The sequence below is a fragment of the Bubalus kerabau genome, chromosome 22 (assembly GCF_029407905.1).
Source record: "Bubalus kerabau isolate K-KA32 ecotype Philippines breed swamp buffalo chromosome 22, PCC_UOA_SB_1v2, whole genome shotgun sequence".
NCBI classification, from domain to species: Eukaryota; Metazoa; Chordata; class Mammalia; order Artiodactyla; family Bovidae; genus Bubalus; species Bubalus kerabau.
Genome location: NC_073645.1, coordinates 17,728,772 through 17,800,860, shown reverse-complemented (window position 1 = coordinate 17,800,860; position 72,089 = coordinate 17,728,772). Strand labels below are relative to the sequence as shown.

Here is a 72,089-nt window from a genome sequence, read left to right as displayed (position 1 = left end):
GGTCCATTTCTTTTCTTTTTCAAATTATTTTATTTGGTTGCTCTGGGTCTCACTTGTAGCATGTGGGAATCTAGTTCCCTGCTGCTGCTGCTGCTGCTGCTGTTAAGTCGCTTCAGTCGTGTCCGACTCTGTGCGACCCCATAGACGGCAGCCCAACAGGCTCCCCCGTCCCTGGGATTCTCCAGGCAAGAACACCGGAGTGGGTTGCCATTTCCTTCTCCAATGCATGAAAGTGAAAAGTGAAAGTGAAGTTGCTCAGTCATGTCTGACTCTTAGCGACCCCATGGACTGCAGCCTACCAGGCTCCTCCGGCCATGGGATTTTCCAGGCAAGAGTACTGGAGTGGGGTGCCATCGCCTTCTCCTGGACCCCCTACATTGGGAGCACGGAGTCTTAGCCCCTGGACCACCAGGGAAGTCCCCTTAGGTTCGTTTCTATGAGGCCTTCAGCACAAGGTTAAAGTCTGTTGTTTCCCCCTGTTCATCTGTCTGTATCAATTGTATTAGCCCAGCCAGGAGAACTAAAGAGGGATTGAGGGGGAGATTTCTCCCTCCCTGACATTATTTTTGTGTGTTAACCCTTAACTCCCAATAGCAAGACCTTTGTCTTCTGCTTTCTCTTTGGAATTCTGTGATTCCTTCCATTTCATACTGTGCCACATCCATGCAGCTGCAGGTGGTGATACTTCCCTTCCACCAATGCAGGCTACATATCCAGCCATTTTTTGATGATGCAGAGTCATTTATTCTTGGGGGCATAAATATGTACATCTGCTGATTTGGGATTGCTATTTTGGGCTGTGAATAAGAACATCATTCAAGAGTTATGAGAAGGGACAAGACTTCTACAGAGTAAACACATTATCCCCCCAAATGGAAGAGATATTCCAAACACAATGAGAGCTGAGAAACTCATAGACCATGGTACAGTTACTCAATAGGTATGAGTGCTTTCTATCTTCGTAGCCTGCCCCTATCTACTTCTTGTGAGTGTGTGCTCAGTTGCTCAGTTGTGGCCGACTCTTTGCGACCTGCTTCTCACTTTTATTCAGATGGCATCTCTCCTTGAGGCCTTTTCCAGCCTCAATCCCCTGATGCACAGATTTCCTATGTACTATTCCCTGCTTACTCTTCTCCTTAGCACCCATCACGTTCTAGCAAGAGTACATATTTTACTTATTTATCTTATTCATTGTCTGTCTTCATCACTAAAATACAAGCTCCAAGAAGCCAGGTGTCTTTGTTTAATGCTATTTCTGGAGTAAATTTTAGATCATAGCAGGCACTTAAAAATATTTGTTGAATGAATGAGTTGTGCTGAGTTTTGTAAGTAACTAAGTGGCTCTGAAACTGAGGCATTATCTAGTGATGAACAGAGACCCATAACTCATAAGGCTAGAAGGAAAGTGATGAAAAATAAAAGAACAAAGGGAAACGTTTCAACATCAATAATAGAAGCCTAAATATCCTGCTTTAAGCTCGTTAATCACCTTATAAGATTGACAACCTTAACCAAATTTCTAAACATTTCTTTAAAAGGCACAGATAATTTAGCTTCCTTTTTCTTAAAAGCAAGGCCTAATTATAGATGTATAGACTTCATAAGAGTAAAGGATGTACAGGTCCTATTAGCCTATTTTTAGAAAAATTCTGCTCTTTGCAGATTCAAAGAAATGACCTTTTGTGACATTCAACACATAGGAGAATTAAACCTAGAGATGCAGATAACCAAAAGTTTAAATATTATAATCTTAAATGTTACGAAGTGGTATGTAATTTCATCGACATGCGGGAGCTTTTAACATTCTATTTTCCAGGTCTTTTATCCTTGACTAAACTCTTGACTTCTTAGTGATTAATTGAATTTGAATTCTTTTCCACATAAATTTTAACAAATGCTTCATTTGAACATATAGATTGTGGCAAGTTTTATTTAGTTTTAAAAGTGAGTTTTTATTTATTAGAAAGACTCATTTAAGTCTATTTTCTCTAAGATAAAATACAAGAGAAATACACACATCTGTCTAAAGATTTTTTTTTCATTTGAACATTTCAAATGTAATGTTCATGAATAATTATTACCTGTCATATCTTGAACTTATGTTGGATATAGACTGACTTGCTGATTTCCCCCTAAATGTCAAATCATAAAACCCTGGCAACAATTTGGTAAAGATTTTGCAAATGCTCAATTTAAAAATTTTTTTGCAAATGCTCAACTTTTGTCTTTTCTTCCACAGAACTTGTCAGTGGCTTTTCAAATGCAGCTCAGAATTCACAAAACGGTCCACATGAATTTCAAGGAACAGAGTACATTAAGAGCCCCTGGGGCATAGGTACTTCTATCATCATAGCATTTGTGCTTATGTTTCTCTTATGGATTAACAATGTTCTTGATATTCAGTGAAAAAAATGTAAGTTCACTCATTCATTTACCAACCATTGTATGGCGTACTTAAGGAATGTTAGGAATAATGCTAGGTGAGGGATTGCAGCTGTGAACAAAACTGACATAGACCCAGTTCTCATGGAATTTGTACAATCACGAGGGCAAAGATAGAAAACAGGTAAAAAAATAAAAACGACATGTTTTGGAGCTAGAGAGGAATAATCTTGAAGCTGCCACCCAGATCCTGAAGCAACGTGTCACTGAAATTCAGGATCCATCCAACAGAGAATGCTTCCCCCCAAACCCCCCACACCATGCTTCCTCTGCTAAGCCTGTAGAGTCTCTAATTTTAGAATACTCAGAACTTTCCAATCTGCCCATGCAACCCTGCCTATCATTCAAAGTATCTCTTCCCTAATATTGTTCCCAGCCACTCTGGCTACAATGAGCCCCTGCCGAGCTCATCATATTACACTCTGACTTAGTACATCTGAATTCTTATACAACTCTTCTTCCAAAGATTACAACAATCAGCCTGGTCTAAGAACGTACTTTCCACCCAAAGGAGACTCAAGAGGAAAAGGAAAGATACAGGGCTTGTCCCCCACTCTCTAGAGTTCTTTGGTGACCACACAGAAAAGCCTTCTCAATTTGGATAAAACTGCTTTTTTAGTTCAAGGCCATTGTTATCAGTGTAGAAGACTCTCAAACCTTAGGGAGCAGGAGAAACTCCCAGGTAGCTTGTTACAAATGCAGATTGCTAGGGATAGGCTCCAGAGGTCCTTGTTCACTAAAGCTGCTGAGGCCTGGGAATCTGCATCTGTAACCAGCATCCTCAGATAACTGGAATGTTGCTTATCTGAGGACATTTTAAGAAATACTTGCATAATGGAAAGTAGGAAACCAATGTCCACCTCTACCTTCTTTGTGTAATATGGTACTCTATTATAAGATCCTAACATTCTCATTCATGCAACAAACATTTACTTAAACCAAGCACCATATTAGGCATAGGGGGTTGAGAAAAACAATATTTGAGACATACTCACGCAGAAGGTCCCTGATTAAGAATGGTTCAACTTACGATGTTTTACCTTTACAATGATGAGAAAGAAATTTGCATCCAGTAGAAACTGTACTTAGAATTTTTACCTTTTCTTGTACTTGGAATATGCAGTATGATACTCTAGTGATGCTTGCCAATGACAGCTCCCAGGCAGCCACGAGGGTGAACCATCAATACACTCGCAGTCATTCTGTTTTTAACTTTCAGTACAGTATTCAATAAATTGCATGACATATTCAACACTTAAATTTTTTTTTTTTTTAATTTTTGGCTGCATGGCATGTGAGATATTAGTTCTCCAGCCAGACGTCAGAACTGTACCCTCTGCAGTGGAAGCTCAGAGTCTCAACGGCTAGACTGCCAGGGGAGTCCCAAGCTATTCAACCCTTTGTTATAAAATAGGCTGTGTGTTAGATGATTTTGCACAACTTTCAGCTAATGCAAGTGTTCTGAGCACATTTAAGATAGACTAGGCTAAAGCTATGATGTTTGGTAGGTTAGGTGTATTAAATGTATTTTTGACTTATGACATTTTCAACTTCTGATAGGTTTATCTGGATGTAACTCCCATCACTTCATGGGAAATATATGGGGAAACAGTGGTAACAGTGTCAGACTTTATTTTTTTTGAGCTCCAAAATCACTGCAGATGGTGATTGCAGCCATGAAATTAAAAGACGCTTACTCCTTGGAAGGAAAGTTATGACCAACCTAGATAGCATATTCAAAAGCAGATCTTTGCCAACAAAGATCCATCTAGTCATGGCTATGGTTTTTCCAGTGGTCATGTATGGATGCAAGAGTTGGACTGTGAAGAAAGCCGAACGCTGAAGAATTGATGCTTTTGACCTGTGGTGTTGGAGAAGACTCTTGAGAGTCCCTTGGACTGCAAGGAGATCCAACCAGTCCATTCTAAAGGAGATCAGCCCTGGGTGTTCTTTGGAAGGAATGATACTAAAGCTGAAACTCCAGTACTTTTAGTTGGCTCATTGGAAAAGACTCTGATGCCGGGAGGGATTGGGGGCAGGAGGAAAAGGGAACGACAGAGGATGAGATGGCTGGATGGCATCACCGACTTGATGGATGTGAATCTGAGTGAACTCTGGGAGATGGTGATGGACAGGGATGCCTGGCGTGCTGCGATTCATGGGGTCGCAAAGAGTCAGACACAACTGAGCGACTGAACTGAACTGAACTGAACTCCATTTTAAGTTGAGGAAGATTGTACTAAGAAGTTATCCATTGTTTATCTGAAATTCACATTTAACTGGACATTCCGTGTTTTATCTGGCCATGCTAGGTGGCAGGGGCAGTAGGAGTTGTTGCAGCTTGGGTCTTCCACAGGCACACGCTGAGATGAAGTTCAGTGTGCAGATGTTTACAGAAATCACCCTTGAGATCAACACATGTGGAAGGGATGAGAAGGAAGCTGGACGGAGCTGAGAGAGAAGGAGAACTAAGACGTAGGCCCGACAGGCTCCACCAACACTACAGGCAACCAAAAGCATCTGAGTTGTCCCACGTTGGGCTGAAATGGCTGGGACTGCATAGCCCTGCTTCCATCCATCATTGGGTATAAGCTGCCCCTGGAAGGGTGTAACCTTAGGCAAAGGAGCTCTCTGTAGGCAAGGCTGACCCGGAAGGAGCTGAGAGATGGAGGTTCTCTGGGGATAGCACTCCCAGCAGCCAGGCAAATCCTTCCCTGAATGGGGACCTGTGACTTCACCATCCCTGTGTCCATTACAGGAGCCTAGCTTTCAAACTTCCTCAGCCCAGAAAATAGAGTTCTGAGAAATGAATGAGAGATTCATAGTGAAATTTCTCAAGCTTTAAGAAACAGAGCTGATGAAAAACTGGAATCAGTGGCTAATCATTGGATGATAAACCTCTTTAATTCCTAGAATCCATAGGAACAGTAAAGAGTGACCTATTTACCCAACACCATCCCAAGGTTACCTTGTCTCCCATTCCCCATTCATTCATGCATTTATTCATCCATCCAACAAGTACCAGTTGACCTTATCCATAGAAATAAGGCTCTTATTCCCCAAATGGCAGAATTTCTGAGAGCTTTCTATTGATACAATATGAGTAAATGTGGGAGGGCTATTTTTACTTGGTTATGTTTAGGTTTTTCACTTTTTTCATATTTTCCAGTGCTTCATTTGTTCTCCCTTGAGATAATCATGACAGCTTTTCTTTCCTCTATATCAATAATTTAAAAAAAAAAAAAAACACTAGTTCCCATAGCAACTTCAAAGTTAACAGCTCATCTAGGCCATAAGAATCTCCAGAAAACTGTTCGTGATAGAATCATCAGGTCTTCCAAATTAAAAAAAAAAAAATGCTTAAAACATTTAAAAGCTTAACATTATATGAGAATAAACACACACACAGAGTTTGCTGATGGTGTGACATGGGATTTTCTGCACTCTTATCATCTTAGTACAGTGTAGGAATGGGGCAGAATTCCCTGAGAGATGTAGGGACTCACCATGCTAGGGAGAGGGGCTGGAGATTGAGTTAATAATCAACCATGCATATGCAATACAGCCCTCATAAAAATCCCCAAAGTGTAGGATTCAGAGAGCTTCTGGGTCAGTGAACACATCCCTATGCCAGCTCCTATGCTTGGGATGCTTTCAGACCTTGCCCATGCTTCTCTTTACCTGGCTGTTCATCTGTATCCTTTATCATGTCCTGTATTATATAATAAAATAGCAACCATAGCGTTTCCCTGAGTTCTGCCACGTGGTCCAGCAAACCTGCAGAGGTGGTTGTGGGAACTTTGATTTATTGCTGCTTAGTCAGAAGTACCAGGGTCAACCTGAGCCTTGCAATTGACATCTAAAGTGGGCACATGGGGGACTGAGCCATTAACTTAGGGGATCTGACACTCACTCCATGCACATAGTGTCTGAAATGAACTGAACTGTAGGACACCCAGCTGGTAATGGAAAACTGGTGGGTGTGGGATAAACCCGCACATCCCATGGCAGAAGTGTTGCATGAGAGTAAAGGAGACTCAGGGGGTTTTCCACAGAGAAGTCTGTAGTTCAGTCTGGGGAGAATTAACATCTTAACAATATTGAGTCTTCCAGTATGCGAACAGGATAGAGATCTCCATTTCGGATGATAGGATTAAATATAAATTGCATTCCATTGTTTTGCATGTGTTCTTCAGGAGTTCCAAAGACTTGTATCCTTAATTTTGTCTTCTGTGTCAACTACTTTCTGTCTGAATCCTTTTACTTCTTTATACCATTTCTATTCTCTTGTTTATTTTTCTGCCTCTCCTCAATACTCTTCATTAAAATTTCATTTGAGTCTATTCTCTGTTGGATACTTATAACCTAGCCTTCATTCCTAACATAATTTTGTCTTTTCTTTCCCAAGTTCAGTCAACTGATTGTTCAATCACTTTATCTACCTATCTATCTATCATTTTGTCTGTTTCTGTTCTTGAATTTGATTTTTTTTTCCTTTGGCTGCCCTGGGTCTTCACTGTGACAGAAGGCTCTTTCTAGTTGTGGTGTGAAATATTTGAATTTTTTATTTAAAGTGGCTTTTCATATTTCCAAATGCTTGTTTAAATATGTTAATCCATTTGGAATTTTGTGTCTTTTTAGTAAGAATTTTCTCCAGTTGAGATTTTTTTATTCTCATTTTTAACCCCTTAGAGTAACTTTGTGTGGGCTTACACTGCTTCATTATGGAGTTGGAGTAATTTGCCATTCTTGGTTCAAGATCACCCTCTTCTGTCAATGTTGTGAAGTACAGTTCCTTTAAGGGGTGGCTTTATTTTTAAGTTGAGGGGTGGATAATTTTTTAATGTTCTTTTAAATTACTTACCTATTCCAGTTTCACAATCCCTTATTCTGATTTTATTAATGTTACCTTTTATTGTTTTTGAAGATTTTAGACAGATTCATTTCAAAGTTCTTTTCAGATTCTTCTTGTACCTCTGTCACCTCAGAGTATAAATCTGTCCTCTGTGACTACCTCTCATTGTGCTGAATGTGTTTCTTACCCTTTCCCGGAATGCGCGTTTTGCATGGGGATTTTCTCCCGCAGGTCCCTCGTCTGTGGGTTGTTTCTTAGCTGCCTCAGCCGTGGTCTCATGAGTTAACCAGACTCAACCCAGCTCAGAGCTCCCCATTTCTGGAGTGACAGCTCGCCACAGTTCACATGGCACAGAACAGAGCGGACTCTGCTGTGGACACTGGCCCTGAGGAAGTAGTATGTTTCTACTACAATTCTCCATGCCTGGGTGGAGCTGTATCACCCACTGTTCTCGGGCGGCAAGCCCAGCTCAGATTCCTATTGCAGAGGTGTGTTTAGGCCTTTCTGGGGAGGTGTTCAGCCCCAGTCCCGCTTGCCTGGCTCCAGCTGCCTACAGCTGTGGTTTTACACGTGGCTTGTTCTTTAAGTTTTACTCCAGTATTGAGCTGCTGAGACTTTCCTCTTGCATCAACGTTTTGGGAGAAGCATATATTTGACCTCTTACCTCTTATTCTTATGGATTTGGAGCACAGGAAATAGGATCATGAGTGCATTTACTTTGAGACATTTATCCAGAGATTTTCACTCCTTTTTTAAAAAATGAGGACAACATGTATCTGAACTCAAAAAATATATATGTCCTTTGATCCAGTATTTCTACTTCTGGAAATTTACTTGAGGAATTTATCCAAAAGAAAGGAAAAAGCTTCGTGCAAAAAGATGTTCATAATTATTTTTGCTTATAAAAATCTGGATGTATTATAAATATTTCTCAACAATAGGGAAATATTTCATAAATATATACACTCAATATAATTCTGTGCAGCTTCTGAAAAATAGTAATTTACAAAGAATGTATAATGTAAAAAATGCTTGTTATAACACAAGAGGGGAAATTGCCTTTAGCCATTTTTTGCTGTTTCATACAAGTGTGCTAAAAAAAAAAATAAATAAAAAGATAGAAAGGAGAATGGGAAGAAATGCCACCAAAGTGTTAAAAATGGTTGTCTCTTGGTGATTTTTCTCCTTTTATTTTCTATATTTCCAAATTTCATGTTATGTAGATGGATCATTTTTATAATAGAAAAAGACCTAAGTAAATATGTTGCCCCAAAAGGTGAAAAATAAAAGAGTGAAATTTTAAATAGGCATGCTTTCTGTGATTATAGAGAATGGATTGGAACACCACAAAGTGGTTGATAACAAAACATGGTCTGATGGGCCCCAAACAGCTGAGGAAGCTTTTAGGTTATGGGATTATTTGTTATGATCAGATCACTTTTCAGTTTAAGGGCACAGGTAGCACCAGATTGGAGATATAGAGCAAGGAGGCAGGACTAGGAGGGGATGGCAGATGGCAGGAACCTACCACCTGTGGACAACTGGCCAGGAGCCAGGCTCCAATAAGGAAAAGGGCAAACTAGGAGCTGGCACTGGGGGTCGGCTGGAAGGAGGCATAGCGGGAGCCGACATTTGTTGAGTCTGTTGCAGGCACTGTTTGGACCATGAAAATACACATAGAGAAAACTGATATAGTTCTTGCCTTCGTGAAATTTACAGTCTAGAGCAGGAGTTGTCAAACTTTTAGGGGGAAAGCACCAATAGTAAACATTTTAGGTCTCATGGGGCCATGCAGTCTCTGTCAGGACTACTCAGCTCTGCCCCTGTAATGCGAAAGCCATCGTAGATGACGTGAAAGGAATGGGAGTGGCTGGGTGCCAATAAAACTTAATTTACAAAAACAGATGGTGACTGGATTTGGTCGTGGGCCATCATTTAGCCAACGCCTGATCTATGGGGAAGACAGACATTAAACAAACACATCAACATGAATATCAGATTGTGATCATTGATAAGTAAATAAAGAGCATGTTGTGGAAGTGAACTATTCTAGGTGGTCCATTTTATATTTTACGTTTTGCTGAGGCCTGATGTCCATACAGCAAAGCATACAAATCTGGAGACATACACAGAATATTCTTAGCACGCCAAAAGGGCATCCTAAAGGATCAGAATGACTTACCCCACGAAAGAGCTGGGCAGGGGGAAGCATTCAAGGCAAAAGGGAAAGAAAATGCAAGATCCCAGGACAGGGAAAGACCTGGCATTTTCCAGGAACAGCAAATGTTTCCATGTGACTGGCTGGCAGGGGGCTTGGAATAGAGTGAGATGTGTGGGCGGAGGAAAGTCCTACAGAATTTACAGCCCACCGTGAACATTTTCTATTTTATTCTCAGTGTAATGAGACAGCAATGGAGGGTTTTAAACAGAGTGGCATGATCTGGCTGAAGTTGTAAGATGATTTGTGAGCCAATTTCTTGTCTTGTTTCTGGTATTTTCTATGGTGGTGTTAGTTTAGGGCTGGCAACAGGGTATGGAAGCTGAGAGCTGAGATGGGATGTGTGAAAAAATCCATCAAAGAGCATCATGACCACTCACCATGTCTTGAACCACAGACATTGATCTGTTTTATGAAACACCCCTTTGAAATGTTACTGTGACAGGACGTATTGACACCTGTCACTTAATTAGCAGACACCTTAAGAACTGTGCCCTAAAAGCCCTGAGAGAAGTTCAGTCAGGGAGCTCAGAGGTGGAGTCAACTGATAAGTGCAGCTATGGCAGCTGCAAGAAAGTTAAGAAGTGAAGTCAGTGCAGAGGCTCACGAGGGAGGCTGGAAGGCATGTTGAAATACACTATTAGCGCCCAAAGACAATTTGAGGTTGTAGAAACTGGAGAGGTTTGGTTTGATTGTATGTTGGTTTTGTTCTGATTTGATTTTTTGAAGACATATTGTGGGGAATGGTTAAGGAATATCCTGTGATACTGAAAAGGCAGAGGCACAAGAAGGGATGGAGTGTGGATAGGTATTTAAAAACTAACCATTTGGGGCTCATAATTTCTCTCCCTTCCTTCTACCCTTCCTTCCTCTCCTCCTTTCTTCTATAAATATATAAGGATGAGAGATCAAGAAGAGATATTTAATCAGTGGGTGCTACCCTTATTAGGGTTGTCAAAAATACTAAAATATCATTTGCCCTTTATCTGACATTCAAAATTAACTGTTGTTGTTCAGTCGCTAAGTCGTGTCCAGTTCTTTGTGACCCCATGGACTGCAGCATGTCAGGCTTCCCTGTCCTTCACTATCTCCCAGCGTTTGCTCAAATCCATGTCCACTGAGTTGGTGATGCTGTCTAATCATCTTATCTTCTGCTGCCCTCTTCTCCTTTTACCCTCATTCTTTCCCAGCTTCAGGGTCTTTTCCAATGAGTCAGCTCTTCGAATTAGGTGGTCATAGGTATTGAAGCTTCAGCTTCGGCATCAGCTTCAGTCCTTCCAGTGAATCTTCAGGGTTGATTTCCTTTAGAATTCACTGGTTTGATCTCCTTACAAAATTAACTGGGCATTCTGTTTTGTTTTGGTTTTTTCCCTAAACCTGGCCATCCTGCACTGATGGCTTTGGTTTTGCTGTTTCAGCCTCAGGGAGCTGATCTCCAGCCTCTAGGAGGCAGACGGGTGCTGTGCTCAGGCAAGATGACATATGGTCTCTGGGCTTGTAGGTCACTCTGAGTTTGTCTGCATTCCTCTTCAACCCTCCTGACACCCACCTCCCGCCACTTAGCTACAACTTTTCACCATTTACTACTCATCTTGCTTTGTTGCAATAGCTAACATCCAAAGAAACATTTAAAAGCCTTTCCAAATGTAAAAAGAACCCATGATATAATATTCATCCTGCCTTCTCAATGGATTACAGTCATAAATAAATTCTTTCTTTTAAAAACCTGAATTTAGCTGAAAAGACTCATAGTTCCTGTCATTCTCCCCTGTGACCTAAGTGTCCCCCCACCCCGCATACCCTCCTGCCCTCTGTCTACATTGGATCTTGGCTCCATCTCTCCCCACCCCTTCCTGCCTCAGCTCATCACCATGGTTACACAGGGAGCTGTTTCTGTGGTGCTCTCTTCCATAGCCTGCTTCTGAGATAATTTCCCCAGTGAATTCCATCTCTTCCTGGTTATCTCTGCCCTAATCCTCCTTCCATGAAGAAAAACAGACAGACAGGGAGATGGTGGAAGAAAGAACCCCAGCATCTCTGATATCATTTTTTTTTTTCTATCTGTAACCAGGAGACTTTCTCTAGCTGATGTTACCTATTCTTTCTGTTTTCCTTCTTTAGTAGGAAAAGCCACTCCCCATCCCATGCTTTATTTAGGTGTAAAACCTAAATCTACTTTTAACACTTGGTTAACTACATGCCTTTGGATCTTGTGGCTGTAATTACGGTTAACAACTGTTTTCTTCTTTAAATGACTCCAATTCTGCAAACTAGAAGTGTCCATTTAGGATGGAAAAAGGAATTTCCTGTCCTGTCCTATGGGGGAGACATCAAAAGAGAAAACCACAGCCTGGCCAGCCAGGTTTTAAAGGGCAGCCAGAGCCCAGCCAGGAGATGTCAAAGCCAAAGGCCCCGGAAGAAGAAACTTTCCAAGAGAGATGGCGTGGAAATGTCTCCAACAGCTTTAAAGCTGCAAAGATGACTCTAGAAAGCTTTAGGTGTGATAACATAGAAGAGATCAGAAACATCAGGGTTTTGATAAGTATTTGGCTTCCCATTTGCTTTATTTGGGGGTAACTTGAGATCCTGTGAGTTGGATTGTTTTCCACATTCCTCATCAGATTTAGGATAACCTACTCTGATTATGCAAATGCTTGTTCAAAGGATGAGGCCAAATTATGTCAGTTTCTCCTGTAATTCTATGGAAACTATGATTCATAGGGCCCATTCTCAAAGAAGACTTGTTTCAAGTGAATACAGTCAAGCAACATTGTTTTTTAATGTCACAAAAGGGCTGTAACCGACAGAAACACTTCATAGATTTCCCATGTCCTCCCCCACCCACTACCCTTAACACAGCTGCTTCTGGGTCTCTTCCAAAACACAAATTTGGACACGCTCCTTCAGCCTAATCTGTCAGTTTCTGTGTTATTCTCCTCCAGTTCTGCTTGAGAAGAGTCCCCAAAATAGGATTCTGTTGAGAGGACTTGGGGAGAGGAAGAAATTGAGTAGAAGGAGGCAGAATTTTCTTTAGGTTTAGAGCCAGGACTTGACAGCAACAGTTTTGCCTAGTTAGACTAACAAAGTGTCATCAAAATAATTTCCTTTGGGACTTCCCTGGTGGTCCAGTGGCTAAGACTCTGTGCTGCCAATGCAGGGGGTCTGGTCAAGGAACTAGATCCTACATACGGCAACTAAGAGTTTGCATGCCACACCTAAAGATTCTGCATGCCACAGTGAAGACTGAAGATCTCCCATGCTGTTGCAACGGTGACTCGGTGCAGCCAAATAAATCAATAAATATTTTTTAAAATTTCATTTACTGATCTGACCCATTACTCATCTCAACTAACAATAACTGTGAGTGATACTTGGTAACTGACCCAACACACACAAGGCTCGATGTTTCTCTCTATATTTAAGGGCTGCTGCTGCCCTTTTTTTTTTTTTTTTTTTTATATGAGATTATTGCAGACTTTATAGAAAACTGCCCAAAGGAGATCCAGATTTCTAGGTGGAGGGGGAGGCCTCAAGCCAATATGTTGGAGGAGGGTGACTTCCTGTGTGCAGAGGCAGCACAGGCCAGCCATTCTGCTTGACCTAGGGGTGGGAGTCAAGGAGAGGCAGCCCCCTCCCACTCACCAATTGTGCTTTGGGATCATGCAGAAGGCAGGGCGCTGAGGCTCTGACCCTGGACAGGAGGGCTTGTGCCTGAGACAGGAGGAGAGGCCCCCTTCCTCTTCCAGAAGTCATATGGGGTAGGGGGTGGGCAAGGATGGCAAGGTGGCAGCAAGGAAACTTCAGGGGAGAAGAGTCACATGGGAAAGAGGATGTGGCCAACAGCTCCCAGTCCTTCAGAGCCTCCTCTTCCACCCCTCTCTGTGGGCACAAAGGTCAGCTGACCCTGGTTCTAAGGCAGCCCATCTACTTTGCACCCCCAGGATTCTCTCCTCCAGGATCTCTCACGAGGATCTGCTAGCATGGTTGGGGTGGGGGGCGGTGCTTGGCACCTGCCTGTTTTGCAGGGCTAGAGAGCTCATCCTAAGAGGAAAGGGTCTGCTAAGTCTCGACAGTCGTGTCCGACTCTGTGTGACGCCATAGACGGCAGCCCACCAGGCTGCCCCATCCCTGGGATTCTCCAGGCAAGAATACTGGAGTGGGTTGCCATTTCCTTCTCCAATGCATGACAGTGAAAAGTGAAAGTGAAGTCGCTCAGTAGTATCCGACTCTTAGCAACCCCATGGACTGCGGCCTACCAGATTCCTCCGCCCATGGGATTTTCCAGGCAAGAATACTGGAGTGGGTTGCCATTGCCTTCTTCGATATTTAAGGGCAGTAAAATTCAATTACAAATAGTCATCTCTAGCTTAACCAAAGAAGAAAGGGAGGCAAACAAGTAGACCCTCTCTCTGACTGTATGACCCTCACCATGCTCAGCATCACCTGAATGAGAACACTGACCCTCTGGAGAACAGGATGGAGGGTAGGAGATCTATTGGGAAGATGTTATTTCTCTCTCTTTGTTGTGAGGCTGGTGGACATTGGTGACCCAGGTGAAGCAAAGATAAATCTGCTAAGGCCTGCAGGGTAGGATGCATGGCTGTTTCAGACTGAATTTAATTAATTGCTTATATCTTGGCTGAATCATTAGGAGTTTATGTTCTAGCCTTCAGGTCTGCATGATCCAATTTGCTGTTCTGATGGTTCCTCTTGGGATGACCAGGCTTTGGAGGATTAATCCAGTCTCTCAGGAGGCGCACCAGAAGATTGATTTCAGAACATCAGCTTCAAGAAAGACAGACCTTCTGGGGTGTCACTTTCCCCCTGATAAACTATGTTTATAATACTAAAGCAAGATGCTATTTAAATATCTTTCCTCAGTCTCAGATTCTTTCTCTGCCCACCTCCCCCCCGCCTTCTTCAACAGGCTGAAGCAAGACCTTGGCAAAATTTATTCAGCAAAATTTTAATTATTATTCTAGTTCTTGAACCCTGGTAGCCCCTGGAGTCTGTTCTTAGAATTTCCAGAAGTCTCAGGAAAGGAAATCTCTTTCTCCAAACCTCCTTTCCCACCTCAGTTGTATTTTTTCCAGGGACCACCCTTTGTGGACCTGATCTCCTGGAACTCAGATGTTCCCAGCAGCTGCCACACAGTCTCTGGGGCCACCTGCAGGGGGAGTCTGGTTCTGCTGCCCTCTGCTGACCACAGTGGGCTTGTACTGCCTGTTAACCGTTGGGTCGCATCACCCCTTCCCCGCAAAAACTGCAATTCTTATCCTCCAAACTCTCCTTCCTCAGCAGTCCTTAACAGATACCAAGCCCTCTTGTTATTAAGGAGCATGGCAGAAAGCCATGTTGCAGCTTCCAGGTAGAGTTTATCTCACATGCTCGGTGAGTGATTCTGGCTCCCATTATCAAGGATAATGGGTTGTTTCTGGGAAGGACCCTGAAATGTGACCAGAAAATGTCTGAGCTCATCAACTCTGCCCTGCCTCTCATTCGATTTGTTGTCAGATGGTAATATCTCTTGACCTTGCCCCCACATTTTGTGATAGTTCCTATTTGGGGGCCTCTCAACACAAAGTACTCTTGCCTGGAAAATCCCATGGGCGGAGGAGCCTGGTAGGCTGCAGTCCATGGGGTCGCTGGAGTCGGACACGACTGAGCGACTTCACCTTCACTTTTCACTTTCATGCATTGGAGAAGGAAATGGCAACCCACTCCAGTGTTCTTGCCTGGAGAATCCCAGGGACGGCGGAGCCTGTTGGGCTGCCGTCTATGGGGTTGCACAGTGTTGGACACGACTGAAGCGACTTAGCAGCAGCAGCAGCAACACAGTCACTCACTACAGCATAATAATTATTGTTACACTTTATCTGCTACAGCATCCTTGAAGTGGTAGCTGAGCACCGCGGAAATTTCAAATATCAGCATCAGGTTGACCCTTTAAACAGAAAGCAAAGGGGAAAAGATTTGGAAAGATACTAATGGCGGTAAAATTAGGTACCTGAATAAAGGAGACTAGGTTTAGATGCCCCAACACACTGGGTTATCAGGGACCATTAATACATGTCAAATCTTATTTTAGAATGTGGACTTCTTCAGAGTCTTGGGCTGGTCCCTCTAATCCTTCCCAGCACACTGATGCAGGCTGGCAGTGAGATAACTGGGATGAACTTCTGGGAGGATCCACCTAAGCGTAGCCATTTTTGTTTGTCCTAAGAGAGCAGTTTAGCAGATGAGTGCATTTAAAAGTGGTCTGTGCTCTGCCCCCACACCAGTGTAAATATTGTAAGCATGAACATCTGGTTCCTATCACTGATGACTACAGGGCATATTGACCTTAGATTAGGGGGATGAGACAGCAAAATCCTCATCAAACCAATAGTGACATCTCTAAGAGACGGCTGGGGTGGGGCAGTGAGGGAGCTTAGTCCCCTTGAATCTCCATTTTTGGGAAAACTTTCCTTTTAAAAAGTTTTTAAAGTATTATATGAAAATAGGTTTTTAAAAAGTCAAATAGAGGAATTGCAATAAAAACAGTAGTAGCAGCCAGTGCACACTTTGTCAAGGCTCTTTTCACCTCTGATACAGAGTAATGTTCATGTAGTAGTTATTCCATCAAAACATGTATCAGCCTATGAAGATTATAATGACTTGGAGCAGTACTCTCAGTAGCATGAAGAAGACAGAAACCTTTATTATTTTAAGCCAGTAATATTTGAGTTCTTCCAAAGGGCTACCATATACCCCAAACAGTCGATGCAAGTACAGTGGCCAATCACTAGGGCTCTGATTTCAGATGGATTTGTTTTTGTTTTTAATTGAAAGAAAGGGAAAGTGAAAGTCACTCAGTCATGTCCAACTCCTTGCGACCCCATGGACTATACAGTTCTCTAGGCCAGAATACTGGTATGGGTAGCCTTTCCCTTCTCCAGGGGATCCTCCCAACTCAGGGATCGAACCCAGTTCTGCATTGCAGGTGAGTTCTTTACCAGCTGAGCCACTAGGGAAGCCCTTTTTAATTGAAGTATATTTTATTTATAATATTGCATTAGCTTCAGTTGTACACCATGGTGATTCAGTATTTTTGCAGATTATATTCCATTATAGGTTATTATGTACTATATAGTATATCATTGTTATTTATCTATTTGATGTACAGTAGCTTGTATCTGTCGGAGAAGGCAATGGCACCCCACTCCAGTACTCTTGCCTGGAAAATCCCATGGCCGGAGGAGCCTGGCGGGCCGCAGTCCATGGGATCGCTAAGAGTCGGATGGGACTCAGTGACTTCGCTTTCACTTTTCACTTTCCTGCATTGGAGAAGGCAATGGCACTCCACTCCAGTGTTCTTGCCTGGAGAATCCCAGGGACGGGGGAGCCTCGTGGGCTGCCGTCTATGGGGTCGCACAGAGTTGGACATGACTGAAGTGACTTAGCAGCAGCAGCAGCAGCAGCTTGTATCTGTTAATCCCATACCCTTCATTTGTCCCTCCTCCCTTACCTCTCCCCTTTGGTAACCACAAATTCATTTTCTATGTCTGTGAAATACAGGCCTGGATTTTAATCTGGGCTCTGCTGTCTCCTAGCTACATGCCTTAGACAGACTTCTGAAACTTTCTGAACGTCATGTCCTTCTCTAGAAAACAGTGATAATCATGAGATTTTTGCAAGGCTTGGATGACTAAATATGTGTAAAACATTCAATACATGTTCTGCACAGAATAAATGCTCAGTAAGTGGTAGCTTTTGATGATTAACAGTGTTTTTAGCCCATTTAACATAAGTTCACAGGTAACATGGGGATTCCCAGGTGGAGCTAGTGGTAAAGACCCACCTGCCAATGAAGGAGACATAAGCGATGTGGGTTTGATTCCTGGGTGGGAAAGATACCCTGGAGGAGGGCCTGGCAACCCACTCCAGTATTCTTGCCTGGAGAATCCCATGGACAGAGGAGCCTGGTGGCCTACAGTCCATGGGGTCACAGACTCGGACACGACTGAAGTGACTGAGCATGCACTTACAGGTAATATAAATACAGAAGGAATATGTGTGAGCTGGCAGAGCGATTGTATTGGATGGAGTACTGCCTTTTAGGAGATATAGAAAGGAGTAAGTTCTTCAAGCTTTGTGGTGAAAATAAGTGCACATATGACTATTTTGTGATAGTGGAGAGGAAGGGGCCTTTATATTTGGTCTTTCAAAATAGTATCTCTGCTTGTTCACACTCCATTCAGAGAACAAGTCTTTTTTACTAAACCTTGATGAATTCTGTGCTAAAAATACTCTATTCCCATTTGGTGCAGTGAAATGTCATATCCATTAAACACCAACATACCAAATGCTGCGTGCAGAGCCTCAGCCCAGCAAATTCAAATCAACAGAATATCGTGCTCATCCTCATCAACTTCATACTGTGCGTCTCAGCAGATAATTCTGAAGGATTATCTAAGACTTAATTGTTATCTTAATCTTTTAAATTTTAAAAATAAAGAACTCATGTACTCCAACAAATTCACTTTTATAATTTTATTTCTTTTTGGCTGTGCTGGGTCTTTGTTGCTATGTGGGCTCTTCTCTACTTGCAGCAAGCAGGGGCTGCTCTCTGTTGCACAGCATGGGCTCTAGGGGGTGTGGGCTTCAGCAGCTGGGGCTCCTGGGCTCTAGAGCCCAGACTCAGTAATTGTAGTACATAGGCTTAGTTGCTCTGCAGCATGTGGAATCTTCCCAAATCCAGGATCAAACTCACGTCTCCTGCATTAGCAGGCAGATTCTTTACCACTGAGCCACCAGAGAAGCCCCCAAATTCACTTTGAAAGAAAGGAAGTTGTGGCCCAAGGATAAAAATGATTTCTCAAGGTCACAATAATATAAAAGTGACAGTACTGGGCCAAGATCTCCTAACATCCAAGCTAATTTTTTCCCCATAATAACACAGAGATACAGAACTTTCAGAACTGGAAGGACCTGGTCCAGTTCCAAAAAATTAGAGAGAAAATTGAGGCCAAAAGAATCTTAAAATGTTTCACCCCAGGCAGTACTTGAAGCCATCATGTTCTAGAGTTTTGGGCCAACTTTTGTAATCACAGGCTTGGTGCTGTTGATCTATCACTGGTCAATCCAGTATGGTTATTTAGACTAGGGGCCCCAAGGTCCCAGTTAATGGACTGGAAATGAGCTATCAATATTAGAATCACCTTGCTAAGTCGCTTCAGTTGTGTCCGACTCTGTGCAACCCCATAGACAGCAGCCCACTAGGCTCCCCCGTCCCTGGGATTCTCCAGGCAAGAGTACTGGAGTGGGTTGCCATTTCCTTCTCCAATGCATGAAAGTGAAAAGTGAAAGTGAAGTCGCTGAGTCATGTCCGACTCTTTTCGACCCCATGGACTGCAGCCTACCAGGCACCTCCATCCATGGGATTTTCCAGGCAAGAGTACTGGAGTGGGGTGCCACTGCCTTCTCCAAGAATCACCTTAGTGATGTTTAAAAATTAAAATTCCTGGATCCCAGACTTTGAAGATTCAGTTTTAGTGAATCTGAGGTGAGGTCCCCAGAATCTGTATGGTTAGTTAGTTTGTTAGTTAATCTGTATAGTTAGTTTGCTTTCCAACTGATTCTGAGGGACATCCAGATAGGGGAACCATTATTAACAGAAGTCAGTGCTTAATGTTCTATTTTCTGCTGAGACTGACCTATAATCATTTCCAGCAGATGACGAGATACCTATGGGAAAGCTTAGTCAGGGAAAGTCCTGGGCCACCAAGGAGCCTCTGAGATTTTAATCTGCAAAACCAACCTCAAGGTAATTAGAGCAAGAAGAGAGCTGCCCTCTCCAGATGGAGATTGATCTGAAATGGAAACACATCCAGGAGAACAGAAAGTGATCTAGGAACACTTGGTCTCATCTCCCAGGGACGGGTGGCTACTAAATCAGAATTGGCAGCTTGACTTCTCTTGGGAAAACATCCTTTTAAAATAAAGATTATCCATTTAAATATTTTAAAACAGAATATTTGAGAGAACACCATTTTTAAATGTATATAGAAATTGTAACAATGAATCATCATGAATAATAGACAAAGATAGGAGGTTCTGTTTTGTCAAGTTTCACAAAATAAGGGCTGGAAGCGCTCTCTGAAACCTTTTAGTGAAAGAATTCTAAACACATCTGAGGGTGTGGCTTGTCCTCTGGTAAGTTTTTCTCTAAGTAGAGGATCTCAATAGAGATCACACCTCTTGCTGATGACTTTTGTTATTTTACCCGTATAGCATCCTTTCCTTCTTTTTTAACAGCACTCTAGTTTTACTTTAGAGAATTGCTCTTACCTTACTGTCATTCCATGTGGTTCTCATCCATGGGTTCCAGGAGTGGGCACCTGACCCAAGCTTGGCCAATCAGAGCACTCTATCCTTAACCAAAGCAACTGCTTCAGAGATGGGCACTTGGCCAATGAGCATCAGCCCCCAACCTTTGCTAGAACTACTGAGAAAGAGGTTATGGGCATGGCTAAACTGGCAATAGAAGGGGAAAAAAGTGGAAGCAGTGACAGATTTTATTTTCTTGGGCTCCAAAATCACTGCAGATGGTGACTGCAGCCATGAAATTAAAGGACACTCAGTCCCTGGAAGGAAAGTTATGACAAACCTAGACAGCATATTAAAAAGCAGAGACATCACTTTGCTGACAAAATCTGTATAGTCAAAGCTATGATTTTTCCAGTAGTCACGTATGAATGTGAGAATTGGACCATAAAGAAAGCTGAGCACCAAAGAATTGATGCTTTTGAATTGTGGTGCTGGAGAAGACTCTTGAGAGTCCCTTGGAGTGAAAGGAGATCCAACCAGTCAATCCTAAAGGAAATCAATCCTGAATATTCATTAAAAGGACTGATGCTGAAGCTGAAGCTCCAATACTTTGACCACCTAATTCAAAGAGCGGACTCATTGGAAAAGACCCTGATGCTGGGAAAGATTGAAGGCAGAAGAAGAGGGTGGCAGAGGATAAGATGGTTAGATAGCATCACTGACTCAATGGACGTGAATCTAAGCAAACTCCAGGAGACAGTGAAGGAGAGGGGAGCCTGGTGTGCTGCAGTCCATCTGGTCGAAAAGAGTCAGACATGACTTAGTGACTAAACAACAACAACAGCAAAACTGGCAAGAGGCAACATCGGAGCTGCCGGGAGTGTCTTTCTGCCAAGAATGGAGAGACTGCCTTAGGAAGAAGTCAACATGAAGGAAAATAGAGCCAAAAGTCAGAGAAAGACAGATGAATGACAATATCATATTCATATCCAGTCCAGGTTTTTCTGAAACTAGATGCATTTTGATGTTTAAACTAGTTCAGCTGGATTTCAGCAACTGAAAACCAAAAGATTCCTGACCACTGTGTCTCCTCAGGGATCAGAAACTGGGGTTGCAAAATGGTCATGTGTATTTGGGAATTTACACAGATAATTCTTAAATACTCATTAAGTGCGGACAAGGTTTGAAGACAGGAAATGGGATTAGGCTTTTCTTCACTAGACCACTAATAGTTGAGAATGATTTTCTGCTAGCTGAGGAAACTTGACCAGCATCACACAGCCTCAATACAATAAACCCCTCTGAACCCGATTCTATCTTCCTGACCCAGGGATCAAATCCAGGTCTCCTGCACTGCAGGCAGATGCTTTACCCTCTAAGCCACCAGGAAAGCCCCAGGAAAAAGCATACTGTACACCATAGAAGACAACAGTACATATCACAACAAATCGACTCTATTTGATCATTATTCATATTTTACAGACAAGATTAACTTACACAGGGTCATGGAACTAATAAGTGGCCACACTGAGATGCAAACTTGGTCTGTTTGAGTCTAGAACACATGGTGTTACCTGCTCTGTCTACTGCCCTAAAGAGAAAATTGGGAGCGCCGAACTGGAAGCGCCGAGGTAGGCGCTCAGAGGGCAGGCCTGGGGGGCGGGTCCGCGCGGGCCTCCGAGCCGCCCTCCCCTGCGCGGAGAGGTCACAGCATGAGGCTGCCGCTGCGATCGCTGCGAGGTCGGAGAGCCGGGCTGCATCATGGCCTACTGCCGGCAGGAAGGGAAGGATCGAATCATATTTGTGACCAAAGAAGACCATGAGACTCCAAGCAACACAGAGCTGGTGGCCGATGACCCCAATGATCCATACGAGGAGCATGGACTGATCCTGCCAAACGGAGACATCAACTGGAACTGCCCGTGCCTTGGGAGGATGGCCAGTGGCCCGTGCGGGGAACAGTTTAAGGCGGCCTTTTCCTGCTTCCACTACAGCAAGGAGGATGTCAAGGGGTCGGACTGTGTGAACCAGTTCTGGGCCATGCAGGAGTGCATGCAGAAGTACCCAGACCTGTACCCCCAGGAGGAGGAGGAGGAGCAGCCAGCAGACCCCTTACAGGAAGCTGCCTCCGAGGCCAGCGCAACCAAAGAGGCGGCGGTGTAGAGCTAATGACGGCCGGGGCCCTGGGCTCCAGCCGCCTTCAGAGCCCAGACGAACCTCTCCAAGAAAGTGTCTTTTCCCTCCGTTGTTCTGTGCACTGTAATGTACAAAATAAGTTATTGTGCTGATCGGGGGTCTTGGCCCCTTGCCGTATTTACAGTGAAAAATGGGGTTGTGTATATGTGTGTCTCACACGAACCTGTCGGTGAACGTAGCTGCCACTTTTGAGTTCACAGATTGTCCTGAATTTTGCCACTTGGAAATAACGTGCTGAATCATCTCAGCAACCAGAAATCTGTATCTGGGGGGGACTCTTGTGAGTGAGCTGATTTGTTTTGATTCTTTTGTGTTCCTTTTAGTAGATTTTATACCCAGTTGGAAAGTGAAATAGAAACAAAACGTTTTCCCTTACAAATGCTGGGGTGGGGCCATTCCTTGTAAGCAGAGATGAGATGATCAGGCCTGGAGAATTTGAGGAGGCGCTATGCTTCATTTCCGGTTCCTTCTGGTTTCCAGTTTTGCCTTGAGCTCCAGGTTTTCTGTGGTTAGAAAGCAGAGCTTTGGACCCTCTGAGTGAATCCCTTTGTAAGTGAAAAGAAAGGCTGATTTTTGATGTTCTTATTATTCCCAAAGCTCTGCTCTGGGACCGTGTTCACACTGGTTCTGTCTCAGGCTGTCCAGATGCAGTGCTCCTGAGAGGTGGGGACCTAATCATTACCAGAGTGTGAGCAAAGAGAGGCAACAGCGTCAATTAAAAGGAAAACATGGTTTTTACCTGGAAAAAAAAAAAGAGAGAGAAAATTGACATGGGCACCATCAGGATAGACCTACAGGCAAAAAGGGGAAAATATGAGTCACATGTCACTTCTTGTATAGGACTTACTTTTGCCTCTTTAATTTTTCTGCAGGCTGCCTTTTAGAAATAAGCCCCAGTTCAGTTCAGTTCAGTTGCTCAGTCGTGTCCGACTCTTTGTGGCCCCCATGAATCACAGCACGCCAGGCCTCCCTGTCCATCACCAACTCCCGGAGTTCACTCAGACTCACGTCCATCGAGTCAGTGATGCCATCCAGCCATCTCATCCTCTGTCGTCCCTTTCTCCTCTTGCCCCCAATCCCTCCCAGCATCAGAGTCTTTTCCAATGAGTCAACTCTTCGCATGAGGTGGCCAAGGTACTGGAGTTTCAGCTTTAGCATCACTCCTTCCAAAGAAATCCCAGGGCTGATCTCCTTCACAATGGACTGGTTGGATCTCCTTGCAGTCCAAGGGACTCTCAAGAGTCTTCTCCAACACCACAGTTCAAAAGCATCAATTCTTCAGCGCTCAGCTTTCTTCACAGTCCAACTCTCACATCCATACGTGACATGCGGGGGGCTGCGACGGCGCACAGAGCGCTGCCGAGAGGAGCTACCCCACGTCCGAGGTCAGGGGCAGAAGCCGGAAGGACCCCATGCCCCAGGGGCGGCAGCCAAGAGGAGCTACCCCACGTCTGAGGTCAGGGGCAGAAGCCGGAAGGACCCCATGCCCCAGGGGCGGCAGCCAAGAGGAGCTACCCCACGTCCGAGGTCAGGGGCAGAAGCTGGAAGGACCCCATGCCCCAGGGGCGGCAGCCAAGAGGAGCTACCCCACGTCCGAGGTCAGGGGCAGAAGCCGGAAGGACCCCATGCCCCAGGGGCGGCAGCCAAGAGGAGCTACCCCACGTCCGAGGTCAGGGGGCAGCGGCCGAGAGTGCCAGGCTGCGACAGCACAGGAATGGAGGAGAGGAGCTACCCCACCCCTAGGCCAGGGCCGCGGCCTGGAGGAGCTACCCCACGTCCAAGGAGCAGTGGCTGCGTGGGGGTAGGAGGTCCTAGAGGAGCTATTCCACGTCAAGGTCAGGAGGGGCTATGTTGAGGAGATAGCCCTCCTCCAAGGTAAGAGAAACCCAAGTGAGATGGTAGGTGTTGCAAGAGGGCATCAGAGGGCAGACACACTGAAACCATACTCACAGAAAACTAGTCAATCTAATCACACTAGGACCACAGCCTTGTCTAACTCAATGAAATTAAGCCATGCCCGTGGGGCAACCCAAGACGGGCGGGTCATGGTGGAGAGGTCTGACAGAATGTGGTCCACTGGAGAAGGGAATGGCAAACCACTTCAGTATTCTTGCCTTGAGAACCCCACGAACAGTATGAAAAGGCAAAATGATAGGATACTGGAAGTGGAGCTCCCCAGGACAGTAGGTGCCCAATATGCTACTGGAGATCAGTTGAGAAATAACTCCAGAAAGAATGAAGGGATGGAGCCAAAGCAAAAAGAATACCCAGCTGTGGATGTGACTGGTGATAGAAGCAAGGTCCAATGCTGTAAAGCGCAATATTGCATAGGAACCTGGGATCTCAGGTCCATGAATCAAGGCGAATTGGAAGTGGTCAAACAGGAGATGGCAAGAGTGAACGTCGACATTCTAGGAATCAGTGAACTAAAATGGACTGGAATGGGTGAATTTAACTCAGATGACCATTATATCTACTACTGCGGGCAGGAATACCTTAGAAGAAATGGAGTAGCCATCATGGTCAACAAAAGAGTCCAAAATGCAGTACTTGGATGCAATCTCAAAAAGGACAAAATGATCTCTGTTAGTTTCCAAGGCAAACCATTCAATATCACAGAAATAAGCCCCAGTGGTATGCAAATCCTTTAAGTGTAGGGACAATTTCTTGCTCATTTTTGCTTTGAGTTGTATACCATAGTGTTTTGCACATAGTAGGTGGTCAATAAACTTTTTCAATGAAATTGAACTTTCTGTGTCCATAGGTGTAGGTATACCTATAAGTAGCAGAAAGAAAAGAGACAGAAATATCTAGTACTTGCCATCGTATCTACATGATAGTACATTGTGCCTAAGTGTTCTGACTTAGTTGAAAATAATTTTGTGACGAGTACAGAAAGCCACATAAAGTAATATAAAACAAAATGTGTATGTGTGTGTATGTATGTAGTGGCTTGTTAATAGAAGGCTACAGGAGTATCTCAAGGAATTCAATAGCAGGGAACAACACCATTGGATCTCATGAGGGATGGAGTGGAAAATGGGCAATCACTAGGAATAAGGGTGCCTCACTCCCTCCCCTCTCCCACAGCCTTCTTCATCTGCCTCCCTCTGGGGTGGAGGCTGTGTTGTGCTGCCTAGATCCCCATTCAGGAATAAATGACTTATTTCCCCAGCTTCTGGAACTACTACCAGAAGATGGGTCTCTACCGTCTGCCCTCTTTGAGGATTGCCTTGGCTGAAAAAAAAACCAGCCTCACTAAGGCCATGCTTTCTTCCAGGGACAGCACACCTCTGATAGAGATATAAAGGTCTGATCCCCTTGGTCCAACTTGGGAAAGGACATCTCAGCTCTAGAGCTTCCTACAGGGTTGCTTGTGTTAGAACTGCATCACAATTCAGTGGCTCTCTTTGCCAAATCCTAATTCCTTCTCCCTTCCAAGTGTTGGTCTCCAAGGTACTACCTAATACTTAACTTCTCAGAGTCTGGTTCTCAGGTGACCCAAGCTGGGACTCCAACCCTCCCAGGCTTCTTCCCATTCTCTCTCTGCCCTTCCTTTTAATTGGTTTATTTGTGTTGGGTCTTAGATGCAGCATACAGGGTCTTTCTTGCATCCCACAGGACCTTTCAGTGGGCACACGGACTCTCTAGTTGTGGCACGGTGGCTCCAGAGTGCTTGGGCTCGGTGACTGCAGCCCACAGGCTTAGTTGCTCAAAATGGCATGTGGGATCTTAGTTCTCCAACCAGGGATTGAACCCGTGTTGCCTGCATTGCAAGGCAGATTCCTAACCACTGGACCACTAGGAAAGTTCCCTCCCTCCCTTTCTGCTCTCTTCTTTTCCCTTTCCCTTTTCTTACCCCTTCTCTCTTCTTCCCTTCTTTTTCCTCTCCCTCCCTCTCTCCCTCAGACTATGTAGTTTCTCACTCCTGCTTCTTTCTGTGCTTCGGCTTCATTCTCTTCTCCTCTGCTGTTCTGGTTTGTAGACCACTGTGGCTGCTCCAAACTGGAGTGGGGCCTCAAACACCATCGTTGTAGCATATGGTTTTGGTTACCCACCCAGATGCCCTTTGCTAGGTTGGTGAACTCATCCTGTAGCATGGCTGCTCACATTGGTTCCCATCTCTGGAAGATTGCCCTTAGCCAACTGGAAACTTCTCAGCTGGAGATGCCTGAGAGGTTATGCCCCCACATTCTTTGGTCACTGATCATCAGATGGGGGATATAAATGTCCACCCTCCTTGCCTCAAGGCAGAACACACTCTGTGGTACAATTCATTCATGCTTTAGAGATCCCCTTGGGTTCAGGCTGAAGCTAGACTTCTCCTGAAAGTACATCTTTACATCTTGCCTGCCCTGTACTCCTCCCTGTCCTTTACCTAAGAGCACTCCTTCAGTAAATCCCCCTGCTTCAAGGGAACATGATTTAAGATCATCCCCTTACAGGTATGGTGCCTGGGACAAATTGACTCAGACTCTGCTGCTGTAGTTCCAAATATCCAGGAGGGAGGAGGGATTGGCTCAGGCTGAGCCAGCCCAGCTTAGATTGGGATTTAGGTGTTCAATCATTTACGGCTGGGTATAAATGACCCAGTTGCATAGTACAGGGTAGATGAGGGGTACAGGGAGAGAGCGAAGCTCTCAGAAAAGTCGATTCCTGCAAGAGTGGATCTGACCACATGTCCTTCTTCTCAGTCTTTCTTGAATTTATATTCTCAGTCAGCCTCCTCATTCCTCACCTCCCTCCCCATCTGCAACCCCAGGTTCCAATCAGAGGGTTAGATTTTGAAAGGTAGCACCATGTAATGGAGAAAGGACTGGGCTGAGGGTCAGGAGGCCTGGGTTGTAACTTGCTTCACATCTGTGGGTCTCAGTTTCGAGGTAAAATAGACAGTTTCTTTGCTGACTTAAATAATCAATGCCTCTATTAAAGCAAATGGCCAGAATCTAGATCCAAAGTCTCTGCATCTCTGAAGTCAGCAGAGTGCCTGGCAGAGTCTGAACACCATTAACATATAGAAAACAGGAGGTAGCCTTTAGAAATGAATTTAGAATTACATCGAGGCAATAAGGTAGAACACGACTCCAAAGCAGACAATATTCTGGGTGTGGGGCCCACTAGTAATAACTGGTACTCGCGTGCTCAGCTGCTTCAGTCGTGTCCGACTCTTTGCAACTCTGTGGACTGTAGCCTGCCAGGTTCCTCTGTCCAGAGGATTTCCCAGGCAAGAATACTGGAGTGGGTTGCCATTTCCTCTTCCAGGGGATCTTCCCAACCCAGGGATCAAACTCTTGTCTCCTGTGTCTCCTGCATTGCAGGTGGAGTCTTTACCGCTTTGTGCTGTTCTCTGCTAAGCACGTCATGTGCTATTCTGACTATTGCTGCTAAAAAGTCACCCCAAAACTTGGCTTTTTAAAATAATGATTTTATTATGCTCATAGATACTGTGGGTCAGGAATTTGGACAGAGCATCATAGGAATGGCTTGTCTCTGCTCCATGATTTCTGGATCTTCAGTTGAGAATATTTGCCAGTCTGTGGTGACTTGACAGCTGAGAGCTGATATCTTCGCTCACAAAAGTGGTGGCTGATGTGGCAGTTGGCTGAGACCTCATCTGGGGCTGTTGACCAAAGCTTAGGCTTCCTCAGAGTGGTGGCCTTGGGCTAATAGGACTTTGTATGCAGCAGCTCAGGCCTCCAAAAGAGATCCTCCCAGTTCACAAGGCAGACGCTTCATTGTTTTTATGACTTCACTTCAAAAGTCAAACTGCATCATTTCCACTACATTTTATCAGTCACCAGGCCATCCAGATGGAAGGATCAAGAAACTAGGCATCATGTCTTGATGGGGTTACGGCAAGGTTCTCATAGAGCATGTAGGATGGGAAATATCGTTGTGGCCATATTTGTAAAATTCAATTCACCATGTGTGCCTTGTTTCATTTAATCCTTCTGTTGTCCTTGGAGTAGGCATCGTTGTCCTTACAGATGAAGAAACCGAGGCTCAGCAAGCTCATGTAACTTGCCTGTGGACAAAGCCAGTACATGACAGGACAGGACTTAAACCCAATCAGTACCAAGCAGGTGTTGTCTAACAGAGTGGTGCATGCTAAGTTGCTTCAGTTGTGTCCAACTCTTAGCAACACCATGGACTGTAACCTGCCAGGCTCCTCTATCCATGGGATTCTCTAGGCAAGAATACTGGAGTGGGTTGGCATGCCCTCCTCCAGGGAATCTTCCTGACTCAGGGATCGAACCTGCGAGTCTTAAGTCTCCTGCATGTTCTTTACCACTAGCACCACCAGGGAAGCCCCCCCTAACATACATGTGCTGCTTATCGGACAAAGGAACAAAGAAAGTCAGACATTCGAAGGCCAGATCTCCCTATGTGCGGGATTGGGAGTGGGTGAGTCTTCTTCTCATCCCCCCGTAACCCTGATGTCAGAGTTGATATCTTCCCCATGTGGTAAAGGAATCTTATTCCTATGGATAACTCCCCAAGGTGTTGCTTCCCAGAGACTATGTAACTATTATGTGTACCTTTAATGCCTCAAATTTGCCAGATACATGCTGCCAGAGTTGCTGTCTACGCACCTGCCCCTCTAGTCATTCAGCAAGAGAGTCTGAGGAACAGTAAGCCAGAAGAAGCTCTGATCCCCTCCATAAAGGCAGCACACAGAACCAAATCATGCCAAGAATATCTCCTCTGCCCAGATTCCCTTTTGAAATCATCTATTCCCTTTATGTTCGAACAAGGACCACTTCTTCCAGGAACTCATCTTGGACACTCCTTTGATACTTAAAATCAGAATGCTTAGGTGATATTTGGCACTCACAGCTTATTCTGTAGTTTTTTGTGTCCTAATCACCCTGTTAGTCTTCTAAGGCCCCACAGGTCAAGGACTATGCTCTATTCCTCAGTTTTCCTCCCCAAACCACAGAAAAGACACCCCATTAGTAGGTACTCAGTAAATATGACTGATGAGACCAAAGGGCCTTGTGACGTTTATTATTAAGTTTATAACATGTGCATCTTCAAAAGTAGTTTTTGAGAACGTACTCTATCAAAGGCATCGTGCTGAGTGCTAACATACCATGTGATCCAGGAGCAGGAATTTAGAAAGTCAGATCTGAGCCTTGTGGGCACTCAGCAGGATGTCAGTAACGTGCCAGAACTGACGTCTGGAAGCAAAGCATCCTTGGTCAGATTGAGGCCTTTGTAGCAGATACGTCTGATGCCAGTGCTGTAAGGTTACAATCTCTGTCAGCTGTCAGGTGATTCGAGAGTCAGACATTTAGAAGTCCCTGAAGAAGGTTTTAAAAATCCAAAATCTTGAATTTAGCTTCTATAAATTCTCCAAATGATGTTTATAGCTGGAGCTATCAGATAGGAAAGGATGGGCCTAACTGTCTAATTAGCCATCTTGTAACAGGCAAATTTGTCTACTCTTCTTCCATTTGTCACTATTTCACCCCAAAGTGTTCCCCAAAGCCATGAGCTTTAGAGACACGTTTGAATGTTCAAACTCAGCTGATCAACCCGATAATAAATGATAGGCAATCAATATGAATGTTCATCTTCAATCATTATTTACTGTATAAATTCTCAATCCAAATATAACCCCACTGTATAAAACTCTTTACTCAATATACTATCGCCAAGAATAAAATAACTCCTGTAAATAATTACCTTTGGGATATGAAAGAAAATGTAAACATTTTATTTGGCAGTTGTTTCTGAACACATGAATAAATAAATGGAAAAGTACATATTCATATTTCTTTTTGGAGTAACAGATACCATTAAACGCTTATTTACACATCTTCACTGCAAAGAACAGTTACACAATTCAGTTTTGTCTTATAAAAGGTAACTTCCCACACCACTGGACTGGACAGGTAAGGATGGAGATACGGGTAGTGCTTGGTTTTAGCAGTCTCAATGTGTGAAAGGCATTCATTTGCAAGTGTGAAAAGAAGAGTCATCATGCATTTGAGTTCATCCGGATCATGTACTGTAGAAAGTTACTGATGGCAGCCACAGAAGTTGGTGTGTCATGCGCTTAAGTCAACTATGACATGTTTGTAAATCTGTGTGTTTCCCTTAAAACTGGAAGCAAAAAGAAAATTGCGTTTATTAATGGACACATGCGTGAATGATCTTGGTGCCTGAACATTTAATTCCTGAAATTTCACAAATTTGGCTTTTTCTGCATCCCAGTTATACACTTGAGTAAAGGAATAATCACTTCCAAGAATTGCATATTGATAGTTATTTATCTGAAGAGGCTGGAACACCATGGATCCTCGTGATGGCATCCTCTGAATATCCTGAAATGAGGAGCCTCCCCATTTCATTACTTTGGAATCACCAATGAATCTCGTCAAGCAAATGTACACGTCGCCTTTCACTGAGAAGTGCTTAACAGCATATACATCCTCCATGTTAGGGATGTCAGTTTGGTTAGTGAATAATTGTATTGCCTTGTTCCACTGATAAATGACAGGACGCTGGGAACTACTGGACAGTATTAAATGAGGCGTTCTGAGAGTCTGAGGTGTTCTGGCTATTTCTAGATATTCCACATCAGTATCCCTGTACCATGCATGTAAAGATTGATGGGAGTAGAATCCATTTCCGTTCCATTTATAAATGGTAGTGAAACCAGCTTTTGAACTGTCAGCCACAACGAAGTACCAGTTGTTTTCAATCTTGAATGTTTCAATGTCATTGGGTTTTCGGATTTTGAGGATTTCAATATCCTGGATTTTTATGAATTTATTTGCAAAGCTGTCTCGCTTATAGATGTGAGAGCCGCCAAACAGCTGGGCCACAATGACATAGAGCTGAGTTTCAATGACTATAGGCTTGCAGACTACCGTGGACGTGCCTGGGAAAGACAAGTGAGAGATTAGGAGGATGGCCGTCCTCTTTTGGAGCCGTTAATACACAGGCTGAGGCCATGCAGCTGCCACCAAAACCTTGTTTCAGCCTGAAATAAGAGATTTCTTTGGTTGATTAGGCAAAGTCAGTTTTTTAATCAGATCCAGCGGCAACAAGACGGTGCCTTTTTGCCTCATGGAGCCTTGTTACCAACAACAGAGTTGTCTTATCACATCCAATGTGTACTAGACATTCAGGACACATGTCTACAGCCTGAGTCTTCCCTCTCCTTCTTCTTCATTGTCTTTAATTTTTAAAAGAAAAATTTTGGCTGCACCACATGGCCTGTGGGAGCTTAGTTCCCCCACCAGGGGTTGAACCTGTGCCCCATTCATTGGAAGTGCAGAGTCTTAACCACTGAACTGCCAGGGAAGATGCCCAGTGAAGTCCCTCTGCTTTGTCTTTTTTGGCCAAGCCACACATGGATCTAAGTTCCCTCAACCAGGGATTGAACAGGGAAAGCAGTGAGTACTAACTGCTGGACCGTCAGGGAGCTCCCTCTCCTCTCACTTCTTATAGAAAAGGATCATTGCTTTCCCTGATGTATCATGAGTCAGTCATAGTCATTCTAGTGGAAACTGCCATTTATTGAGCACCTACTTTATGCTTTGCCAGATCATCTCATTAAATTTCCCACCAATCTTAAGAGATAAATATTATTATTACCCTTCCTTTTGCAGGTGAGCAGGCTGAAAGTCAGAGAAGTTCGATGCTGCTAGAAGGCAGAGTTGGGATTCGAGCCCAAGGCTACCAGTGTCCCTATGCTTTTAACTTAACCCAGGGTGAGGAGTTAGCTGTACTGGGGCTTCCACCTTGGGTTTGGATTCCACAAGGTTCTAGGACAACCTCAAGGCCAAGTCTTGAGCAGTGGCCTGGGCAGCTCATGGCTCTGTCTTCAATTGCTGTGTTCTCTGTGATGAATGGCTTCTGGCTCTACAATCGACTAACTTTCCCCTAAGAAAAGACAGATGTCACTTGGGATTTTTCTGAAGCTTTAGGTCACTAGTGGCAGAAGAGAAAGAAGAAGAATCCTTAAGAAAAGTGAAAGAGGGGTACAGTCATGGGCGATGCTCCTGAAAGTTACTTTGGGAAATCTCAGAAAACTACATGGGGGTCTGTCAGAAGCCTAGATCAGTATCCTTTGTTAAGAGTTTAAGTTATCAATAGATTCTGATCTTCTAGAGGGAGGTTGGTTCTCGGAAGCCCAAAGAGAGTAAGGCAGATCTAGCCCCAGGCTTTTTCTAACTGCAGCTCTAAGGGCTTTGAGGTAGTAAGTTCCGCATCAACTCTTTCTATTAATTGGCTGTATGCGTAGGCAAAATTATTCTATTTATGACCCTTTTCAAGACTCAGCTGATTCTGTGACCTTTAGAAAATCTCTTCTCTGGGATTCAGTTTTCCCTTCTATACAATGAAAGTTGGAACTAGATTAGAAATGGCTGCTGCTGCTGCTGCTGCTAAGTCACTTCAGTCGTGTTCGACTCTGTGCGACCCCATAGATGGCAGCCCACCAGGCTCCCCCGTCCCTGGGATTCTCCAGGCAAGAACACTGGAGTGGGTTGCCATTTCCTTCTCCAATGCGTGAAAGTGAAAAGTGAAGGTGAAGTCACTCAGTCATGTCCGACTCTTAGGGACCTCATGGGCTGCAGCCTACCAGGCTCCTCCGTCCATGGGATGGGGTGCCATCCCCTTTTCCTTAGAGATGGCTACTAGTTTTCAATCATGTACCAATATCGACTGATTGATTGGGACTCCCTGGAGAACTGCATTAAGAAGGATTCTGTCCTCTGCAAGAAAGAACATCATGCTAGATTAACAATGTCTGTATGCGGTGAGGGAGGGGATAGTGACTGCGTATATGACATATATTCATCATCCTGGACTAGATGATGTCATCTGGAAGTCTGCAAATATATGACTCATTTTTCTTTCAAGTGCTTATCTAAAGATTCATTCATAGCAATTGAGAGACTGTACACATGTCGGAGAAGGCAATGGCACCCCACTCCAGTACTCTTGCCTGGAAAATCCCATGGACGGAGGAGCCTGGTAGGCTGCAGTCCACGGGGTCGCTAGTAGTCAGACACGACTGAGCAACTTCACTTTCACTTTTCACTTTCATGCACTGGAAAAGGAAATGGCAACCCACTCCAGTGTTCTTGCCTGGAGAATCCCAGGGATGGGGGAGCCTGGTGGGCTGCTGTCTATGGGGTTGCACAGAGTCAGACACGACTGAAGCGACTTAGCAGCAGCAGCAGCACACATGTAAGAAGAAGCTGGTTTAGATTGCACAAAGCCCTGCTGCAATCCACTGGAGAACTGAGGGGGCTTCAGGAGAAAGGGAAGCATAACCTTTCTCCTTGAGAAGGAAAGAGGATTCTAGGAGGGTCTCAGTTTGGAGGGGATTCAGTTATCTGGGCACCTCAGTCTTAGGCGAGACCCAACCTGTCCTGATCCTTTGAGCAATAGGGTTGATGACTGCCAACAGAATCTAGTTATAACTATCCCAGCCCTGTCAAGTGGATGTGGGAATACTCTCAGAAGCAAGTTTAAGGGTGTTAGAAGCTAATGCTGATGTGAAGGTGATTTCAGAGGGAGCCTCATGTTCTAATTTATGACTTAAACACTTAAAAGTTGTTGAAATGAGGAAGAAACTTAAGACCTAAGTAAAAGTGACCTAAGTAAAAGTTTTCATGAAAAAAAAAAAAAAAGATTTCCATCATCAAATTAAATGCAAAAAATATTAGAAAGAGGTTTATGTCCTCACTGCAGGATTTCTCAGAGCCTCTAACGTGTGTTATTATGAATCTCCAAGAGGGAGACATGGGTCCCAAATTTACTGGACGATAAAACCCTTATGTCACAAGTCATACATGAACATTTTGCAGAAGTAATGTTTTTGCAACAAAGTTTGAGATTCATCAGTCTAAAATAAACTCATTCTGTGGTTAAAAAAATGGACCCAGTGAGAGTGTGGCTTAACTAGTTTGTGGCAGAACCTAGATAGAACTCATAATTCTTAGTTCAGTACTTTTTCTTTCAAGAAAAATAACCCACTTTTTATTGCACATTTACTAAGATAGGTCCTATGCTAAGTTTCTTGAACATGTGCTCTCATTATTTACTAACAGCCCTGCAAGTTAAGTATTAGTATTACCATTTTACAACTGAGGAAATTAAGCTTTAGGGAACAATCTCAAATGGTAGATTTAGGATTCAAAGGATTCTAAACCTGGTAACTGGTAGAGAACTGCCTAACGTTCTGGAGACACAGGATTGATCCCTGGATCGGGAAAATCTCCTGCAGAAGGAAATGGCAACCCACGCCAGTATTCTTGCTTGGAAAATCCTATGGACAGAGGAGCCTGGTGGGCTACAGTCCATGGGGTCGCAGGGGCTGGACACAATTTAGTGACTAAACCACAAACCTGCCCAAAGCATTCCCTGATACCACTCATCTTTTCCTTTTGCCCTTGACCCAAGCAGTTTAACTTTCCATTCAAAATACAGTCAGCCTTTTCATACCTGTGATGTTGTCATAATTCCGGAAGGTCTTTTCTACATGGTCCCATTCAAGGAAAATGCACTTTCCAGTAAAAGGCTGAGCGATGACTACATACTCATCGTTCATATAAGAAAAAGTGTCTATGGACAGTGATTGATAAGGCAGGTCTTGAGACTTTGCAAACTCTGCAAAAATTGAAAATGATGATTAGTAGCTGTGCTAATGCCTCATTCGTTGGCTAGATCTCAAATGCCCATAAGAAATACATTTATTCTAGAGAAACAGTGAAATGGCAATTTTACTTTGCTTTTAAACACATGAAGTTTTAATGGTTCATAATATCTTTAAATTGCTCAATTGGTTTTTAATGTATAAAAAATATCAGTTCCTGCATATGTAAAAAAAAAAAAAATGTAACCCTTAATTTTACAAGATGGAATAATTTGGAATACATTACCTGTAATGATGCAATCAAAATCCTTGGAGGAAAGACTATTGATTTTGCGCTTCTTGTATTCTGGAGGGCCTTCACAATAGATGTCTTCAACAGTTGCATTGGTGTGGCTTAGCCATTCCACCAGCCACTTCAGTTTACAGTCACAATTAAATGAATTACCTCTCAGGTCACTGAAAGACAAACTTCAGCTGCTTTTGATATACAAGGGTCCTTCCTTCACAGGCATGACTCTTACCATAGCAATTATGTGAGCAGGATGCTCTCACCTGGTTTTATATCATGCCTCATAATCTACCTTGAACCTGTCTGATCATTCACTTTGGGCTCAGAGAGGACCACAGTGCACCCTTGCAAGCCACTCCAGTCAATGGAACCTCATAACTTACTCCCTCTTGGATTCAAAGGTAGTTCAGTCTAGAGCTGTGCTGTCTATAGGAATACAATGTGAACCACATATGTAGTTTAAAATTTTTCTATAGACACATTAAAAAAGTAAAAAGAAACAGATGAAATTATTTTTAATATCATATGTTATGTAACCCAATACAGAATTTTATCATTTTGACATATAGTAATATAAAAATTACTTATGAGATATTTTGCATGCTTTTTCTATATTAAGTCTCTGTGGAGTCTAATGTGTATTTTATGCTTACAGTATATCTCAATTTGGATAATAAAATTTCAGCAGAAGTTCCTGATTTGTGTTTAGATTTAATAAAATTCACAGTTGAAAAAAAAAGATTCATACACCCAAATTGTTCCAAGCATACTTACAAGTTTTCCAATAATTGAACAGAAAAATCAGTTCTTAAATTTCGTTTTTTATTTGATTTTTTTTAAAAACTAAGTAAAATTTAAAATTCAGTTCCTCAGTCACACTAGGATTGCATTTTAAGTGTGCGGCCACCATACTGGGCAACACAGGTTCTGAAACACAGAATGTAGTGACTGTTGGACTATATTTAATTAAATCAAGTGAGCTGTTTGCTTTTCTTCTTCCTCACAGATGTAATTAATCCTGATCCTATTCCATGGTCTTCAAATTCAATTTTAATAGGAAATGACTTAGATACAGCCGAGTTAATGCAGACATACAATAGCTCATGCCCGTAATAAACTGCACAGCATGAATAGTTTAAATTTCCACATATGATCCCAACTCATCAGTTCTCTGTTTATTTGCATTGTTTCTGTTCAGAAACCCAATCTCTTTCCTAAAACTCGTCTCTGTCACATAAATTCCTAAGATAGGTATTGTCTACTTTTCACACAGTACAAGAATAATTTTTAAGTGTTGGAGCACTTAAAAATGTGTTTTAAGGAATAAAGAAAACCAAGATATCTACTAAAAGGCATATTGGCATGGATCCTTGCACTTCTTAAATAATTCTTGATTTGGGCATATCAAGGTAGGCCAAACCCATGATAAGATTCCTTGGAGAAACTGGGCCCATTTCAAGTGATTTTTCTTTTGCTAGTGTGGGGTTTAGACTGACATAAGGTTGGGCCAGAGGGTCTTCAAATAAGCTACATCCTCAAGTCTGCCATGGAGTTATCTAACTTGCAAGACATTTGCAGGACTGACTTCATATCCCAAGACTACTCTGACCCAGAAATAATGAGTGTCAACTTTTCTGATCTATTGTAAACCAGAGTGGATAACTGTGGTCTGTCCAAGACTCTTTGGAAGTGTCCTGATTCTGACACTCTCTTGGAAATAAACCATCTTTTAGGAATTGGGGTAATAGACATGGAGGAGGGGCTGGCGGAGAACTACAAGGAACAAAGAAAGTTTTTCACTAGCTGGCTGATTTGATGTTAAATACTGGGTTTAGGAGAGAATACTTGACTCAAATTTTGTTGGAGAAAAGTTGTGTTGAATATATATTCTATAGCAAAGGACCTGATAAATATGAACTCTTTTGTTTTCACACGTCTTTTGTTTGTTCCTATGTTCTACCTTGCGGCATTTAAATACCTTTCTAATGTTTTGGAAGGCACTTATTGAAGCTAAATTGCTTTTGAGACGGTTAGGCATACATTACTTGCTTTGCTTACTGCAAAATATACAAATTCCTTACAAAGATCTTTCACTCTGAGGCTTAAAAGTCAAAGTTTGAAAGCTCTTTTGTTTGAAAAAGGGTCAAAAATAATTAAGTTCATTCCCTTCCTGGGGCTTAAGCCAAATTCCTGGGGATTAAGCCTAGGGTTGTTGTTCAGTCTAATGAGAGAAAAGGCAAACTTTCCTCCCTTCCCCCACTTCCTGCTCCATTTCTCTGTTGACTGACCAACCCATGGGTGTAACTTTTCATCTTTTTTCTGTCAGTTACGCAGACTTCTTTGTGTTTTTCCTTTGTAGCCCCATTTCCTGAACCCCGTGAGAAAAAAAAAAAGGCTTCTTGAAATTTCTATCTAGCTCTCCTCTTCCCCGTCTCCCCCCAAAGTTCCTTGTCATCAGTCCCTCCCATAAAGACACACACTTTATCAAAGGAAAGCTTACGGTTATGTTTTCAAACTATAGTGGAAGAAACCCTAGGAGACTCAAACAGTAGTCCAACTAAATTCAAAATTTAAGACAAATTAAAATTTTAAATTTCTCATTTAATTTAAAGCCAATTAAAAATTTTAATAATCAACACCAGACATCTTTGTTAACTACTGCAAATCAATTAACTAATCAGTGATTTCTTAGGTCCTCTTACACATTTGTTAAAGAATCCAGGCCTTTGAAAATATCTTTTGGGAGAGTCTGGAGATTGTTGTTTGCAAGGCTCCTGGGAAGAAAAAAAAAAAAAGAGTGACGTAAACCGTAGTCATAAACAAAATAAATGCATTTATGGCCCTTTTTGTATTATGGTATTAAACAAAATGAACAAGGAAACACTCCAAAATACCAGTAACAAAATAATGCCCGGGCATTGGTCTTTCTATTTAGCACTGAATGTGAGCCTCACACTCTCAGACAACTAAGGGTTGTCTTCCCATGTCTGTAGCCTCCATGCACTCTCCCCTCACACTCAGGCCACCCTTACCCTCCTTCCCTCCCCCTACTCGCTCCAGGAGCAGCTCAACCACCAGCTCTTAGAACTCACAGCTCTCAAACTTGGAGGCCTGTCTAACTACCCCCGACTCCAGCCCACTCTTTTTTCCTGTTCTTTTTCTACATTTTTTTTCCTTTTTAGCTCCATTCATTCATGCCTCCTTAGAAAATAGCTTCCTCATAAATATCCACCTATCCAATCATCCATTCATCCTGTTTAATCATCTCCTTTTTTCCCTTCTTCCAGTTCTTTCTCTATTATCACAAGAATTGTTTTCTCCTTCTCTATTTGTTCTTCCACGTATTGCTAAAATGATTCTGATTCTAATCAAGAGTGACGAGTAGGAAACAGTCCTGATACTATCCAGGAAAAGGTCATGTGTCCACACTGCAGAAATGCGCACGTAACCGGGAGCAGATACTGTATAACCAGGAAGGGTGACTCGGTACTGGTGTTTTGTATTTAATCAGCACTATACATATACTTGCATTTCTCAGGTGGCTCAGTGGGTAAAGAACCCACCTGCCAGTGCAGGAGGCTCAGGTTCAATCCCTGGGTCAGGAAGATCCCCTAGAGGAGGGCATGGCAACCCACTCTAGTATTCTTGCATGAAGAATCCCATGGACAGGGGAGCCTGGCGGGCTACAGTTTATAGGGTCACAAAGAGTTGAACTGAAGCGACTGAGCATGCATACATACATATACATGTTATATACTTTCCTTAGAAGCGGTTTTAATTTTCACAATAAAAATTGAAAACTGAAACAAAGGAGCCTATGCTGTCGGCCTCCAAAGCTCTTGAAAATTCTCTCAAATTGATCTTAAAACACTCTGAAGAGTCTTCTGTTTCTACCTATTCTAATTAGTACGAGATTTCTCAAGTGCAAGCATTAAAGACATTTAAAACCTATTTTTAAGTTAATTATGTTGTTTTTCTGAGTTTTGGAAATTACCGCTAGACTGGATTAGAAAACTTTTTCAATGAACCTTGGCACAGAAGAAAGGGAACTGAATTGAAGGTTTCAGTCTCAGTGACAGTCCATTTTGTGATGAAAGGCATAGCTTTGGAGTCATTCTGAGCTGTCTGAATCCTGACTCCACTATTTACTGGCTGTGTGACTTTGGTTATGTACCTTCTCTGCAACTCAGTTTTTTCATTTTTAAGTGGATGTAATAATACCTTATATTATAAGAGTGTTAAAAAAAATTTGGTAACTCAGGATGGTAGCTGGTATGTGGACTGCTTTCATGTGAACATTGCCCCAAAACAGCATTTAGAAAACTGACCATACAAGTGAACTACTGTGACTGTCTCCCTACATCAGATCAGATCAGATCAGTCACTCAGTCGTGTGCGACTCTTTGTGACCCCATGAATCGCAGCACGCCAGGCCTCCCTGTCCATCACCAACTCCCGGAGTTCACTCAGACTCACGTCCATTGAGCTGGTGATGCCATCCAGCCATCTCATCCTCTGTCGTCCCCTTCTCCTCTTACCCCCAATGCCTCCCAGCATCAGAGTCTTTTCCAATGAGTCAACTCTTCGCATGAGGTGGTCAAAGTACTGGAGTTTCAGCTTTAGCATCATTCCTTCCAAAGAAATCCCAGGGCTGATCTCCTTCACAATGGACTGGTTGGATCTCCTTGTAGTACGAGAGTCTTCTCCAACACCATGGTTCAAAAGCATCAATTCTTCGGCACTCAGCCGTCTTCACAGTCCAACTCTCACATCCATACATGGCCACAGGAAAAACCAAAGTCTTGACTAGACGGACCTTTGTTGGCAAAGTAATGTCTCTGCTTTTGAATATGCTATCTAGGTTAGTCATAACTTTCCTTCCAAGGAGTAAGCGTCTTTTAATTTCATGGCTGCAGTCACCATCTGCAGTGATCTTGGAGCCCAAAAAAATAAAGTCTGACACTGTTTCCACTGTTTCCCCATCTATTTGCCATGAAGTGATGGGACCAGATGCCATGATCTTCGTTTTCTGAACGTTGAGCTTTAAGCCAACTTTTTCACTCTCCACTTTCACTTTCATCAAGAGGCTTTTTAGCTCCTCTTCCCTTTCTGCCATAAGTGTGGTGTCATCTGCATATCTGAGGTTATTGATATTTCTCCCAGCAATCTTGATTCCAGCTTGTGCTTCTTCCAGTCCAGCGTTTCTCATGATGTACTCTGCATATAAGTTAAATAAACAGGATGACAATATACAGCCTTGACGTACTCCTTTTCCTATTTGGAACCAGTCTGTTGTTCCATGTCCAGTTCTAACTATTGCTTCCTGACCTGCATACAGGTTTCTCAAGAGGCAGATCAGGTGGTCTGGTATTCCCATCTCTTTCAGAATTTTCCACAGTTTATTGTGATCCACACAGTCAAAGGCTTTGGCATAGTCAATAAAACAGAAATAGATGTTTTTCTGGAACTCTCTTGCTTTTTCGATGATCCAACGGATGTTGGCAATTTGATCTCTGGTTCCTCTGCCTTTTCTAAAACCAGCTTGAACATCAGGAAGTTCACAGTTCACATAGTGCTGAAGCCTGGCTTGGAGAATTTTGAGCATTACTTTACTAGCATGTGAGATGAGTGCAATTGTGCAGTAGTTTGAGCATTCTTTGGCATTGCCTTTCTTTGGGATTGGAATGAAAACTGACCTTTTCCAGTCCTGCGGCCACTGCTGAGTTTTCCAAATTTGCTGGCATATTGAGTGCAGCACTTTCACAGCATCGTCTTTCAAGATTTGGAATAGCTCAACTGGAATTCTATCACCTCCACTAGCTTTGTTTGTAGTGATGCTTTCTAAGGCCCACTTGACTTCACATTCCAGGATGTCTGGCTCTAGGTGAGTGATCACACCATCGTGATTATCTTAGTCATGAAGATATTTTTTGTACAGTTCTTCTGTGTATTCTTGCCATCTCTTCTTAATATCTTCTGCTTCTGTTAGGTCCATACTATTTCTGTCCTTTGTCAAGCTCATCTTTGCATGAAATGTTCCTTTGGTATCTTTGATTTTCTTGAAGAGATCCCTAGTCTTTCCCATTCTGTTGTTTTCCTCTATTTCTTTGCATTGATCGCTGAAGAAGGCTTTCTTATCTCTTCTTGCTATTCTTTGGAACTCTGCATTCAGATGTTTATATCTTTCCTTTTCTCCTTTGCTTTTCGCTTCTCTTCTTTTCACAGCTATTTATAAGGCCTCCCCAGACAGCCATTTTGCTTTTTTGCATTTCTTTTCTATGGGGAGAAAATGCCGCTAAAGAAGATTTTGCAAGAGAACATCTCCACAATTCCTTTTACTGACTGGTGGTTGAATGAAGAAATTTCTTGGTGTCTTGGACCAGTCTAGAGTCACTCTCAAGTTATGTATCTCAATATATTTGCTGGCACAATTGTGTCCTCCAGTCCCTATGCTAACTTCTCCTAAGTGGATATCCCTCTCCCAGACACCAGCACAAAGTAAAACTGGCTTCAGGATGCATGCTTGGAGTAGGCTGGGTTTTAAGACAGTGGGAGGGAAATGATAAAACAGTCTAGTCCTGAATTACTGCAGCCATTAAGATTACCAAGGAAGAGACACCTGTTTTCCTTGCTGCCCAACTCAGTTCTTTGAAAGAGCCGGTGAATTGAGAGTTCCACTTTCTGCCCGAAGAATAAAGCTGTAGACCTCACATAGCCAGGGTGTTAACGATGAACTTCATAGATACAGAGAATAAATTGATGGTTGTTAGAGGTGGGGTTGAGGGGTGGGATAAATGGGTGAACTGCATTTTGTTTGTTTTGGTCTAAAAAAAAAGATTTAAAAATTCCAAAATTAAAAAAAGAAAAAGAGTCAATGTGCTTCACTACAGGTTTTACTAAGGGGTAAGATGCTGGGAGGGATTGGGGGCAGGAGGAGAAGGGGATGACAGAGGATGAGATGGCTGGATGGCATCACTGACTCGATGGACATGAGTCTGAGTGAACTCCGGGAGTTGGTGATGAACAGGGAGGCCTGGCATGCTGCGATTCATGGGGTCACAAAGAGTCAGACACGACTGAACTGTACTGAACTGAATTGAAGAATGCACTGTATCTGGGTAGCTGATAAAGGGTAGAATTGGTTGGGAAAGTGAAGACAGGGAAGTGAGACATTTCATTGATGTTAATTGTTTTCTAGGATTACTCTGCAGTGAGTACTAGAAGGATGTTTTTCTTATACCCCAGTGCCTGACATAACGTAAGTCCTCAACAGCTGCTTTTAAATGAATAAATGATTGAATGAATGAGTGGATAAATGGGACAGGCTTGAATGGATAAGAGAAAGGGCACCAATCTAGACAGAGAAAAGGGCAGAGAATGCGTCTCAGGCCCTGTACACCAAGACAGCGAGTTAGGGAGAAACTGCAAAGCCCTGTGAATTACCATTGTCTTACCCTGACATCACGTGCTCCTGATACTCAGAAAGTTCCCTCCCTCCTCTGAGCCTGGGATTCTAGTTCCTGGCCAGGGTTCAAACCCTGTTGTGAAAGGGCCAAGTCCTCACCACCAGACTGCCAGGGAATTCCCTAGGAGGGTTCCTTTACATTTTTTTTTTACTTGGCTGCACCAGGCCTTAGTTGCACCATTCAGTTCAGTTCAGTTCAGTCGCTCAGTCGTGTCAGACTCTTTGCGACCCCATGAATGGCAGCACGCCCGGCCTCCCTGTCCATCACCAACTCCCGGAGTTCACTCAGACTCACGTCCATCAAGTCAGTGATGCCATCCAGCCATCTCATCCTCTGTCGTCTCCTTCTCCTCCTGCCCCCAATCCCTCCCAGCATCACAGTCTTTTCCAATGAGTCAACTCTTCGCATGAGGTGGCCAAAGTACTGGAGTTTCAGCTTTAGCATCATTCCTTCCAAAGAAATCCCAGGGCTGATCTCCTTCACAATGGACTGGTTGGATCTCCTTGCAGTCCAAGGGACTCTCAAGAGTCTTCTCCAACACCACAGTTCAAAAGCATCAATTCTTCGGCGCTCAGCCTTTTTCACAGTCCAACTCTCACATCCATACATGACCACAGGAAAAACCATAGCCTTGACTAGACGGACCTTTGTTGGCAAAGTAATGTCTCTGCTTTTGAATATGCTATCTAGGTTGGTCATAACTTTCCTTCCAAGGAGTAAGCGTCTTTTAATTTCATGGCTGCAGTCACCATCTGCAGTGATCTTGGAGGGGTCATTTAATTACAGCATGTGAACACTTATTTGTGACATATGGGACCTAGTTTCCCACCAGGGATTGAACCCAGACCCTTTGCATTGGAATCTTAGCCACTAGATCACCAGGAAGGTTCTCCTAGGAGGGTTTTTTAAAGTGTGTCTACAACTAAGCTCCATTCTCTAGGTCCTGATTCAGAATCTACCTAAGAAACATCCTTTAAAATACCTGGGAAACTGTCCAACTGAACACCCAGCTGCCTTGAGACTGGCTGAGAAGGGTCAAGCATTCTTAATGGCAGGCAGGCTTTCCTTCCCAATGGAAATGATGACCATTCCCTCCATTTCGTGCTTCCCTGGTGGTTCAGCTGGTGAAGAATAAACCTGCAATGCAGGAGACCTGGGTTCGATCCCTGGGTTAGGAAGATCCCCTGGAGAAGGGAACGGCTACTCACTTCAGTATTCTGGCCTGGAGAATCCCATGGACTGTATAGCCCATAGGGTTGCAAAGAGTTGCACACGACTGAGCAACTTGCACTTTCGCTCCACTTTGGTGTTTTCATGGTTTACCTGAGAAAACCTCTAATTATGGAGTATGGAACCTACTGGAAAGTCTTCTTGCTGAGGCAGACCAGACTGGCTCAGACAGCACGTTTGTTTCAGTGCCACTGGGCTCTGCTGCTAAGAAAGCTTCGCCCACGGCCATCTGGGGTGCTCCCAGCCTCCCTGCAGTGCAGATTCTCAGCTTGAGTTGGTGTCTCACTGAATTTGCAGTACTTCAAGTGCAGTTATTTTAATTTCATACAAAATGTTTAAAGGGGATAAATACACTGCAGCATTTGAAGTCCTGGTCCAGAATCAGTAGAGGTTAGGCAGCGAGGCTTAGTTTTTCCCTACATGATGGTGTTTGCTGCATACCACGCTCTGTTCTAGGTACTTTACATAGAGTAACTGGCCTAATCTCCTGTCTGTCTTACAATCTAGGTGTTCCTAAGTATCTTATTATTTTCCACCCCTATTTTTACAGATGATTGTTATCACTTCTGTTTTACACAAAAGAAATTGGAGGCACCATGAAGCTTAATGACCTGCCTGATGTCCCAGAGCTATTAATGGGTAAAGCCTGGCTTTGAACACACACAGTCTGGTGGCAGAGACAACCTCCTCAGCCACTATATCCCGCTGCCCCCTATACATGCTTGTCATTGTGAAGGCTGAAGTGAGGACATCCTGCCTGATTAACTGGGGACACATGGATGCCCTCAGTTTGGGGGACTGCATGTATGTCTTTTGAACCTCCACGTTGCAGAACAACCAGTAGTTGCTTCATGACATGTACAGATCAATGACAATTTTCCCCAAATGTTTTTATACACACATGCGAACAAGCCTTCCTCCACTGGACCTTAGCCACCATGACACTTCTGTGATGCCCAAGGGAATCATTACTAAAACATTGTGGGTGTTAACAGAAACCAATACAAAATGTTTAGAAATTTTGTCCTCATTGGCCATAAACTATTTTTTAATTCATTTTTCCCCTGATTTCAGAAGTAATACATGGTTACCAGAAAAATTCAAACCTTTCTGAAATATATGAACTATTCAAACACTTAATCATGTATACTATTAGGACAGTCATTTAGAAGAATCAAGAGAGGCTCTTGGAATTTGACAGGATTTGTAAGGACTTAAATATAAGGAATTCTCTTTTGGGGAGGGGTTGGTCTAAAGGAGAGGGGAGTCTGTATAGTAAATTTTCAGTTATCTAAAAATGTCTCTTTAGAAGGCAAGTCTACTGAGACAGATGTATAAGAAGATGAGGTAAGTTCATTGCTTTTTAGGAATGAACTGAATTTATATCAATGCTCACAAGTTCCCTTGGAGCAGCTTTAATGTTAAGCCAGAGTGGGAACTAGTTGGATCTAAAAGTGTATGTCCACTATTGTACATACTACAAAAGTGCGTATGTATTCTACATACTATTGAGAGTATGTTACGTGGCAGCCTGGATGGAAGGGGAGTTTGGGGAAGAATGGATGTATGTATATGTATGGCTGAGACTTGTTGCTGTCCACCTGAAACTATCACAACATTGTTAATCAGCTATATTCCAATACAATATATATATATATATTTTTTAAAAAGCCAGCAAAAAAAGTATGTGTCTAATTCCAACTAATTGCATTTGGAGACCAAGAGTGAGGGTAGGGCTCCTGTCTTCAGGATCTTCTCTTCCTTCCCCATTTGTGTTTGCTTCTCAGATCATGTCCTGTGGAAGGACCTAGCCATCCATAAAGCTCTCTGGTCCTTCTATAATTGACATGGTGGAGTTGGCACTAGAGGTCTCATTAAAGATCTTGGAAAACTTCTGGCTTTTACCACTACTAACTGGGGAGCAGCTTAAACTCAGGGCACACCTCTGAATTCTCATTTGCCAATAAGGATAGTGTCTGCTCTGTTTCTTTTTTTAATTTATTTTTAATTGGAGGAAAATTGCTTTACAATGTTGTGATGATTTATGCCATACAACAATGCAAGACTCTTGAGAGTCCCTTGGACTGCAAGGAGATCCAACCAGTCCATTCTGAAGGAGATCAGCCCTGGGATTTCTTTGGAGGGAATGATGCTGAAGCTGAAACTCCAGTACTTTGGCCACCTCATGCAAAGAGCTGACTCATTGGAAAAGACTCTGATGCTGGGAGGGATTGGGGGCAGGAGGAGAAGGGGATGCCAGAGGATGAGATGGCTGGATGGCATCACTGACTCAATGGACTTGAGTCTGAGTGAACTCCGGGAGTTGATGATGGACAGGGAGGCCTGGCGTGCTGTGATTCATGGGGTCGCGAAGAGTCGGACACGATTGGCGACTGAACTGAACTGAACTGATACATAAATCATCTCCCTCTCAAGCCTGCCTCCCCTCCCTCCTTCTCACCCTTCTAGATTATTACAGAGCACTTAGCTGGGCTCCCTGTGTTATACAGCAACTTCTCACCGGCTATCTGCTTTACTCTTGATAGTGTATATATGTCTATGCTACTTTTTCCATAACCCTCCACCTTATCTCTTTCATAAGGTCATCAAAAGACTGTAATAAGGTCTAGAATATGAAAAGCTTTGTAAACTCTTCCTGTGGGTTAGAGGGCAGGGTGATAATTCTTTGCTACTTGAATGAATGCCTTTAATTGAGAAGAATTGGTCTGAGGAGGAGAAAAGTGCACTTTGAAACCTAAAATCTTAAAAAGAAAATTAATGGGTCAAGGAAATGTCAACTGTATGTATAAGTGGTTAATAATGGAAAATGAACTTGATGTGCTGAATAGTCAGAGGGACATTTGGGCTTTAAATCTTCCCTACCTCTTCTTGAAAGGAAAAAAAAGGTAAGGAGAAAAGAAAAAAGGAAGGAAGGAAGTACCCCTGGAAGAACAGCATAATTAGAAAGGAGGACATGATGTGGGGACAAGGCACTTAGAGAGAAAATATTTGACTAATTCCTCTTGCTAGACTGAGCTCTTCCAGGTTGGAGCTGGATTTTCTTCAAATTTGTGTGGCACATCCTAGAGACTATTTAGGATGAACCATATGGCAATGCCATTTTTGTAGTTCAAAAACAGTCTCTTATTGGCACAGTCACTGAATCAACCTAACTATTTGATAAAAATGCAAGAAATCTAAGGGTCATATTCAATCAACTTTGACCTGTTCCCTCCTAACACCTCCCTCCTACCTCCAGAACCTGGTCCCACATTATTTCAGAGGAACTTCCCTTTCATTGTCTGTTTGATCCTTAAGATTCATGCCTCTTTCTTTGAGGGCTGCATTATGCTTTCACTTGAGCCTGAACATTTCTAGACATAAGTACATGCTGTACCAATGCCTCCTTCTTATATTCTTCACACTTCTAAAGAAGGGGCCTCATAATGACCCAAATTTATATTTCCATTTCATTTGATGGACATAGTGAGCTCTGGTCAAACAAAATGGATGTTCTTCACTAGAGTGTTGTATAAATTTTTTTCTTCCTCCCTTTCCTGCCTTCCTTAACCTTCCTCTCCTTTTCCCTTCCTTTTTCTCTCTTTTGTCCTTCCCTCCCATTCTTTCCATTCTTCTTTTCAGATGAGGTAGGCCTTTAGGCTGGAGAGAAGACACACTTGAGCACTTGAGTGAACTAAGGGTTATGGCAAGGCTCTGTCCAGGTTTCCAGAGAGAACCGTGGGGTCTTATGTTTTCCCTTCAGCCCCTCGTGATGCTCAGCCATTAGTCACAGGCTGTGTTGAATGGATTTATGTGAATCAAGTAGATCTCAGGTTGAAGTCATGAGCTTCCATTTATCTGTTTTCGTCTGAAAGTTCAGGCTTGGTGGCATTTGGCTCTATAATCAAATGGCACAGCATTCCCACCATACACAGCCAATTTTGCAGCACTTACGACATTGGTGTGAAAAGCAGTGTTGCTGTTTATTTTATAGACAATATTTTCCTCATCCTTTTATAATAACTATATACAGAAGCCTTGAAAGGTGTAGTGATTTTGTAAAATACATAGGGCCATCAGTTCCCTGTTGCTGCAAATCCAAGTAACAGTAGAGATAGGAACTAGTCGAGACAGCACGAGGCCATGTGGACACCCCAGAATAAAGGATCAAAGGGCAGGCATTTTTCCCTGCCTCATTACCTGGTACCTCCTGGGGTCTAGAACAGAGCTAGAAATGAGCTACTGTGAGAGAACAGGTTAAAATGGACAGAATGACTGTGATGCTTAGATGGCTTGCCTCTTTATCTAACACTAATGAGATACATATTAGGAACTTGAGAAATAGTTGTTGAATGGATGAGTAGCCACAACAGTTCAGCCTCGGAGCTGATGTTATCATAATTCCCTAACTAGTCCGTCTACTTGTCATACATCCCCTCCAAGCTGCTGTTTCCTCATTTCTAAAGTGGGAGTTAAAAAATAAAATGGGGGTTATTTTGCCTATCTGGCAGGATTGTCGAGATAATTAAATGAAAATTTATGTAAAGCGTACTGACCATTGTAGTAGTAGACACTCAACAAATGTTGGTGCCGTTTCTTCCCATGTCTATTTTCATTAAAGATGTGTGTGTGTGTGTGTGTGTGTGTGTGTGTAGGGTGTAGCTGAAAATAAGAGAGATGAGTTATTCAGTTCGTATTTGCTTTCTGAGGCATAGCACTGTGCCATTCCAGGCTGATGCAAGGCTCTCCTATGCATTGCAGGATGTTCAGCAGCACGGCTGTTCTCCACTCACTAAATCCCAGTTACATCCCCTAGCTGTGACAACCAAACACGTCTCTGTTCCCTGGAAGGTAAAATTATTTCCTATTCAGAACAACTGATGGAGCTCTAATCACCCACTGAATAATTAAATATTTTACTCATAAAAAAGTTGTTCAGGTGCTGTGTAGACGTGGCCTGTGGTTCTAGTATATGTTTAAATGTATATGAAATCAGGGCTTATACAGAAAAAGAGAAACAGCAAAAACTATATAGTCAATTCATGAAGTTGAGTAATGATGCAGTGAATAAAAACATTATTTCATTCACATAATTTCCTTGCATTAGGATATTTTCCTAATTATTGTTGGTTGGGCTAATATTAATAGGAATGGGTTTCCTGGACACACTGGCTGAAGACAGGGAGAAAAGGCAAGTGTGCATGGAGAGAAATCACTTGGGTTTCTTAAATTTTCATAGATACCCATAAAGTGGGTTATCTATGATAAACATTAACCACAGATTATCGAACTGCATTGTCCATTGGCAAGCTTAAAATGTGATAGCAACGTTCATACTTACAGGTGAATTAAAGACTTTAGTCCTCGGAAAGTATGTCTTGAAATGGACTTGATGTTGTTGTTTTCTATGAATCTGCAATAGGTTATAATATTTTTGGTCAGACAGCTGTAGAACCTCAGAGCCCTTGTCCTATATCATTACATTTAAAAAAAAAAAAAAGGTTATTTTACTTACAAATACTCTAGATGTGGGAGACCAATGAAAGCATCATCACTGATCACATCAAAGGAGTTCGATGTGAATAACCTGCCCAGAAAAAGTACACAGTGAAAATGGTTAAACTGACAGATTGTCAAACTTTGGTGCTTTTATCTCTCAGAGAAATGAGTGGGAGTTGTGCACAGAAAAATGTCTGGATCCCTGCCTTTTACAGTGTTATTTATTCAGGTAATTTTTGTAGCTTTTTTTAACCATCAATTATCCCATCAAACGCTCAATGAGTGGGTGCCTTGTGCTCCACTCCTCATAGGGATGAGTGTCACATGCCCTGGGTAACATTTTGAGACACAACTGGCCAAGTATGCCAGTCAAAGCAGCCAAATCAACATGTTGTAGGTTTCCATGGCAAAGACACTAGCAGAATCTTTCCCTCTTGCTCTGAAACTTCTGGAACATTCTGACCAGCCCAAACAATGGTATCATACTCACTAACCTGAGAGACCTAGAAAGCTAGCTCCATGTCTGGTTGTGCATGTTATTCATAGTAGATAAGCCATTGACACTGCTGCTGCTACTGCTGCTAAGTCACTTCAGTCGTGTCCGACTCTTAGCGACCCCATGGACTGCAGCCTACCAAGCTCCTCCGTCCATGGGATTTTCTAGGCAAGAGGACTGGAGTGGGGTGCCATTGCCTTCTCCGGCCATTGACACTGGTTCAATAAAAATCAACTAACCTTCTTTGAAAGTAGAGCAGGCTGAAGATGGGAAACAATGAGGCTTAGGAAGAGTCTCAGACCCATTTTATTACTAAATAATTGAAAAAGAACACGTTTACTTGGACAAATTTATTTGAAATTTCAGTGTCCACAGGGATTTGGTTTCGAAATAACTGATGAAAAGAAACATCAATCAGCAGTTTCCCACATCCTGCGTAATTCCTCGAAGAATTTTTTTTTTCTGAATCAGAGGCTTAACAGTGGTGATTACAAGCCAAATAATACAAAGTTATCTTTTTAGAATGAGTATTAATTTATGGAATTCATCAGATAAAGTGTTGACACAAACTGAAAATAAAGTTTTACATGTACTGATGACAACTTATAATGGGTTCAAGTGACATTCAGGCTACATGTTAAGGTTCTTATATGGGGAAACCTCGTTTTTCACTTGTAACTAGTGTCCAAAATGTGGCCATTATCATGGGACAGACGGGAAGTTTGACAATTCATGTCTCATACACACTGTTTAATTGCATTAAATCCAGTATTCTCTGTTAGTAAACTTTTACTTTTGAGGGGTAGGGGTTAAAAATAGCTGTACTAACCAACTTAATGACTAACCCTCTCTGAGCCTGTTAATCAAGGGGATTAAAACTATGAGCTCTCACCTTCTGAACAGGTGTAAATAACTTATTTGATATCTGGGATTGCTTAAAAATAATGAGAGGAAGGGATAACAGTGGGTTAGAGACAAATTGAGCACAAAGAGGTCATTTTTGAAGCTGGAAGCTTATTTTTACTATCATTTCTACTTTTGTGTATGTTTGAAATTTTCTGTAAAAATGGGGAGGGAGAGAAAGTAAACCAAATAAAACCAGATGATGTCTTGCATTTCTTCCTAAGCTATAATCCCTGGAATGATGTTGGATTCTCTTCTATCCCTTCTACTTCCAACATTATAGCTTTACTCTCAAATGATTTACTAGACTGTGAAGTCAACATTATCGAATAAATCATACATATTAGATGCCCAGAGTTATTCAAAAAATTCAAATTTTTTTATGATTTCAGTCACAACTTTGGCAATTGTCTCTTCTTACATCATGGTTTTGGGAAACAAGAAGATTGCTCAGCCTTACTCCAAGGTAAGCTACCATCCAAAGTCTTCCTTAGGTTCCAGATTTTCGTTTCATTCTGTATCACTTCAGTTAAGTTGCTCAGTTGTGTCCGACTCTGCGACCCCATGGACTGCAGCATGCCAGGCTTGCCTGTCCATCACCAACTCCGGAACTTGCCCAAACTCATGTCCATCGAGTTGGTGATGCCATCCAACTGCCTCATCCTCTGTCATCCCCTTCTACTCCTGCCTTTAATCTTTCCTGGCATCAGGGGCTTTTCCAATGAGTCAGTTCTTCGCATCAGGTGGCCAAAGTATTGGAGTTTCAGCTTCAGCATCAGTCCTTACAATGAACACCCAGGACTGATTTCCTTTAGGATTGACTGGTTGGATCTCCTTGCAGTCCAAGGGACTCTCAAGAGTCTTCTCCAGCACCACAGCTCAAAAGCATCAATTCTTCAGTGTTCAGTTTTCTTTATTCTTTTATTTTTTAATTCTTTTTAATTTATTAAAATTTTATTAAATTCTTTTTAATTTATTAAATTTAATAAAATTTATTTTAAATTCTTTATTCTTTATTCATTCTGTATAGGCAGAATGATAGAAGGGGGAGGATGAAATAAGGCAGAAATAGATACAGAGAAATACCTCCTGTGTTCACTGGCTTGCAAACTGTCCCAGGGACTTAAAAATTGCTCACTTCAAGTCACTGCAAGAAATGACTTCTAACATTCATTCTCCTTATGTTGAATCAGATGCAAAACAGAGTATGATATGGATATAAGTGGCCAGAATTAGCCCACACATGTCAGAAAAATAAAGTAGGGTTTTTGCTAACATTTTTATCTGCTCATTCATTGCTTATCCCTAGCACCTATAACTGGAGAAGGCAATGACACCCCACTCCAGTACTCTTGCCTGGAGAATCCCATGGACGGAGGAGCCTGGTGGGCTGCAGTCCATGGGGTCGCTAAGAGTCGGACACGACTGAGCGACTTCACTTTCGCTTTTCACTTTCATCCATTGGAGGAGGAAATGGCAACCCACTCCAGTGTTCTTGCCTGGAGAATCCCAGGGACCGGGGAGCCTGGTGGGCTGCCGTCTATGGGGTCGCACAGAGTCGGACACGACTGAAGCGACTTAGCAGCAGCAGCAGCAGCAGCACCTATAATAGTGTCTCTCCCATAGTGGACACTGAATAAATATTTGTTAAAGAGGAATTTACTTTACATTAAATTCTGGTCATTACTACATTACTAGATTTAATGTTCCTTATATCAGGGACTTATCCTTGTTGATTTTTGTGTCCTCAGTCCTGAGCACAGTTCCTGGCTGAAAGCTGTTTGCCGAACTAGTTTTTAGAGATCAAAACTTCTGGCTAAAAGTACAATGATATGCGAAAATATGGGTGAATCTCATAAACCTAAATCCAGGATAAGAAGCCAAAATGCAGTAAAGTACCTCCTATATAATTGCTCTTACATAAAGAAGAAAACCCAGCAAAACTAACCTATGCTGGCAGAAGTCAAGAGAACATTTACATCTTGGAGATGAGAAGAGGGCACAGAGGAAGTCTTTGGGGTAATGATAATGCTTGGTTTTTTGACCTGGGTGCTGGTTACAAGGGTTGTTCACTTTATAAAAAGTCATGAGGAAAGGGGTGGGGTGATAAATAGGCAGAGCATAGAGGAGTTTTAGGGCAATGAATATACTCTGTATGATACCATAATGATGGATACATGTCTCTATACATTTTCCTAAACCCATAGTATGCACAGCACCAAGACTGAACCCTAGTTTAGACTCTGGCTGATCAAGTAAATTCATCAGTTGTAACAGAGATACTACCATGGTGGAGGATGTAGGGGATGGGGAGGCTATGCATGTGTCAGGGTGGGGAGTCTATGGGAAATTCTGTGCCTTCTCTTCTATTTTGCTGTGAACCTAAAACTGCTCTAAAAAATTAAGTCTTAATTTAAACTCTCAAGATGTACACTTAGGATATGCACACTTTTCTTTATGTAAATTTTAATAAAAAGTTTTCTTGTAAAAGCTAAAACAAATTCCTCTGGCTAAGATAATATTGAATATGTTAGTCCTTAGATTCTAAATTCAATTGTAATTTTCTGTGGACAAGGATTCCATGGGCAAAGATTTGTACATTTATACATACATTCTAAACATAGTCGGTTGAACAGGCTATCCATTTTATTATCCAGTGTATACTTAAGACTTAAAAAGATCCTGTTCTATAAAGAGGGTAAAATGCCCATCTTTAATTTTTATAGGTTCCTTTAGAAAGTTTGATTTCAATATCATAATTTGTTATTGAGCCAGATATGGTAAAGAATCCCATAGTCCTTGTTAAAGGAAACTATGTCACCCCACCTCATCTTGATGTACAACAGACCTGGGGCAGACCCGTGTGGCCATGCTTTATACCTCATGACTTCTATCACTTTTCTTAAACTATTAGAACAAGAAGGACTCCTTTTCTCATCCAGAATAGCTGATCCTGAGGTCGGTCAGCATCCCATGGCCCAACTAGTCTGGTTCAAAAAGGTGAGTTGGGCTAAAGATGAATCCCTTCTTGAGAATTTGGAATCACAGAGATGGAACCATCCAGCAGAGGAGCTGAAGGAGGAAAGATGCCTTAGGGTTGAGTCAGCTCTGTGTGCAGGGTGCACTCAGAAGACAGTGGAATGTGGAGGAGACCTCACAAAGGGCTGTGTGTGTGAGGCTGGATCAGGGAGATGCCCAGATCTGTGTTTGATCCTAGACCTGTGCTTCTCAATCTTAGCTTCACTTGGAATCACCTAGAGAGCTTTATAAATACTGTTACCATGTTCTCACCCTCAAGGATTCTGGTTTATCTGGTTAAATTCTATACCTGTGATGTGGCTTGAACGTGGGATGTTTAAAAACTCCCCAGGTGTCTCTTATATGCAGCCAGGGCTGCATATGGTAAACTTTCTGGTCAGTTACAGTAGCCTTCCTTTACCTGTGGCGACCAAGGGGACCTCTGCTTCTAGTAGCAGGTGTGGCTGGAACAGGAGCTCTGATACACAGAGATGCTGTAGATTGTCCCATGCACCTAACTACAGGTAGCAAGGGTCCATGATACCGTAACTCAGATTTGACGACTGTCCTCACAACGGCAGCACACGGAGGGGTGGGTGGGGATCAATGTATTGTCTGAACAAACTCCTTACCCTGAGCTCCAAATCAGAGATCTCACCCCATAGATTTGCCCAACAGCCATCCTGTGGGTCTGTTCAGGGATAATGTAGAATGTGTCCTCTGCCCCTGGGCCTGTGGGAACATTTGAGGTCTCTGACACTTTCTTTCTTCTTAGGAAGGGGAAAAGGCAAGAATGTTCCCTAGAATGTTGGTGGAGGTGGTCACAAGGCTGCACCTTGACCTTTCTGTATCTTAGCCATCAGTCTCATAAATTCAGTATGAAAACAAGGGAGTATAGGAAGGGTGGGGAGGATTCTTTTCCTCTGCAACGAAGGGAATGTATGTTTTCTTACCAAGAAAGATTTAAGACCATTCATAGATCAATCGATTGCTCAGTTGTGTCTGACTCTTTTGCAACTCCATGGACTGTAACCTGCCAGGCTCCTCTGTCTTTGGAATTTTCCAGGCAAGAATACTGGAGTGGGTTGCCATGTCCTACTCTAGGGGATCTTCCCGACCCAGGGATTAAACCTGCATATCTTGTGTATCCTGCATCGGCAGGTATATTCTTTACCACTAGCGACACCTGGTATGTTTCCTTGACAAGAAACAGATTTAAAACCATACACATCAACTATCAATTTCGTGCAGGCAATAGCTCATTCTTTAAATCATCATTGTGGCCTCCACAATAACCTGTGTTTCATAAAATGCTGCTGCATTTTCTTATTGGGGCTTTGAAACAAGTCTGTGAAAGTGGTAGAGTAGGTGTTAATAGCTGTTTGACAGGAGCCAACTGTGGCCCAGAGGGCTGTTAAAAGCTTTGACCAAGATCATAAGACCCAAGACTCCTGGTCCACTGCCCTTTCCACACCTTGGGTGGTCTCTCAGTATAGGAGCCGGATCACATAATGACACAGCATTCCCATTATGACAGACAACTATAATAACACTACTCAGCTTATGAGGATTTAAGAAATCTCATTAAATTATAATTCCTTTTTTAAAAGGAATTAATTATTCAAAATAAGTATCCTAAAAGTCACGGTAAGATTCAAAACTATTTTTTTAAGTCAAGAATTTTAAAAAATCTAAACTATCACAACATTGTCAAGCAGTTATACTCCACGTTAAAAAAAAAGAATTTAAAAAATATGAATGCAGTTTGGTGTATTCTGCTTAAGGATACTATAGGCTCAGTGTAAAAATTCTGGAAAACTCAGAAAAACTTAGAGAAGACAATAAAAATGACTGTCACCATACTACCCAAAGATATGAATATACATAATACCTATATGATATATGTATGTATATATTTATAAAATTTATAAAATTAGAATAATAATTTTTATTGTTCTGTGTCCTCCTTTTCATGTACTTATTTTTTCAAGAACAATTTCTTATGACAAGTTTGCAATATAAAATGTTAACAGATGAGTAAGTCTTGTATTATAAATATTTCAGGATTTAACTTTTTTGTTGTTGATTCCAATTTTCACTGTTATAACACTACCATGACTACTCTCCCATGCAAGTATTTTTCCGTATCCTTATTTCTTTCCTTAGAGTAGACTTATGATAGATTTTTTTAAGCTGGCATTGTTGGATTATACATGGTTTTTATGTCTCTATTTATTACTAACTTGTATCACACTACGTATTCAATTCTGAATATAGAAATGCCTATTATCACATCCTTACGAATAGTTAGTTGTTTCTTTTTCTATGAAATCATCCTTTCACAATTTTTGCTCCTTTCTAAGCACCTTTTATTTATTAAGGATATAACCTATTCTTTTCCTTTCTTATCTGATGCTGAATGTTTCCCTACTGATTATGATTTGCCTTTTGAATCATGATTTTTAGCATACAGACATTTTACATTTCTAACAAAATATATCAATGTCTATTACATATTCTTTCTTTGCTGTAGTTCCTAAAGTGTTTCTTCCTACCTTGATATTAATGAAATATTACTTAACCCTCCCTCTATAACTTTTCTTTTTTAGCTCTAATTTATTTGGAGCTTGCTTTTATCTATGATGTGAGGTGAGACACTGCCTTGATTCCTTCCTAGATATTTACTCAAATTTGCCAAAGCCTGTCATTGAATAATTAATGCCCTTCCCACTTGTGTGTACATATTCAGTTCAGTCAGTTCAGTCGCTCAGTCATGTCTGACTCTTCGCGACCCCATGGACCACAGTATGCCAGGCCTCCCTGTCCATCACCAACTCCCAGAGTTTACTCAAATTCAGCTCCATGGAGTCGGTGACGCCATCCAACCATCTCATCCTCTGTTGTCCCCTTCTCCTCCTGCCTTCAATCTTTCCCAGCATCAGGGTATCTTCAAATGAGTCAGTTCTTTGCATCAGGTGGCCAAAATATTGGAGTTTCAGCTTCAGCATCAGTCCTTACAATGAATACACAGGACTGATCTCCTTTAGGATGGACTGGTTGGATCTCCTTGCAGTCCAAGGGACTCTCAAGAGTCTTCTCCAACACCACAGTTCAAAAGCATCAATGCTTCAGCACTCAGCTTTCTTCACAGTCCAACTCTTACATCCATACATAACCACTGGAAAAACCATAGCCTTGACTAGATGGACCTTTGTTGGCAAAGTAATGTCTCTGCTTTTGAATATGCTATCTAGGTTGGTCATAACTTTCCTTCCAAGGAGTAAGCATCTTTTAATTTCATGGCTGCAGTCACCATCTGCAGTGATTTTGGAGCCCCCACAAATAAAGTCAGCCACTGTTTCCACTGTTTCCCCATCTATTTCCCATGAAGTGATGGGACCGGATGCCATGATCTTAGTTTTCTGAATGTTAAGCTTTAAGCCAACTTTTTCACTCTCCTCTTTCACTTTCATCAAGAGGCTTTTTAGTTCTTTTTCACTTTCTGCCACAAGGGTGGTGTCATCTGCATATCTGAGGTTATTGGTATGTCTCCCTGCAATCTTGATTCCAGCTCGTGCTTCATCCAGCCCAGTGTTTCTCATGATGTACTCTGCATGTAAGTTAAATAAGCAGAGTGACAATATACAGCCTTGACATACTCCTTTTCCCTATTTGGAACCAGTCTGTTGCTCCATGTCCAGTTCTAACTTTTGCTTCTAGGGACCAGGGAAGCTGTGTACAGATTTCTCAAGAGGTAGGTCAGGTGGTCTGGTATTCCCATCTCTTTCAGAATTTTCCACAGTATATTGTGACCCACACAGTAGAAGTGAGAAATAGATTTAAGGGACTAGATCTGATAGACAGAGTGTACATATTACTTCCTTCAAAAATATGCTATTTTATAGGGTTTTTCCAAAGATGAAATCTTGAATTTACTTACTATTCCTACTGTTTCCTAATTTATTATTTTATATGCTAATTATTTATTTTCTCTTGAGTTCCTTAGAAGATGTATTGTTTCATGCTCAATTCATATATTTTTATTCTTTCTGATTTAAAATGAAAGTTTTTAGAAATATGACTTTGCCTCTATTTAAAGCATGCAGTAAGTCTCTTAAAATTGCATATTTGATTTCAACAAGTATTTAGAATAATATTCTTAAAATTCCCTATTGATGATATTTTTAAAATGTTTTCATGAGTCAAAATTAACATTGCCCTGGGACTAAGGAGGATGAGATCTGTAAAATGCCTGCCAACCCTGAGCTCCAGTTTCTCTTCTGACTACTTGCATTCACCTGTCTGTAGGAGTGGGTCACATCTCTTTATAAGCAATAAATGAACACCAAGGCCGTCAGGTTGTTAGGACGTTCTTGGTTGAAAAGCTAGGAACAAAAGCACTTAATTCAAAAGGAACAGAGAAGTGTGTGATAGGGTTAGCATGGAGGTTGGTGTGCTGAGGTCAGCAGTAGAGGAGAAAAGGAAGAAGCAGAGGATCACAGAATGAGGATCTAACTACATTAGGAGGTCAAGGCTGAGGCTGCCCAATGTCCAGCTGGGGGTCCACAAGAGTGAAATGATTGGGCAGGGACATGTGTCGATGCCAAGACTAAAGGGCTGCTAAAGCAGTTTCCTGCCTTGGCTTCACACCTTTTCTAGGAACCAGGGAGGAGCACCCTGAAGAGGGAATCACAAAGCCTGAGCCTTATTTCCCATTTGGCCATAAATCCTCCGTGTGGCCTTGAGCATATCGCTTCTGCTCTCTGTGCTGTCAAATAACCAGAAAGATATGTGAGTCTGGGCTTGTAGAGCTGCAGGCTTCATTCATGGAGGAATAGGCATGGGCTCTGCATGAGGAGTGGGAGTCTTGGGTAGGTAGATCTGCAGAGGGTTGAATGGGAGGAGTAAACTTGCTGGGAAAATCTCCCCTTGTCTCAAGCCAGACTGGCCCCCTGGCTCTAATGACACTTCTTCAGACTCCCTTGAGTCACCTGTGACATCTTAACTCCGTCAGAACTGACGCTGGCCACAAGTGGTCTGCATCTTGTCTCACAGCTCAAAGCAGATTCTTTCAACTGTGGAGGGGAGATGCTTTAGGGGGCTTTCCCATACAATCTCCGCTCTGTAAGGGCTACTCTGGATGAAGAGTGAGCAGCCAGCCTCAGGCTATCGCTTAGAGATGGCATTGATTAGATACAAAATAGAGAATCTGGGTTCTACGCTTTTAGCTGCCGCTTTTATTATGTACATGTATATCAAGCAGGTAAATCTATTTCTTCATCCATTAAAAGAGGAATGGTAATAACAAAAAGACTACCTGGAAGATTCTGAGAATTATGTGAGATAATATATAAGAGCATCTCTTCAATGCTTCTGCCAAAGAGTATCTCAGCAAACAGCCCAGACATAAAATATCAGAGCTGGAAGAGCTGTTAGATCTAGTGAAGAACATTAGTTACGCAGAGAGGGAAACTGAGGTTCAGTGAGACTGCCAACTGCCTAAGAGAACTGTTATGAGCCTCATCTAGGGAATTAGGCACCATGGGCAGTGTGTGCAAGCACATTTTGTATACATATGTGTGCCTGGTGTTTATATGTGCAATACATGTAAATGAGAGAGCAAGATGCGCACATTACAGTTGTTAGAGATTTGAGGGCACAGCTGGAAGGGCTGGCCAACTTTTTAGAACTGCCTATGCTTAAATGATTCATACCTTCTAGTTATTACTAACAGTCTCCTTTATTCAAAAGAACAGGGCTGGTTGAATAATTAATAACAGGCTGATGATTCATTTCAGTTGAATGCACACATTCTAAGTGCCACGTGAATAATTTTACATTTGAATATATTAAATAGGCTCTTAAATAGGAAAGCATTAAAATGGGAAGCATCACATATGAGCACGTTATGTTCTTTTTGACTCTCATCCTTGGAAAACATTTTCAGTGTAACTCAGAGGACCCTTAGGTAGACCTCTTCTACCTGGATTGATGGAAAATAGCCTTAATTTTGCTCCATGTAAATATGAGGCGGTGGGGTGCAGCCTAGAGAGATATGCGATTCAATTCCTCGGTTTACAGGTGAGGAAAGCAAGGACCACAAAGTGAGTGACTTACTCAAGGTCACAACTTTTGACAGCAGCAGGGCCAGGTTTAAAATGTAGATTTTAGATTTGCAAGGATTCCCTGGGGGAATATTCTTAGCCTGCACATTAGAGCATGGATTTGATTTGAGCATAGACCCACCCCTTTGGTTTTATAGTTCATTACCTTTCATCCCAGAATAATCAAATTTTTCCTTTCTAAGAGTTGGCAAAACTAGTCACAGCCCACCCTCCCGATGCAGTTTATATATTTGGTCTGTTATTTCCCTGCTCCTAAAAAACAAAGAAGGGACTTCAATTTTATTTAAAGCCTGCTGCTGCTAAGTCACTTCAGTCGTGTCCGACTCTGTGCGACCCCATAGACGGCAGCCCACCAGGCTCCCCTGTCCCTGGGATTCTCCAGGCAAGAACACTGGAGTGGGCTGCCATTTCCTTCCCCAATGCATGAAAGTGAAAAGTGAAAGTGAAGTCGCTCAGTCCTATCCGACTCTTAGCGACCCCATGGACTGCAGCCTACCAGGCTCCTCCATCCATGGGATTTTCCAGGCAAGAGTATTGGAGTGGGGTACCAATTAAAGACTATTATATGCCAAACCTCATCTTTATCAGATTGCTACTAGGAACTCATTTAAATCCTCCAGTGAACACTATAATATACGCTTTATAGTCTCCATCTAAAATACAAAGAAACCAGAGGTGCGAGCGGTAAAGTACTTTGAAGCTTGTAGTTGGCAGAGCTGGGATTCTGTGCTCAGTCGTAATGCTTAGGGGCAAGGCTTTGCTTCCTCTTTTTAGTCCCAGCAGATCCCAGATCTGCTACAAATCTAGATTAGCCTTGCCTTGTAGTTCCCAGAATGTGGGGAACACAAGGCCTTCATGCGATTGGGAGGTTTTACATGAACAGCAAGAGAGGAAAAAAATCAAACAAATTCATGTAAATTGGGTAAGTGAAGTTAACTGAGGTTCCTAATTCCAGGAATCTTCCTATCCATAAGTAAACTGAGACTCTTCAAAAGGGATTTAAATACACAGTTTCCCTATCTTATTGATAATGGGACCCTTTTATCATTGAGTTTAACTACAATGAATATACCCAGGAAAATGCTGGATTAGCCATCTGAAAAATAGCTTGAGGAAGCCCTCTTAAAACAAAAATAGTGAGAGCATAAATTCAAGCTTAAGGGGCTTTTTCCTGTTGAACGGGCTGCAAGTGAGAATTGCACTTACTCTGAAGGATGAAACATCCACTGGGAGGTCCCCAAAGAAGCCGTGTGTGCCACACACGCTGCTTGATCAGGTGGAGAGCTTGGCAGTGAGGCACATTCAAAGAAAATCGCACTCAATGAATCCACACTAACAAAGCTGTCTGAGTCACTCCTTATATGGAGACAGATGGTTTAATGTATCCTTTAAGATGAGATTCTTTCTACCTGCCTAAGTTCTGCTAGCAAGCCTCTTGAGAGCAAGGTAAGGTATTCATAATTAAGCTAATAAATAAAATGAACACCCAGTATCCTATTGGAGGTTAAGAAAAAGAAAACAACAAAAAGAAATTCCAGAGGTTTTCTAAGCCAAGGTACATTGAGAGTAGCCAAGCATGAATAGAAAGGGCAGTTTCCCAAATTTATTTGAGCACAGAACTTTTTTTTTTTTCAGGACACATGTTCCACAGGACACAAGATGAGAAAACATTGGTCTAAGGTATAACTTTAAAGTATATAAGTTCTTTGTCATTTGCCCTTTTCTGTGTCTCTGTCCCTCTCTTTTTTAAAGCTGGGAGACTAGAGCCTACACATACCAATAAGAGCTGAATCCTAGGGATACTCGATGTTCTTGCCAGCAACGCTGCCACCCTTTCAAAGGGCTTTTGAAACTCTTTTTCAGTGATTGTCTCCAGGGATCAGGACACAGTCCTCCGAATATCCTCATTAATGGCAAAAGTTGACCCTCTGAGAGGGGGTTTGATTTGGGGAACAAAACTGTACGAAGTTAAGCCCAGTTATTCATGTTCAAGAGGAAGTAGACAGATGTAGTTAAAAATGAGGATGTGGATTTAAGCTCCGACTTTACCTCTTATGAGGGGTGTGACATCACAGAGGTTACCTAATTCTTCTATGACTCAGTGCTTCATCTGCAAAATGGACATAATCATACTTCCTCACAGGGTTACTGTGATAATGAATAAAAAATGAGACCGATAAAGTGCTTAGCACCAAGCAATACAAGTGACAAATGTCCCCTAACAAAACTTTGTCTGATTTTATTGTATGACTTGTAAACTGACAATGAAGACAATTCTCAAAGATCTAGAAATGTTTAGCTATAGAAGCAAAGTTAGGAGGAATCTCTGATCTCCTGTAAGGAATTCTCTGAAAGTCAAGAGTTACTTGTATATATAAATTCTAGTCTGTTTATTTTTTAAAGGCTCGGGTTTTGTTTTTTTTTTAAGATTTTCTTTTATGTGGACCATTTTTAACATCTTTACTGAATTTGTTACAATTTGCTTCTATTTTATGTTTTGGTTTTATCCCATAAGATGCATGTGGGATCTTAGCTCCCTCACCAGGGATAGAACCTGCACCCCCTGCATTGGAAGGTGAAGTCTTGACCACTGGCCTGCCAGGGAAGTCCCCCATAAAGGCTCATTGCTTTTTAATCACATTTTACACAGGTAAACACCTGTCATCTTGCCATTTAAATGGCCTCAACAATTCCTTTCCAGTCCTTGCCCTGTGGGAGGGATATTGAAACACTGTTTTATCATCAACCACCACAGGGGGTCCTGATAAAGTCCCAGTGGACCTGCTTGGGAAATTGGGAACTACATTATTATTCTACTAATAGTTTTGTAATAGCCAATTTCATAATGTGAAGCTCTTTCATTAAACAATCTAATTTAGTGGTTTGTTAGAACTGATACAATAAATTTTTCCATTTCCTTAACAAGGTCATTTTCTGTATTATATTAAAGTACCCTGTTTGTAGAACAGAATACAATAGCATTTTTAAGCAGAAAGAAACGTAAGTTAATTGAACATGAAGGTCTCAAAAATGCCAGTTATGTGTGTTTTGTTTGGTCTTTATTCTGTTTAAAAATCTACCTCCAGATTTCTGCCTTCTTCTGAAAATTAAAAAAAATATGACCCATCTTCATGTAGCACATTCTCATCAGCAATAATCAGTTGGAACTGAAGATTCATTTTTAGGTAAGACATGTCTTCTCTGGTTTAACCCCCGTCACTACCACTCCCTATTGTCTTATACTCAACTGTTTCTTTCATTTACCTTATCATCCCAACCCCCATTGGGCATTTGAGTTTGAGAACCATGTTTTAATCTATCTCTGGTATTTTACACATATAAAATCTGAAATCCAGGGATACTTGGTCACACAGTCCATTACTGTCTGAACTGTATTTCAAAACCATGTCTCATGTCTCCTGATCTCTACTTCAGGTTTCTCTCCATCTTATCACAGAACTACTCATCTTAAGACTGGCCAGTGTTAATTATTTTTAATAAAACCTGACATGTTTACAAAATATGGTGCCAGTTGTTTTTTTCATGAGTGAGAGGATTCTGCTTCCTCTTTCCCCTCCCATCCTCAGAAGGGCAAACAGTTCACCTGTCTTGTGAGAAGTATTTGAAGAAAGATTTCTTAGCAAGTTCTGATGCAGACCTATGTGTAGAACAATGAAATTTTAAAGCTAGCATTGTAGGCAAACCCAGCCTACACAATCAGATGCTAATCTGATGTTATGGTCATTCAAATTAAAGTGATTTTCAGAACAAATAATAAAAGCTAATGTTTATTGAGTTATAGGAACTGTTTCAAGTGCTTTACATGTATTATTTCATTTAATCCTGGCTATAATCCTGTATAACAGGTACTATGATTATGGCCCACTTTGTATTAATAGATGCAGGTAATGTAGCCTCTCTCAGCCTTAAGCTCAACAGTGGGCAAGAGTCACCATCATCACCAATCAACCGTTTTGAACAAAATGAGAGAGCTTATCAAGACTTCTTTATCATATCTTTGAATACAGGCAAAATAGAGTTTACCTCTTAGGGCTCACCTCCAACTTGGAGCTGCCATGTCAAAGCAGGAAGGGAGACCTGTCACTAATCTGTGTATCTCCCACAAAGCCCAGTGCGGTGCCTGCAGCACAGGAGAATCCCAAACAGCTTGTGCTGAAATGGGAGGCTTCTGCTTTCATTTTGTTACTGCTTGCAGCTATACAATGAATAAACACTTGTTTTAGCTAAGCCACTGTAAATAAAAAGGAAACTATCTTTGTGTTCACAAATTTGGTTTCCATCTTAATAATGCTTAATCAGCATCTTTCTTTGGATGTCCAGATAAAAGAGGAGTTTGACCTTTCACAGGAGAGAGGCTAGTCCAACCTGAGAGACAACCAGGGTGGCAAATAAGAGTCTGTGCTTGTCAAAGACCTAGAGGAAATCAGAGGGAGACAAAAGGGATCCAGGCAGTGGGTCTAAAGAAAGATTCTGGATGCTTTGTCTTTTAAGTTCTGGTACACTGGAAACATCTGTTGAAGAAGTTTGACATCATAAGGTCATGAGCAAATACCTCTTCACACTTTCTTTTGGTTCAGCCCACATTCCAGACCTCCACACTATTGGCTCGTGTGAAATCTGATTGCATATATCAAACAAAAGGAAGTGTGAACATGACTGAAACTACTGATAGGAAGACAGAAGTCTCTAGTATAAAATCTATGAAAATATGAATTGAATTCAACAAATACATAATAAGCAAAATCTTAATCTAAGCTTATAACATCCTTTCTAGGACCATGGCTATTGAGAACCCTCTGTTAGAGACAAGGGCAGGTACAAATAGCTCTAAAAATGATGGGAAGAATTAGAAACATCAGAAAAGTCTGTAGAACTTGAGAAAATAGAGGTCAGGGAATGAGGTACTTCAGGCTGGCATGGATGGGGCTTGTGGTGAGTGTGTGTGTGTGTGCACGTGTGTGTGTGTGTGCTATTGCTACTATGACAGATGACCCTAGACAAATAGCCAAATTCTGTTTATACGAACTCAGATGTTCAGATGTTTCTCTGTTTCTAGGGAGCCTTTAAAGGCTTCCAAGCATGAGGGTATCAGGGTGAGATCTGCACTTCAGGAAGGTAATGCTAATGGAGGTGGGGAGGAAGGGGGTCCAGAAGCAGGGGGACCAGTGTCAAACCTCCCCCAGCAGCCTGTGGAACAGTGACTGCGGCCTCAGTTAGGATCATGGTCCTGGGGTCCAGAGGAGATGGCAGATTCTTATGCAGTTTGATGGGGGGCTTTTCCTGTTGAAAGTGGACCTGAAGAGGTAACTCCAACTTTCCTGGTTGAATAACTGAGAGGATGAAATACACTTTCAGAGAAAACATTTGTTATACGGGGCTGCGTGCACAGTCACAACAATTCAGTAAGAAGTTAAAAATCAGAGCTATGGGTCACTGGTCAGACTGTAGACAAAACAGCCCCGATGATTGAAATTTTTACTTCTTGGTCCATTGTAGGCCATCACCTGGGCACAAACCAAAACATACTCATCCACAAGCAGTGATTCCTCTAGAAGCCCTCTTAGCTGATAGGTTTGGCTTGAGTAATCATTGAAGGTCATGAAATGTTTCTTAACACTTGTCATGTAAAGAGAAATAGATAAAGAGGCCAATCACTGTGAAGGTGATATAGGCTATGGACATTTTTCCCTGGACAAATAATATTTTTAAGAACTAACTGATAAAATTATAGTAAGGATGGACTTATTATTTGTCTTGTTCATGCTGTTTACTATTAGGTTTTTTGGGTTTTGATTTCTTATGAACTATATATTTATGTGTTGATTAATAAAAGAAATGATTTTATTCTCCCCCCCCCCCCCCACAGAGGGATCAGTTCTATTGCTTCAAACAAGATCAGACTTCATTGGAATAAATAGAATATTTTCCAGCTACCCTGATTTCTTATATAAAGATTTTGTGTGTGTGCATGATACTAACTGAACCCTGTTACTCCCTGCAAATAGAACTCTCTGAAGAGTTCTATTAGATAGCTTTAGTTTATTAAAAATTTTATGAACAAATGGCAATGTGTTCACATTTTATACTTTTAAATTTGAATTTTACTTCTGTAATGAGCCCATATCATTGGGGATTTTAGTCTGTGGTTGAGAACAGGGCTGTCCAGTGTGAAAACACATTTCTGTAAATTCCATTCACTACAAGTACCACTCCCTCTCACTGAAAGCAAAGTAGAATGAATAATCATTCCCATTGGTTAAGTTTCACAGCAGGCCTATGGAAAACATGAATGGAATTACATTTGCTGGGGAAAGATTTTTTTTTTTTTTTTGCTGTTGTTTAAAACCATAGGTGTTTTTTTAAAAAAGGCTCATATAATTAATCTGATGAAATTTCATTGGATAATTTTATTCTTTCTCTCCTCTCTACAGAGTGTGGGCTTTTGTTTTTCTTGTTCTCTGACACACATTGCCAGCCACGGCCTACCAGGATCTTCTCCCCCAGAACATGTAACTTAAGGAGGCATTGAGTCTGTTTCCCTCAGTACCCCAGGCTGACATTTCACAAAGTACTTTTCATCATGACTTCTGCAGAAGGTCTGAAAAAGCATTTGGGGCCATAATGAAATTATCAGATTTTTAGGGTGGGTGATGGGAATGGGTCTTTTCTTTTTCCACAACTGAGCAAGAAACCAACAGTCTTTGGATATCAATGGAGCAGAATTGATTCAGAAGCTTATCTCTTCACAAACTATGACAGGTCTGTTTGGTAATCTGCAGTCACAAATGCTATTAGAATGCAGTGCAAACCCCAAGCAATGGCTGGTGGGATCCAGGTCTGGTCTGATGACAAAGGTCATGCAAAGGCAAATCAGACCCCTGGGTCTCCATGTTCCAGTGGGGAGTTTTCAGGGCACTGGATGGCCCCGTCCCACAGAAGAACTCTTTGTGTCTGCGAAGCATGCATTCCCTCCACTGTTATGATTATGGCATTATTCATACTTGGAGCCTTTTCATTTATTTCGTCCTCAGTGAAAATGCACTTATTAGACCGTTTCCCAAGGACAGGAGGAAACAGAGAACATTGGACAGGAAGAATGGGGAGCAAAATCTTTAGGAAACAGAATCCTGGAGATTAGAGATAAACTTTGACCCCTGCCGTGTTGAGTTTAGCCAATGTGAGTTAAGTAAGGACATCCAGGGCAAAAAGTACTCGCCCTTTTGTTATTTCTGAAACCTGAACTGCTTTTAGAAATAAGGGTTGGAATGTTCCATAGGAACTTGGAGCATGGAACGCAGGGGCATGGCACACACACTCGGTGCGGGCTATTTAAAAACCAGTTCCTTGGCTTCCCTCTGTGATTCTAAATACGTGTAATCGCATTACCCTGCAGCAGCCGGTAACTATTTCTATAACATTGTCCAGCATCTGTGCTTGCTGAGGCCGGGTCCACCCAGCGGAAACAAAGTGGAAAGGTGGTAACTGATGAGGTCGATCAATCCAGGTGTTCCGTGTCACCACTAACAACCGTCCGGCGTTGTCAGTAGTGTGTGTCAAACGACACTTCTTGAACTGATCTAATTAATTATCCTGGGGAGAGGATGCTTTTCAAATGAGCCATTTGCGTATTTGACAAATAATAACACAGTCACAATCAATCACCTTCTCACATACAACCAGTTCTTATCCTATGAAAGGATCCCGGCATTGACGACTTTGCCTCTTTTTTGAATTTGTTTGATGTACTAAACAAACTAATTTGTTCATTGCCCTAATCAACTATTAGCTGTCAGTCAAACAGATAATCACTTAGGAATATTCTACTCAATTGTTAATCATTCAAAGACATTAGCTAGAAGAAGGATATTAGTCAACATTATTACATAATGTCAAAACACTTGATCAGGTTTGCAAAATGGAATAGTCAAATCAGTTTGGGGATTTCATATAGACAAAACAATAGATTAAGTGATTTTTCTAGCTTTTTTAGCTTCATGTAAAAAGTTAAAACCCTACCATTTATAAAATGTGTAACCACTTGTCATATCCTACGCCAAGCATTTTGTCTACTTAAATCTCATTTATTTCTGATGACAACCTTTCAAAGTGTCATCACCTCCATTTTACAGATGAGAAGACTGAGGCTCAGAGAGATTTAGTCATTTGCACACAATTACATGTCTAGCTTCTAGGGAGTGGTGGAGTGAGATTTACATACAGGTCTCTCTCATTTCAAATCCATGCAATTTGCCTCTCTGTATGTAAAACTTCCAATAGCCAAAATGGCCAAGTAAGGTAAGAAAACAAAAACCCTAAAACAAAACAAACAAGCAAAAAAACTTGAGTCCTGGATCATGCAGTTAAGATAACCACAACTCAGTTGATGGACAACTGGCTGATTTCCCCCCCTGGAACTGGTAATGACAAGCCACTCTGTGGCCTGACACCTGAGCACCAGGGGACCTCTTGTCCCCTGTGTGGTCCTGCTCTGAGAACTAGCACTCCAACTGCCAAACATTACATATGAGAACAAGTTATCCGTGTTACATTATGCCTGTGGAAAGATCTGATTTCTTAGTCAAATATTATTTTTTTACTCTTTTCAGACATAGATTGAATATGTGGTTCCCTCATGGCTATCTCAAAGCACACAGCAAAGACTAATCCTTTGCACTATCCTATATTAATATTTTCTTTCCCTCCTTATAAGGAGACGAGTTATAAATCAGGTGAGATTAGAAAGCAGTCACTCAAGAATGAATATTTTAAGGAATTACCTAGAAAGAACTGAGATTTTTCTTCCCCACATGGTAAATCATACAGAGTAGCAGCCGCCCCAGGTCCCCCAGGACAACATCTTGAGCGCATATGTTATGCTGGGTTCTGTATTGACTAATTCGGAAACTCCAGGGTAAAATAACCAAAGTTCCCAAGTCAAAAATGAAAGTAAAAGGGGAGACTGAAGTGAGGATCACTGTTACAACATTCCAACAACTTCACAAATAGCCATGAGAGTAGCCGGCATTACAGGTTAGCAAATTTACCATTGCAAGCATCAACCTGCACGCTGGTGTCAGGTCGCAAACAAGCCCATCTACCTCTCACTTTACTGATAATTCTTTTCCTCTCCAGAAATATAATCACATTTGACAAAATTAATATTGAGATAATTTTACTAGAGGGCTTATCTAAATATATGCTATATTAAAAATAGTCATGATATAAATATTTCTCACAAGAGCTGCAGCGATGGTGTGAATAAAAAACTCCCTTCGGAGATTTCAGTAAAACCAGATCTCACAAAGGATCTGAAAGAAAACAAAACAAAACAACAAAGAGACACACACACAGAACACAGAACAAACCTTATGTTAATCCGGTTTAGCAAAACAGTCATTATTTGACACTATTTCATGAAGTATGATACTGTGCCTTGCCAGCTGAAGTAGGAGGCATGAATCTGCTGCAGGTTTCTCATAATAATGTTCGGGGAGTGGAAGATATCTAAGCATGTTCTGTAGCAGCTAATAAGAATCAAAATTTCTAAATGCAGCAGACTGTTAGCTCTGTCAAACAGCCAGGCGTGCAAGAGGAATCTCTCTCCCCATGCCCTTTTACCAATACATACAAAGACCCAAATACATCGGCTGGAATTTTTAAATCGTAAATTAGATATCAAAATGCTTACGGGCCTTACAATGAGATAACGTCAGGAGGAACGGTGCGTGGAATGGATCTGGCATTCTCACATAAGGCATTATCTTTGGTACAAGTACACACGGCAGGGCATTTTGGCTTTGCTGGTTTCTTCCCCTCAGTCAGCAGAAGCGCAGATAAGAGACATAGGCAATAAGCAATTCTTTTCAGGGGGATGCAGGCATTTCCCATCCTTTGGCTTCTCTCTGATTCCATGCAGTCGAAAAAATATCCCCAAACATGAACAGGGCTTCTGGAATTCAGATGGTGATTGTCTTGCTCTAAGATCAGGTCACATAAGAGTCCACCCTTTTCCTTTGCCTCTGTCTCTCTGCTTTTCAAAACAGGGACCTGCAGCTGATTCGTGAGCCGCTCCTGGCTCCAGCGAGGCACTGCTGGGGAAGAGACCTGTGAGGTGCTGCGAGATGGGAGGGACCCAACGGCTGGAGGAGAGAGCAGACTTGCATCACCACGAAAGCACAGAGCACAGACCAGCCTTCGAAGGCAAAGCGAAGTGATGTAACAGAGAATAAACAGCTTTCTGCTTGCACCGGGAGGCCCTTTAATTGTTACCAAAAATAGGACGGCATTATGTCTTATTAGTGGGTGGGTGGGCGGGTGGGTGGGAGCAGTCATCTTGCCTGGGATCTCAGCAATCTCGGAAACCTCTGGGAATTTGCTTTTCCGTGTGGCAAACAACCTAGTAAGAAAAACCAGCTTCGGAGCCAGCCCTGGCTGGAAAAATGAAGTGAAATGAAACTCTCCCTCTGCAACCTTTGGCTAAAAACCTTGGTATTTCTTGCTGAGTCCACCTGACTGATGCCGTCGCTGAAAGACAAACAACACATGGAGAATGTGACTTTCAGGGAATGAATGTGAGTAAATACTTTTCTGACACTTCACTGTCATAAATTATTGATTTTCATATCCACCCTCCCCCATGTGTGAGCCGTTCCCTTCTCCCGTGTGAAGGAGGGAGACGGAAGCACTGACTGCCTCTGTGTCTTAACACCCCCTCTTCACCTCACACTCCCCCTTCTTCAGCACTAGAACCAGAAGCCTGGAAGGAAGTCCCTGCCAGCAGGAGGCAGCCGACTTGGGCTTCCAGGGCTCTGGAAAAGGTCTGGCTGAGCCTGGGAGGCTGAGACAGGGGTGGGAAAAATGCCAGCCTACGAGCCAAAGACCAGGCTTTTGAGGGTCTGATTCTGCTGTGAACTAGCTGATGGTGTCTCTGGATCTGTACAATGGACGTGACACTACAGATGTTCCATATATATTACAAACATTAAATCCAAATTATAGGATGCCACTGTCCCACGTGATGGGAAAGAGGATGCACCCTTGGAGAAGGAAATTCATTTAAACAAGAGCCCAGGCTCTGGGGCAGAGAGGTATTATCTATGTGCCCGGGGAGGCACTTAGGGTAAGAAATAGATGCTTGGGCCTCTTTCCACGTGGTGGGCAACCATCCCTTAAGCTGGCATAGCTGGCCAGGGATGTCGGTCCACCGTCCTTTTTCTCTCAGCTTTTCAGACTGAAAGGAGTACATGGACTGTGTAAGCCAAGGTGCAATCATGACCTAAACTCCCCCTACACAGAGCTTAAGTCACTGACAGTCCACCCTTTCCTTCTCATCGTAGAGAGCACAAACCCCTCATTTACTTCTCTGTAAGCTCTGTGAAGGGAGGGCGGTGGCAGTCATGGTCATTCCCCTATTTGATTGCTGTCTGTTTACCCAGAAGACTGCAGGCTCCACGAAGGGAGAGATTCATGAGGGAATCCAGTGCCTGGATAGCACCGTGCAGACCACCATGTACAACCAGCATGCCCTCATGAACAGCCAGAGCACGGAGGCTCCCCATGGTCGACACATGCTCATCCCAAAAAATTCCAAACGGCTCCTCACAGTTATCATGAAGGAGGTCAGGGACAATTCCCGAGGCAATGATGGAGCTGACTTGCAAGGTAAGGGGCATGATGGAGAGGGTTGGCGGGAGCATCCCAGGTGAGCAGACAGCATCTGCGAAGGCCTGGCCACCACCCAGAGGACCGAGGGTGCCTCTGCAGAGTTCTAGGCAGACAGGATAGAATCTGGTTTGTGTTTCTAAAGGACCTGTAGGTTGCTTTCATTAAACCAGTTTGGAGGTGGGGGTGGGGAGGAGGTGGGGGAGTGGTGGTGGTGAAGGAGCACATGTAAATATGGTTTTTTGTTTTTTTTACTTTCCACAAAACAAGAAAAGAAAGAACCCAGTCCACAAGAAGTAATGATTTTGGAATGCATCTTACTCTTGCTTCCCTGTCCAGGCTCCATGGAGAGGGGGAGTTTATCACAGTGATTTTAGAAACCGTGACGCAGGGGGCAAGCCCCACTTGAAACAGTAAAAGTGTCACTGAAAAGTTGGCTGCAAGTCAGATTTTTGTAAACTGAATCCTGCTTCAAGTGCACAGTGGTAACTTGCTCTGTGGAATAATTATGTGGCAAAAATGGTTATAGAAGATGGTTTTTAATCAAACAATCACCTACACCTTAAGTTCTCTGACTTGTAAGTGATGCGTTTGGTAGCGATAAAGTAAAGACCCTGAGAACTTTCTAGGACCTCAGGGTTCTCAGCTGCAATCCCCGCATGGGGAGACTGAGGTCCTGAGGGGTCACAAGGACAATGAGTGGCAGGTCCACCACTCTGTGTGGGGTGAACCTCTGGCAGATA

At 42.3% G+C, this 72,089-nt stretch overlaps 2 protein-coding genes across 3 annotated transcripts; one reads left to right on the top strand and one right to left on the bottom strand.

Annotated features, from left to right (window-relative positions):
• Nucleotides 1–21,394: 21,394 nt before the first annotated feature.
• On the top strand, nt 21,395–22,226 carry LOC129636702 (mitochondrial intermembrane space import and assembly protein 40-like). Its single transcript, XM_055560285.1, has one exon. It carries the CDS (start codon nt 21,585–21,587, stop codon nt 21,984–21,986), a length of 402 nt encoding a protein of 133 aa, XP_055416260.1. The 5' UTR covers nt 21,395–21,584; the 3' UTR covers nt 21,987–22,226.
• Nucleotides 22,227–29,300: 7,074 nt separating this feature from the next.
• Nucleotides 29,301–69,910, bottom strand: LGI1 (leucine rich glioma inactivated 1). 2 transcript variants are annotated; one of them, XM_055560617.1, is made up of 8 exons: nt 69,383–69,910; nt 68,922–68,993; nt 49,139–49,210; nt 48,965–49,036; nt 37,630–37,701; nt 34,925–35,094; nt 34,488–34,652; nt 29,301–30,909 (listed from the first exon to the last, which is right to left on the bottom strand). In XM_055560617.1, the coding sequence occupies exons 1-8, from the start codon at nt 69,595–69,597 to the stop codon at nt 30,074–30,076; spliced, it is 1,674 nt and encodes a 557-aa protein (XP_055416592.1). In that variant the 5' UTR covers nt 69,598–69,910; the 3' UTR covers nt 29,301–30,073. The 2 variants fall into 2 exon arrangements, with proteins under 2 accessions (XP_055416592.1, XP_055416593.1); XM_055560618.1 differs by having other exon boundaries at nt 29,304–30,128.
• Nucleotides 69,911–72,089: the final 2,179 nt, after the last annotated feature.

Excerpts from the sequence above, each read along its gene's own strand:
- LOC129636702 (XM_055560285.1), top strand. The coding sequence starts at position 21,585 with ATGGCCTACTGCCGGCAGGAAGGGAAGGATCGAATCATATTTGTGACC.
- LGI1 (XM_055560617.1), bottom strand. The coding sequence starts at position 69,597 with ATGGAATCAGAGAGAAGCCAAAGGATGGGAAATGCCTGCATCCCCCTG. Across the intron at positions 49,037-49,138 it reads CTCCCACATCTAGAGTATTT|ATTCATAGAAAACAACAACA; the intron begins GTAAGTAAAATA and ends AACCTATTGCAG. Across the intron at positions 35,095-37,629 it reads CTGGATTCTTTAACAAATGT|TGACCTGAGAGGTAATTCAT; the intron begins GTAAGAGGACCT and ends TTTGTCTTTCAG.